The 72,089-nt window shown below is 38.7% G+C and overlaps 2 protein-coding genes across 4 annotated transcripts; one reads left to right on the plus strand and one right to left on the minus strand.

Moving 5' to 3' along the window:
• Positions 1-1,230: 1,230 nt before the first annotated feature.
• Positions 1,231-2,054, plus strand: cdkn1ca (cyclin-dependent kinase inhibitor 1Ca). The gene is made up of 2 exons (XM_031751492.2): positions 1,231-1,746; positions 1,838-2,054. The coding sequence occupies exons 1-2, from the start codon at positions 1,341-1,343 to the stop codon at positions 1,936-1,938; spliced, it is 507 nt and encodes a 168-aa protein (XP_031607352.1). The 5' UTR covers positions 1,231-1,340; the 3' UTR covers positions 1,939-2,054.
• A 3,698-nt stretch (positions 2,055-5,752) lies between these two features.
• kcnq1.1 (potassium voltage-gated channel, KQT-like subfamily, member 1.1) lies at positions 5,753-46,210 on the minus strand. Of its 3 annotated transcripts, XM_031751501.2 has the most exons (17): positions 45,593-46,210; positions 38,339-38,429; positions 31,647-31,773; positions 31,040-31,118; positions 30,516-30,612; positions 25,906-26,046; positions 21,112-21,222; positions 20,557-20,652; positions 20,250-20,366; positions 18,991-19,129; positions 16,469-16,525; positions 14,049-14,178; positions 9,968-10,043; positions 7,702-7,796; positions 7,464-7,510; positions 7,291-7,352; positions 5,753-6,455 (listed from the first exon to the last, which is right to left on the minus strand). In XM_031751501.2, exons 1-17 carry the CDS (start codon positions 45,952-45,954, stop codon positions 6,201-6,203), a joined length of 2,082 nt encoding a protein of 693 aa, XP_031607361.1. In that variant the 5' UTR covers positions 45,955-46,210; the 3' UTR covers positions 5,753-6,200. The 3 variants fall into 3 exon arrangements, with proteins under 3 accessions (XP_031607361.1, XP_031607362.1, XP_039461288.1); XM_031751502.2 differs by lacking the exon at positions 20,250-20,366; XM_039605354.1 differs by lacking the exon at positions 7,702-7,796 and having other exon boundaries at positions 6,193-6,455.
• Positions 46,211-72,089: the final 25,879 nt, after the last annotated feature.

Raw genomic sequence — 72,089 nt, forward strand, 5'->3', positions numbered from 1 at the left:
CCCACTCATCAGTTCTGCTTTCAAGACATCAAGATACCAACAATAAAACACTCAGCTTGAGGCTTATTGTGTGCTCCTTGTCACCAAACATGTGGCTACCGCCATCTTTTTACATTCAGTCTTAGAATAGAGTACTGTTGTGCCTGAAAAAAGCAAAACCGTACCTGATTTAAATTTCAAATCTCCTTCAAGCTAGTCTCCCAACTTGGCTTCACAGACCACTTAATCACAGCTCGTGGGGACTGAACTGCATTTTGCCATCTGGTGTGACAAACAAAAACATTTTATAAACAGAAATAATTGCAAACAATTTAGTGTTGGTTTGTACTTCTCGACAGTTTGCAGCCATGCATGAGTTATAAATGTGCTTGTGTGCACTCATGCTGGGGCATCCTAGGGTATTTAAAAGTAGAACTTGAGGCAGAGACTTCAGCTTGCCCCCCCCATCATTGGAGCCAGCTCCCAGTTTGGATTCGGGAGACAGACACCCTCTCTACTTTTAAGATTAAGCTCTAAGCTATTCTTCTTTTAATTTTAATTTTTTTATATAAAGCTTATAGATAGGACTGGCTCAGGTGATTCTCAGTCCCTTAGTTACACTAAAATAGGTGTAGGCTGCTGGAGACTTCCCATAATTCATTGAGTGTTTTTCTTCAGTCTCTGTGTGTTTATACACCAGTTTGCATTTAATCACTAGTTATTATTAATTTAAAAAAAAAATTTATTTCACATGTTTATATACAGGTAAATCTCACTGAGGCCTCATATTTTAACTAATATATAAATATTTTAATAAATTTGTCTTTGTTCTCTTCCACAGTGTGATCGGTTTCCTGAGCCTGGTTCTGCTGCTGGTTTCTTGCTATTAAAAGGGAGTTTTTCCTTCCCACTGTCACCAAGTGCTTTTTCATAGGGGGTCATCTGATTGTTGGGCTTTTCTCTGTTTTATTGTGAGGTCGTTACCTTAAAATTTAAAGTGCGTTGAGGTAACTTTTGTTGCGATTCAAAATAAATAAAATAAAACTGAACTGAATTATGCTGAGTAAGAAGAAATTCTTCGGTGACCACTAGACAGGACAGACTTTAACAAAGACAATCAGGAGCTTTTATCCAGTGTTTCAGCTGAGTTCGTCACACAATGATTTGATCACCACCAGCAGCAGCAACCCCCACACCACGGCTGTCCCTCTCCAACAGCCAATCAGAAGTCTCTTGTCATTGTGTACAAACAAAAAAGTTTTGCGCCCTGTAGCCTTTATATCAACCTGAAGTCAAGTATCGAGCAGAGCAGGCAGACAGCACCACCACCATCACCACCAAAAAACTTAATCATTTGAAAGATGGAGCCCATCAGGCGGAGGGAGTCTGTTTGCAGGGCCTTATTTGGCCCGGTGGACCACAACCAGCTGCGTCGGGACTTGAAGCTGAAGCTTAAGGAGATCATTGAGCAGGACAGCCGGCGCTGGAATTTTAACTTCGAGTGTGAAACCCCGCTGCCCGGCCGGTTTCAGTGGGATGAAGTACCTGTAGTCTGCACTACGGCTGAGCCCGCACGGCCGAAGGACGATCCCCACGGTTCAAGTAGCGACAGGCCGAGCGACGGCGAAGACGGCGCAGGGGCCGACCAGGAGAACTGCTCCAACATCACCAACAAGCGCAAGAGTCCCGCTGAAAAGACGCTCCACAGGAGGAAGAGGACGCTCTCCAAACCGGCAGCCAGTCACAAGTACAATGCACGGATCACAGGTACAGGAATGAGTCCCGTTAGCTTTTGTTGGTTGGCCTATCGACAAATCTAATGTCAAAATATTGACCAATCTCTCTCTCTGATTTTCAGATTATTTTGCAAAGAGAAGGAGGACAACAACCACCAAGAGCATCCCGAATCATTTTCACGTCGGTTCTCATGAAGCAGCTCTGCGCAAGACTTTAAGATGAACATGCAGCTGAAAATGGCTATTTATGTTTTCATGGACTTTATGGAGCCCTGTTCCCCACAACAAATTATTTTATTTTATTTTATTTTATTTTATTGTATGTTGGTGGATTTTATTTATTTTTAGCAGTTTTTTTTTTTTTTTTTTTTTTAGATTACATCTCTTATTAGGATATTTATTCTATTTATGGATGTTATGAATATTCTTTACTGGCATTTAAAAAAAATCTGTTATACACTCGTGCTGCTAATGTAACTTGTTTTAAAAAAAGCACTATTTTGTTAGGTCATTATTGTTATATAAAATGAATATGTAGCACATTTCTGTGCATATTACAGTTTTAATAAACTGTGATTATTGATCATTACATGTTATGCCTGTGGACTTTTGTTTAACACCAGGAAACTTTTCATGTAAAGTAACAAATTTGTGTTGCTATAGTTTCATTTTCATCTCTGATATCCAACCTTTTTAATGTGAATGTTATCTCTAAAAACTCCTCCTTTGATAAAATCAGACATAACCATTCAGAAACTCATGCATGATTGCCAGTCAATACTTTACAGATCTATACTTGTCTAAGACATAAATTAAGAACTGCAACAAATCAATAATACACAATTTTAAAACTACATATTTGTAATATCCAAAATAATGCACACCACATTTTGCACTGTGACAGTTTGCTGACACTGAATAGAGCTTAATCTTTTATCCTCCAGCTGTCAAACGTGTTGTCAGTCTTGTCTTTATATGCAAGACACTGAGACTGCTTTTTCTTACACTAGAATGTTCATCTATTTATAGCCGTGTCCGTTGGTGAACAGATTTATAAATTATTGGTTTTTCAATATGACTGCAGTCTTATGAGAGAGTACATCTTTAGTGTTTTTGTGCTGTCTTTGCAGCAGACACAGATGAGTAGGTTAATAAGTCTCTCTCTTTCTCTCTCTCTCTGAAGTCATAGAAAAAAAACTTCGGGTTGTAAGTTTAGCAATTCAAAGAAGAAAATTGTTTCAGAGTAATTGCATTTTCTGGGTTCTATTATGAGATATTTCATAATCACAATTGTAAGAAATGTGCCGTCAGGCTTTAAATTATATCCATTAATATGAACTGTAATTGCCAAATTAGCCCATTAGAAAAGCCAAATCCCGCATAAGTATGTGCACTCCTGCAGTGTTGGGGTTTCAGCTCTAAAGAACTTCAAGAGGCCATCTGGCCTGAGAGCAGGATAATAGCAACAAAGCAGAGCGTGCCATCTATTTCACCTGCAAATCAGCCTTTGGCACTCCTCGACCCCCCACCCCCAGGTCTTCCCTCAGCTTTTCTATTTTCACTTAGTCCCTGTTCATAGTCAAAGTTGCTATCATCCTTGACAAGTGCCTGAAGCAATACCACTTATGCTTATTCTTACTTTGCCTCATGATTGCTCGAATGTCACTTCCCCAAAGGCCTCCTGTTCATACTTGCTACACAAGCAAGAAAAAAGAAAGACAATAACACTTTTAAAAGGCTCGGTGATGTTGCTAACTGCGTTATTTCTGAATTAGAGACAAATGATCATTCACTTTGTTCCAGTGGATTTATTTTTCAAATAAACTTGTCAAAAATCAATATCAAACTGTCCCATGGGTCCATAGGTTCCCATAGGATAGAGGATTCCCAGGTTTCCAACTCCAGCAGTAATTACATTCCGTGAAAGAGATGCACTACAAGCATCAGTACATTATCTGTGAATTTAACTGTCACTAACAAGCCTGCAATGATTGTTTCATGTAATTCTAGAGTGATTTTGCTGAGAGCATTAGAAATGTTCCTTCATAATGAACCATAGGTTGATTAAAAAAAAAAAAAAAAAAAAAAAAAAAAAAAACATCCTGCAAAGGGTACTGCTTTGTTTTGGAAACTGTGGCTTCTTCTGATTGGGATTTCATTAAATTGTCCAAACTAGAAGAAATTGCAGGAAAGACACGTATTAGGACTTCTACTTGTGTTTGATCACTCAACAAATACAATCTGAGGAAATTGTACCCTTTGATGCAAATAACTGCTGGCTAAATTAGCATGTTAGTGTTTTATTTCTTTTTTCTTTCTGTATGAAATGTGCCTTACAAATTTCCTCACCAAAGCAGATGCTAAAGAAACATAAAAAAAGCAGTTCATTGTAGCTTTAGGACATAATGACTGTCTGTGTTGTTTGAGTGTTTATAACGCAGATTACTCCAATATCCCAAACAATCCACGCCCTCCCTGTAATGAAACTGTCCCCTCACCCTCCTCCTGGTCGCCTCAAAGGCCAAGCACCCTCAGCACACTTTAGGAGGGTGCAGCCCATTGTTGTGCACACCAGAGGCAGATGGTCATTTGGGCCCTTTCTCCACATGGCTACTTGTGTGAAGGAATGCCTGGACACCCCACGGATGGTCAGCAGGGAAAAGGTCACCATCTGCCGCTCAAAGGTCAGCTGTCTAAAGAGCATGGTATTAGCCGTGCTTTTGACTGTTTCGAGGACACGACACACAGCTCCACCTCATTGTGTTAAAACATGAGTGATGCACAATACTTGTGGAAGCAGTGACTTGAACGGTGCTTCAGACATTCAAGACAAGGACTCTTAGTTGGATTATTTGCTTTCATTTTTAGTGTGAAATACTGACTTTTTTTTATTTTGCTTTTCCTTCAAAATACCTATTACAAAAGAAAAATGTCTTACTGTAACTGAAATATTTATCTCACTGGTTTTAGTGAGAGATTCCTCAAGGCCAGCAGACTCAATACATAGACACTCAGTAATAATTAGTTTGGTCTTTTATTGCTACGGAAAAGTTGTGCTAACCAACAGATAGTAACTGAAACTGTATAGTAAATAATGGCATTTATTCAAGCAAAACCTAATAATGTATAAGAACAATCTCAAAGATGAATGCGGTTTAATGTGTTATTTCAAAGAAGGCTTGGTAGTGATGACTTTAAGATATTTTATTTATTCCAGATTTGAGAAGTTTATTTTAATTTTTCTTTCTCAATAATTCGACCTTACTTTGAAATTTCAGTAGTCAACATGATAATTAAAATAATATAATAATTGCTTCTAAAGCAATATATGCACCTTAAGTTTTTACTGATTAAAAAACAAATGCAGATTAAAAACTCTGTAAAATGTCAGCTACAATGTAAATCAGCACTTCCTAAATTTAAGACTGCCACGATCACTTCAGAAACCTGGATGTTTTCTGTGGCGCACCCAAACCTCTCATTACAGCTTTGGTCATACAAGCAAAAGGTCATGTTTTTCCTTAGTTGCAATTTAACTCATTGCTTATGACATCTCATAGCCCCTTTCCTTCTACATACTTTTTTCATTGTTATGGATATATAAGGCAAATTCAGGATCAGAAATTAGCCAGAAAAGTAATCATATCATATCATAGCATAGAAATTCACTTCCAACAACAGCCCACCTGAAGTACCATTACTATCCACTGGGGGGAAGAGGAATTACTGACATAGTCTAAAGAGCTTGGAAAGAAAAGCGTCTGGACTTCTTTAAGTTGCTTGAAGACGTTTCACCTCTCATCCGAGAAGCTTCTTCAGTTATAAGGTCAAATGGTGGAGAGCCCCATATTTAAGTCCTAGGGGGCTGTCCCCCAAGGGGGTCAAGAACCCCCTGTTGATCCTCTACCTAATCAAACGATTTACTGAAATAAATAATATGCTATTGCAGGGTAATGCTTGAGAAAAAAAGTAACTCAGACTGTAACAGGATTGGTTCATAAAAACATGAAACACTGAAAGTTTTTTGCTTCACATCACACAGGCATGATTATGATTACTGCATTTTTTTATTGTCATAAGAGAAAGGAAATCTTCACATTAACAAAAAAGTGAAAAAGTGGAAAACAGTGAAAACAGCATTTCATTTGGGATTTTCAAGTGATATATAGAAATGTAAGGCCCCTAAGAGTTATAAAGTTACTACAAAATAATATAATTTCAACATATGCATATGCTAAACAGGAAGAACGGAGGTTGAGGTTGCAGGGGTTTTGGCATTAACCTGAGTAAATGTCAAGTACAATACTCAAAACTGGCAACTACAAAGATCTAATAGCAATGTAACTGTTAAGAGATATTGCAGTGTTGAATTATTGTTTTTCTCTCACAGATGTCCATATTCCGCATGGTCTGCTGAGACATTCATCATAAATATCTTATATTATACTAAAAGAAGAAAAACTTGGTTTTTGCTTATTGGTTTCATCAGCTCTCATCCTGACTGCCAGTGGTGCTCGGGGGAGGATTGGGGCAGACCACTGTGCTGGCGGTGTTGGAGGCATACAAAGAGGGTGAAGATAGCTGGTCATAGCTTGGCAGGCTGTCCTGGCTGGGGAGGACATTACAGGTCCGTCCAAACCTTGACCTGCCCCCACCTTCGCCACCACCAGCATCCTTCTGTTCCAGCAGATATGCGAGGGACTCTGCAATGCGATTCAAACTCTGGTCCATGTGTGTTATCTGTAAGAGTTCAATCAAATATTCTTTAAAGTGGCAGCTATGACACTAACAGTGCCTCTTAGTAATTAAAACTAAATTAGGTTTGTTTACTTGTTAAACGAAGGAGCTACGGTTACGTTGTTCATAAAGTTTTAATTACCCCATGTGGCACAAACAGCATCTTAAGTTTGGGCCAATTATTTTAATGATTGTAGTTTTCATGGTCAGTTACGGTTCTATGAAACAGAATTACATTTCAAGAACAGAAATGAAAGGGATGTTTATTACAGGATTATGAAATGAAAATTCTTTAAAAACTTTACACACAGTTTGATCTTTTTTTTTTATCCAATCACAAATAAGAAAGAGAAAAAAATCACAGATGTATATAAAAACTCAGGGAGGGAATTGCACATTGTGTTCCTTTTTCTTTTCTTTTTTTTGATGCATCTTTGAAATACATGAAAGCAAACAGTTCCTCTTTTTGTGCCACAGAACTGGAACAGGCTCTTAAAGTTTTATATGTGAATCAACAAAAACGAGGCCACATGTGTATACATACATAGTGGCTCATGTTACATTACGGTAAACAAAGGCAGCTCTTGTTGCATTACCCAGAATGATTCCCAAATACGGTTTATTTTCATGGGTTCACTGAATTGTAAATTGTCATCGTAAACATCCTCTTGGGATAACCCTTGTGAACTGCAATAAAAGTTCAAATTATAGTGCAAGATAAATGGAGCCGGATTTAAATATTTGACTTTTCTCCTGTACACGGAAAAGAATGAATCTCAAACTCTACGAGGCTGGTGAGTGTTACTGTATTTTTCCACTGAGGTTGCACAAATCCCACCTTGTCCTCCATCCTGTTGAGTCTGGATCCGATAGAGTTGTTGCCTTTGTCTTTGGCTCGGTCTTCAGAGGCAGACAACAGTCAAGTAAATAACAAGACAGAAGGATTAGGTCTGTGGTTTGTACCATAGCTGCTGTAATGTATTTCGAGAAGTCAGTGGAGTGATTCATTACCTGAACCTGTCTGGAACAAAGTTATCTTCCCTAAAGACTGGTCCAGTCTGGGGGAAACAATGGGAGCCTTAAGTTAGAGGAATATTTACACTCTCTCTCTACTTCCCCTTTCATGTTCCTAGATCTCCTCCATTCATTTTTTTTTTTAAATTGATCTCTTTGCCTTGACAGCATTGTACACATATATCCACTCAGGGGATATAATTCATATTAAGCTCATCTTATTTAAACCATTTACCGTCTCTGAAGCTCCTTGATGCGCACCATGAGATTGAGGTGACCCTGGGAGTACTGTTCAATCACATCTCGCACATCATATGGTTTACGAGCTTGCTACAACAGAGAGTTTCAGATTGTTTAATCAAAACGTCATCTCTTTTATTACAAATGTCTTGTCAGGATCAAATCCTTACGAATGTCTTTACATGCCAGAAACTGGATATTCTTTAGAAAATTATCCTGTCAAAGAAACAAACTTTTCATGCAAGAGGATGGTCTATAACAGGGGGGGCAACTCCAGGCCTCAAGGGCCGGTGTCCTGCAGGTTTTAGATGTTTCCTTGATCCAACACAGCTGATTCAAATGGTTAAATGACCTCCTCAACATGTCCTGAAGTTCTCCAGAGGCCTGGTAACGAACTAATCATGTGATTCAGGTGTGTTGTGTTGCAGGACACCGGCCCTCAAGGCCTGGAGTTGCCCAATAATAGCAATAATAAAAATCAATCAATCAATCAATCAATCAATCAATCAATCAATCAATCAATCAATCAATCAATCAATCAATCAATCAACCAATCAATCTCATGTGGTCCTTATTTTAAAATTAGTTAAATCAAGTCTCAGGTGAACAACAGCACATGACATATTACAGTTTGTCACTATGTCTTTAAGAAAAACTAAGCCAAAATTCAGGAGACAGTGTGTGAAAATCTAAGTACACACTTACTGCTTCCATAGGAACTAAAAGGGTAACATTAGTGCACTAGTCTTATTGCTCATCAGCAAGTTTGATGACTTCTGTAAGAGCAGAAGTTTTGACAGTTTACTGCTCCGGAGCATTCAGCGGTGTGTTAATACAAAGCCAGCGAGGAAAGACAATAGCAACGATCTTATCTTAGATAAGTAATTGTTGCTGCTCATTAATCTGGGAAGTATTACAAGGCCACTTTCAAACAATTTTAAGTCCATCGTACCATAGAGAGAAAGATTATTCACACGTGGAAAACATACAAAATAACTGCCAGAGTTACTATGAATGGACATGTCAGCAAATTCACCCCAAGGTCAGGGTGTGCAATGCTCAGAGAAATTACAGAGAAAAAAGGGGGCCTTAAGAGAGCTGTGCATGAATGAATGCCTGCAAATGTTGTAAAGATGTAAAAGAATCCTGTAAAGTTCCCCCACAATGATATGAGAGACTGATAAAGTCATGTAGAAAACAATTACTTCAAGTTATTGCTGCTGAAGGTGGTTCTACAGCTTACTGAATCATGAGGTATACTTAGCTTCTCACCCACGGCTTCTTCTTTGGCTCGGTTCTTTGTTAAATAAATAATGATAAAGTGTGGTATGTCACACTTTTCCCCCCTGAAGTTATATTTGAATCATTTAAGGATCTGGTAAGGTCCAGAAGATTTTTTAAAATTATGCCCCAAAATGTAAAAGTTTAGAACGGAAAGAGGGTGCCCTTTCTCTTCCACAGATGTTTGGTGAGGTTTAGAGACCAGATATAAAGTACTAATCCTTTATATACAGTAATTTGTATTCATTAAATATCATGGAAAATTTATTGTGACTGTCTGATAAAGAACAAAGCCTAAAAGGAAGGGTTTTGTACAAAAAAAACACTGAGGCTAGCTGGACATAAAGTGAAGTGGAATTAATTTTGTTATTATAGTTCAAAGCAAAGCAAAAATGCCATAGATGCTGCATTAACTTACAACTGAAACAGAATTTCATTTGTTCATTAGAGACAATCCAAGTTGTGGCACAGCTATCTTTTCATGGCTTGAGCCTTTGATTAGAATGAGAGAAGTCATAAAAGTGTTATAAGTGTGTCAACGTGTAACATCGTCTAAAAGAAAAAAAACCCCATACAGTATAGGACTCATATCCAGATATAGTCATCTTTTTTCCACAACCAATTCAAAAACCTATTATTATAATGATGCTGCTGATCTGAACTGCTCATTTGCAAACTCAGCTGAACCACTGCTTGCTGTGACCCTGGGGCAAAGTTTATTATTGTTGCTCCCCAATCTCTGCTGTTGCATTTGATGTTTGCACTGTGACAGTGTGAGAGTAAATAACAGTACAGTACTTAGTTAATAACTACTGAAATGTTAGAAGTGAATAAATACTGCTTAGTGAAACCAAGCTGTTAGTAGGTGTTCAGAGTATGCAGATAGGTTACGCAATTTTAAGTAGAGCACATAAACATCAATTATTTCCCAATGTGTGATTATTATGCTTTTTTCTTATTAAAAAAATTGTAATAATTACCTGGAAATTTCTCTTGGCCACAAAATATCGCATTCTCTGGATCACCCGGATGGCTTTTCGGTGAGGCTCTGTGAGTCTGTGAAAAACACATTTGCATCAAGGTTGGTTGTCTTCAACCTGCTACACTTGTTTACACCCCTTCTTTCATTTAATTGAATGAACGTGTGAAACTATGAAAAAACTGGCAGACATTAGCCTTCATACCTGAACTCTTATCAGTATAGGCAAAAATATTAAGTTTCATTATTACTGCTCCATCTACATCAAAAGCCTTTCCTCTATTACTTGTCTTCCTTTGAATGTGATGAAGGTGAGTTACAGAAAGAACAAAGGCGGGTAATTTTCAAGGTCTGCACATTTCTCGAAAAATCATTGGCACAAAGCTTAGAGTGATTGTCGGGCATTTAGCCTCCATTATTATGTTGTGGGAATTATTAAATAGGTATTACTTAACAGGCTCATTACCCTGAAAAAGCAGTGAGTGAGTATGTGAGGTGGGAGCGCAGCGAGTTCTTTGTCAAGTCCGGTGTATAACAAGGTGGGTGAGAGTCTCATAATGGACTTTTCAGAGGCAATGCAATGGGCTGATTTTCAAATACAGCTTTCATAACATTTTGTCAAATTAGCACTATGAAACGTCAATAATGTGCTCCTGGGCTATTATAGAATCCATTTTACATCATAAAAGGATTATGTGGTAGTGATATAAGCAGAAGCCAGACAGTGAGACAAATTTCTTTTAGCTCTAATGGCAAATTGTGACTTCTTCAGAAAAAAGGGAAGCGTTTGAATATCAAAGATGTTTCTTTAATATTTTCATCTACCATTAATGAACACTGTGATGTGAACATCCTAGAGATCTGTAAGGTTATAATCCTTAAAGAAATGGTTAAATATTGTGGAAATGGAGCTTATTAAACTTAAAAAGAGGAGATCTAAGACTGGAATTAAGAGACAGTTTGTTTTACGTAGCACAAAGAATAAAAAGAGCAGCTTAGCCTTGTTCTATCTAAAGCATCCAAGTCTACCTATTAGCAAGCTTAGTAATTAACTCTGTACAGTTTTAAAGGGGATTACGTGCTGGACTATTTATTCTAGGCTTCCTTGGTAGAAACCAAAGTCACTATGATCATTTTATGTTCAACAGAGATCTTAACGAATAGTCAGCTACATTAATGGTATTGAGACAAACATTACGCTTAAAAGACCCAAAGGAAAAAGATTTTTAAAATCCTGTTTGGGGAAAGTCAGCAAACATTTTTTCATTTCTTTTATCAGATTTAATGGGTGATTTTATATATGCAGTTTTTAATGTCCTGGTGACATCAGATATTCAGTGCTTCAAAAGAAGTACCTGATGTGTTGAGTAGTGAGATTCTAGAGGGCTTGAAGGAAGTGAGTAAGCATATTTTTCACTCTCAATTTTTTTTGTAGTAACAGCCATCAGTGAACTTTATTAATGTTGATCATTATCTTGGTCTGAGTACATCAATCATGTAGTCTGCATATATATGTGTGTGTTGCAGATGCAAAAGTTTTGATCTTTACTCTACTGGAGTCACTAGGCAACATGTTGGGCAGTTTTTTAAGTCAACATCAGAATTCAAATCCACCAGCTCTCCTCATGCATGTGTAGGTTCTTTCTGAGTACATCCTCTCAAAGACGTGTGTGGCTTAGGTGAACTGGGATTTCTAAATTCCCTATTAGCCATGATTGTGAGAATGAATGATTGTCTGTCTCTCTCTGTGTCAGCCCTGTAGATGGACTGGTGACCTGTTCAAAGTGTACTCTGCCTTTTGCCCTATGATAGCTGGGATAGGCTCCAATCCCACCTGCAACCCTGAATTTGATAAGTGGAATGAAATCCCACGGATTAAAGCCTTACCAAGACTAGAAGGATGTCTTTGGAGCTGTTAGGGGATACGTGAATGTGCTATTATATATATATAGTGCTATTTAAATGGCACCTAAATGTGCTATTTGATGTAGTAAAGGCATTTTGATTACTATTAGTGCCATATATTCATTATTATTAGCTGTCATGCTTTGACAGTTCAAAAAGTTACACTTATGATCAGTATTGAACCAATGCTTTTGTTATCACTATGAGTTAAGAGGAGACTTTTCAAACAGGGGTAAACATCCATATAATTTTTCAAGGTGACATGGATTCTGACTGACTATGTCTCCACATTGAGAATAATTTATAATATAACATATTAGTAAATACAGGTGGGTTACATGCAATAATACATGCAATTCTCTAACTTTGGAAAAACTCATTCTGCTGCTGTCTGCTTCTGCGAGGTATGTAATGAACTCAGAGAAAAGACTTCCAAAAACAGCTGAAATCTATACTTTGTGTAACTTCAAACCGCTTCCTTATATTTATTAGTAGTACTGATCAGTAATCTAGCCCACAGACTCTGTCTTCATCATATAAATCTGTGCTTTAAAAAATATAAAACCCAAGCAAATAATGGTTGTTGAACATTCCTCGAGTGCTTTTTGTGGCTTTTTTGAAAGGTCTAAAGGCACATGAACTCTGCGTTTTGTACTGTCACCATTTTTATGCTGAAATGTGGAAAATGACTGATATTAAAACTTTGTCAAAAAAAAAGCCTTTTTAGCATTTATATTATTATTATAGATTGCAATCCTGTTTTATTTTTCTAATTTTACTGATAATTGGAGAATTCTTCAAAACGATCCAGTATTTTCTGAGCTAAAAAAATTCACAAAGTTGCACTTTAGAGATCTGCAGTCATGCCATGTCTGAAAGCGACACTTAAATATTACTAGGTCTGCCATAGCAAGGCTGGAGTTGTGAAAAATGTCATCAGGGCACATAATTTGACTATTCAGATGCCATCAAATTAACAGAAAAACAGAAGGAGCTGAAGCTCTTGTATCCTTTTTTTTAGTAATTGCTGTAATAGCTGAGATCAGATGGAATTTGCACAGGTCTTGTTTCAGTATGTTCAATTAAAACCTCTGTTACTAACAGAAAAGGTTTTGCCTTGACTTTTCCCTCCTTCATTCAATAAAGGAAAACATTTTCGCAGCTACCTTTACTCATCCCTTCCCTTTATTCCAAATGCTTCATGTGATTGGTATAAACAAAAATGCAATGTGAAAAAGATTTTCAAAAAAGTGCGTCTATGAAGCTGTACATTTTTGCCTCACACACTTTTTTTTTCTTTTATTATGACTTTAAAAGCTCTGTCTTCTGGGTAACTAGGGGTGTAATTTTCATCTGTTTGTGACAAATGTTTGGCAGTTTTGTTGAAAGTCTCAGTTCCTCGATTATTATCAATTTGCCAAAACATAGTGCACTGGAAAGTCGAAACTGTCAGCTGCAGAAATATGACTCCTGGGAAGTATTCCATAGTGAGAATCTATACACCACGATTTGTACCAATGACTAAACTGAGCTATTCTCCAGTCTTATAAATAAAATAAAACTGACAAATTGGTGTTAAATATGTAACAAGGCGTGTAATCAAAGACAAACCTGGTGAAGAGAAACACATTCTTCAAGGTTTTTTTTCTCTCATATTTTTGGTGTTGTCTCGTCATGGATAACACAAAGTGTAGTATCTTATAATGGCACAATGTAGCATGGGATTTGATGTGGCGCTGCTCTATGAGAACAGCTGGTTACGTATTTTGAAGTCAGCAGAGCACAGAGTGATCTTTGCCAACAACGCTGCTGCATGCATTTCCCACTCTGCATCATTACTCCTCCGTTTAGAAAGCAGTCCCACGGGTCAAAACTGTCGCTCCATTTGTTTCACTTACTGTGCACTCACATTGCACTGCAGTTACTTAACACTCATTTCCTCATATCATTCTCAGTCTCTAGCTGTGCAAGTGCCTCGGCAAACGCAAGTGATTTCTTTTCCTGATACACACTCATTACACAGTAGAGACACAAGCCCTCTGGGGTTTGGCATATTTCAAAGGTTAATTACAAATAGAGAAAAAAAAACCTAAAACAAAATGCATAAAAACCTTCCCTGTCATGGTCATTAAAATGAATGTACACATAAACACAGAATCCTATGGTGGTAAACTCACTGTGACACTGAGGAGGCTGGGGCCAGTTCATTCTCTCGCTCTGGCTCCAGCTCCATGTCGTCTGCAAAGCTGCAGTTCCTCTGGAGAGCGCTGGGGGAGTGGACTTCTAAAAGGCCAGGGCTTCTTTTCACTGCACGTTCACCCACAGACACCCAGAAACACACTCATTAGAGTTTAGCTATTAATATGTGTCTGTAGTGACACTGCAAATAAAGTTTCGCTGTGTATATCCTGTTCAAACAGGTTTTGCGATTTACACTTACTTACACATTTAAATGTATTCTAATTTCTCTTAATGCACTCATGCTTTGTATGCTGATATAACCAACAACAAAAATATGCCCATATGTTGCATTAAAAGTAACATTATCTGAAGACAGTGGAAAGGGGGAAAAAAAGACATTCCTATGGTAGCTTTCAGAATCGCTGGTGATTTAGTGAGGGCTTGTGAACTGTGGGAAAATTAGGGCCTCGTGTGACCTGGGATCTTGACTCTCCAGAGCTCTGTTTAGGATTATAAAAGTGCTGTATTTAGATGGGAAAAGAGATCTGAATTTACAGCTACAGTCATCCTGCAAAAACAGGGAAGAGAGAAAACCACTCTGTTTGGATAGACACAGATGGGTTTTTTTTGGGGGGGGGGGGGTTGTAGATGTTCTCAAATGCAACATGCCAGCAGGGTGGCACTTTCTGTTCTTTGCCACATAAACTGGGAGGACACACTTTTTTGTGTCTTTTAAAATTGTAAAATTTAATAAAAAAAAATGAAAGACAAAATGTGACCCCTCAATTATCCAAATCTGCCACTGGAGTGTTTTGAAACTGCACCAGTAAGAGAAGTGTGACACAACAGGTTCATGATTTTGATGTGTGAAATACAAAAAAAAAAAAAAAGGTGTTAAATGGCACTGCTTGAAATGCACTGTAAATCAAATGATCTTAATTGGTGTTGTCATCTGGTGACAAGACTTGCCCTGACAAGCACACTGATATTTCTCAATAACAGAATGCAGGAAAATGTTTTAACTCCCTGCTGGGCAGCTTTTTAGATGAAATGCCAAACATTACTTTGCATATCAGCTAAACACATCAGACCTTTAGTCCTCTTGGTAACAACACTTCAAACTGTATGTAACATCACACCCGACCCACATGATGAAACCCAAACTTGTTGCAACTAGCAGCACACCAGTGCCAAAAATCTGCACTTCCTGGAATGGCCACTTTAAGTAGATTTCAAAAATAAGTAATTCTTCATAGACTTCCATGTTCAAATTTCTTTACAACAGAAATATGCATTTTTTTCTTCTGGGAAAAGGCTTTAATCTCTATAGAGGTTTCTCGAATAAGATCATATGCACACCGTTGGCCTCCTCCAATATAAGGGAACCACAAGGGAAAAATGTGTAATCCAGTTATTGAGTGGTTCCTGGAAGCTGCTTTCATGCCACTAGGTGAAGTTGGTCATAAAGAAGGTGCTGCACCAAAAACCTGCTTGGTGTGGTTGAAGATTGCTGCAGCTTTTACATCAGAGATACTAATTTATCTACAAACCTTTGCTTTTATAAGAAAACTTGCAAAAAGTGCAACACAAGCTCGACACAAACTGGAAATCGAGGACATTTCCCTTCAAAGTAAAAGTTGTGCCTCACTTGTGTCACACTTTTATAATTTCATTACCATTTGAAGAGTAGTTAGCAAATGTTTGCAGTCTCAGACAACTTGGCATGTTTTGTGCAAACTGTGGGCAACTGGAGTCAGGGACCAAAGCAATCACATAGAGGCTTTTGGTTCAGCACCTTCTTTGTGACTTGGCAACAGCTAGGAACCTCCAAGATCCATTTGGTAATACATATTTTTCCCTTGCCAGATTATTGTGCATCGTCTCTAGGGCATCGTGACTGAGGTCTTACTGAGTTTATCATACATAGTCACACATCAAAAATGGTGGACCACTTAACATCACGTGGTTAGCAGTCGTGAGACCACAAAACCCCAACTGATAATTTTCTTTCTTATGACATTTGTAGAGGGGTTTAAATTGCTAAGGCATTAGCATTATTAGCATTATTAGGGTTCTGGACACTTTGAGAGACAGGAAGGTGCCATGTTGTCTCACTCAGTGTTTCATTACACTAAAGGATACTCCAATGAATCGGCTGTTCTCTAGGCTGTGTATTTTCTCAGTTGTCCATTTTGTGCACAACTTTTTTTTTGGTGGTCATAATTAACATCCAATCTAACAAGCAAGCAGCAGTAAAGATGGCGAAGGTCAGAATACTAAACTCAAGGCTCCAAAACAATAATCCACAACCTCATGAGTGTCATCTCTTTGGCCATGTGCATCTTTTATATGAAAGCCAGACTGTATATTCAAGGCAAACAAAGTAACATAAAACATCATTAAGATCTGAAGTTACCTGGAGGTGGTGAGGTGAACTGAAGAGAGGACAAAGACGTCCAGGACTGCTGGCGATCTGAAGAATACATGATGGAAAACACAAGCATAAATTATTAACTTTAATTATACTGAAAAATAAATGTGGCACTTGGAATCCTTTTTCATTGTCATTAGTCATTAAGAAAACAACACAACATTTCATTACCTCATGGGCGCCGGACTAAGAAAGCATGCTGTCATAAAACTTGACAATGACAAAAAGTGACTTGATGGGCTGTTAAAAATAAGCATTAGGAGAGGATAGCGAGTGCACAGAGGACGTAACCAGGATGTGGACACTAACATGCAGCTCACCACATCCTCCCAGAGTGTAGAGTCCTGCTAAATCAGGCATACGGACAAAACACAAAGAGAAAAAAGACACAAGCAAGGAAGTTGGATGGAAGAAGCACAACGAGAATTAAAAAGGGGCAGAAAGACTTAAAATGTAAAAAGAAACACCACATCTGCAATACATCTGATAGTTCTGTTTATGATGAACTGAAAAGCACTGATGGAAAATTACTTTCCGCCAGTATTTCCACTCTTGCAATCAAAATTATAGTGACTTGAATCTATTTTATGTAACCACATACCCGGTGAACAGAATTATGAGGAATAAATGCCCACACAGCAGAGATAACCAACAAGGTTAACGCAGGGCTGAAATTGTTCAATGCAAAAGACAGGATATGCTTTTAGTGTAAGCTGACAACTCTGTAAGCAGCTGAGCACTTGAGCCAGCATCAGTGCCTGCATCCCCTCAACCCAAGCATACAACAGATGGCAATGTAGCAACTTAGTAAAAAAATGGACATGTTAAAAGCATCATGCTGTAAATGTAAGATGTGCAGTAGACCTGTAGCATCAGAGATCGTGAAGTGCACAGACATGCATAGAACCGTACAATGGTGCAAATTAAATTCTGCCCCTGTACTGAGAAGTTAGTGCAAAGCAAAACCATTGGCACTGTTGTGTTGGTGGTGCTGCAGTCACCCATGTAAGCAGCTTTTCACATTACCAGATTGTGTTAAAGAAAGAGGTTATATAATGAGGGCCTGAAAAGAGTAGCATCCAATTAGATGTTTATATATTATGGATGTGCTAAAACTATCCATATTTATCTCCTTGAAAAAGTAAACAGATGGTCCTCTCCTGTGTCTTGGTTGGTCTGTCTACTAGATCAGGCTATCCATTAATGTCCTTTATATAGCAGTGAGCGGGGTGATAATGATGGTCTTTTGAAAAGGTATAAAATAGGCTACTCGGTGAGCAGAACAACATTAGGGAATACACTCTGAGAGGAATGAATGAACATGGAAAATGAACTGACAGGGAAAAAAATGAAAGAGGCATTTTCAAGGATGATATTGAATTAGTGAGTATATGTTACTTCAGCAAAAGTTCCTCAGCTTGTTTTTTGATGAGAATAGCTCAAATATTCTCAGCCCCAAAAGGCTGCAGCCCCCACTCTCCATGACAGGATGTTGTAAACCAGGAAGTTAGAAAGTGGAGCATATGATATTTTGGAAAAGTAACTCACATTTTGATTTGTTTGTATGTAGACTTTAAAATGCCACATAGTCCCTTGAATGAGAAAATCTGTGACTACACTGACCACAAGAATGGGAGTGTTAACATTAAAGGGTTAAAGATGGCTGCTGATTGCTAAAGTTAGCCACACTCTAATTGAATATTAAATTGCGTCTGTGCAATGGTATTCAGTGCGCATGCTGCACATGATACACGATACATTTAGTCCAATTTGACTAATGTTAGATGTCTTGAGTAGTTTCAAATGGCTCTTAAATCCTAATGCAAGGACAGTTTTTCATTGTACTGTCTAGCTAGTGATTCAGACTGTTGTCAGGAACACTTCTGTCATTTATACGTTAAAGCAAAATAATGTAAAAAAGTCATTCAGTGTCAGTGAATAGGAAAAGGGAAAACTTTGACCTGCTGGTGGCACTACTCCTGAGCTATCAGAAAAGCTTTGATTTGAAGTATTTAAAATGAACTCATCAAAGTAGTTGGAGTACACAACATAACCTTAAGTGACACTGACAGGATGCAGTATTGATTTGAATACCTTCTTTATTTGACTCCTAGTTCTTCATCATTGATTCAGCAGCACTGTGTGTTGTGTAGATTTTTACAAGTTCAGCAGAGGACCCTTGCAGTTCATACTCATCAATGCAACATCACGTTATATTCCTGCAATGCACTCATCTATTTTTAATGTTTGGACTTTGTCCTCTTCACCTGCTGTGGACAGCCTTATATCTGCAGTTTAAATTCAACATTTTCTATTTTCCGTATCATGAAAGAATTTTTGGTTTGACACCTGAGCACCGCTAATGAAAACTTTACTCATTAAGTGATGATGTGAGTATTAATTCTGATTTGAAGGAAAGAACAGGCACCACTCCATAAATCCACACAACAACACCAGTCTGTTTTCTTCTAGAAACTGTTCTTCACTCTTTCAGTAGGTTTTAGTACCTGTGCCAACAGTGCTGTAAACATCTGAACTCATCTCCCTTCCGCTGTCAAACACAGAGTCGAAGGTGATGCTCGGAACTGTGGGGGAAGTTGGACCATTGTCCTTGTCACTGCTCTTCAACTTCTTCCTCATCTTCACCTGTTCGAGAAAATGCAAACAGCTCAATGAAGTGTTTGGCTGCAACTTGAGTGACACAAAAGGGTAACCGTGTTCACCGTGTGGGAAAAACGTTTTGAGTTACATTTTGATTTTGCAACCAAAGTCTCCACTGTCAAATGGAATTAGATTTAGCAGCCGGTAAACCTTCGTAAACATAAAGGCATATCAGTCGCAAAATTACGTGATGTAATGATCTTCATAATCTGCCTACCTCTCTCTACCCCCACTCTCTGTTTTAAAAAGTGTAGAGCTGTCATGCATTTAAATAATTTATCATTTCTGTTGATGATAATTACATGGATATACAGTAGGAGGATCAGAGTCTAAAAAGAGGGGCAAAATAAACACTGTTACTGGCTGCACATAAGCAACATTTAAAAACAGATGCATTAGTAGATGTGTGTGGTTGGTTGTAAAGATGCTGAATAATCAATATCATTATTAAATTGCTTCAGGCTGTCTTACTTGCTTACTTTTTTTCCCCTTGTCAGGCGTTTCTTGTTTGTTTTTATGTGTATCTTTTTAAAATCTGATATCCAGTCTTGTGATTCTGTTATACTACAGTAATGGATGATTTTCTTAAATCTAACTAGTCGATTAAGCCTGTCTGATAATAGAGAGTGAGTGAGGGGGTTGACACCCAATCTGACATCAATTTATGAAATTATTTACAATAATTCTGTTTATTTATTTCTATTATTTTTTTCTATTATTACTATTATTATGCACTGTTTGTTAGACATTACTAGTCGGAAAAGACTATGAGATCTCTCATAAAAACTATGGCATTTCCAGTATTTTTGCATCAATATCAGATATCAGATTTGCATCATTGAGTGCAGTCTAAACATCAGAAACAAGTTGCAGTATAAAGCAACACAATGCAGCACAGCAAACTACAGCCTTCACAGTGAGCACATAATAACTGAAAAACAAAAACAGCCTACATAAACCTTCATGAAAACCTTTGTGAATTTAGGATTTACAGTATTGCAGGGGTGTTGCTTCAGACTACATTAGTTTCACTTTGCCTGTGTCTAATAAACGGGAAACCGGGTGTATGAGCAGTTACAGAGAAATCTATAAAATGATTACTAACCGATTTCTTGGGCTTGGGGGTGGATAGAGAAGAGGCAGGGATGTTTGATCTTTTTCTCAAAAACATCTTGAATGTGGCAGAATCAAAGTTCTCCACCGCAAAACATCTCCACGATGTCTGGAGGGGCATAAAAATAGCAATACGTTGGTTGGACAGGACAAATTTCATGCCAACATGTCTGCCATATAAGAAAAGAAAGAAAAGGTTACATGAAAGGATGGTCTCCATAATAAGACTGTAGCTCTGAGACAGCATAATCCCCCGGCTGTACTGAGCTACAGTTGGGAGTATTTTTTTGGTCAAATACCTGAATGAGACAGGCAGCTGCAGGGATCTGTCGGTTGAAGTGTTTTTGTCTTTGCTTCTGCTGCACCTTCAGGGCGAAGCCCGAGCCCAAGATTCCCTGTGAAGAACAGCATAGCAGAGTTTTTTCTCATTATTCAGTTTTAACCACACACTTTCAGGCAGCTGCACGATCCGAAAGATAGAGAAAGAAGGAAGAAACAAAGAGGGATACTTTATGATTCTATTCGGTTGAGAATAATTTATTTTTTCCCATTAACCTTCATAAACACGCAATTAGCGGATTTAAATGTGGAGATTAAGCGTTTTTTTTCTAGAACTAAACATAAATAATTGGGGCTCTAAGTATTTGAGACATTTCATAAACCTTATTATGAATATTGAACCAAGGGTAATATAGAAAGCGATGAGGAAAACTATACTTGTCTAATCCAATTTTTCACCCAGTTTTACAGGGTTCACTGACTTACTATGTTTCTCAGCAAAGTCACTGCTGTTCTGTAATCCTCACAGCACAACTCAACCATAAGGTTAGGCGGAAATTTCTCACTGCACTTACTGCAGGCAGGGCAAAGAATGAAATGGCAAAGACTGAGAAACAGGAAGCAATAGTCTTTCCGATCCAGGTTTGTGGCACTTTGTCTCCATAGCCAATAGTTGTCACTGTGACCTAAAAGCAGAAAAACACAGACAAGACAATGACGGCAGTAGTGTTTTATAATTATTATAATATACAGCTAGGGTACGTGTTTGGAATAAACCAAAGTATAGGACAGCTTAAATAATTACCTGAGGCACTAGATGAAAAGTTAAACAGAAAAAAAAGCTAAGCCAAAATGATTAAAAAACAATTGTTTACATTATACGTTACAATCACAAACTGCTTTGTTCTATGTACTTTATTTCGATTGGACACACAGCTGCATATTGGGGTTCATATATTTTGCTTAAGGACACCACTGGTCCCCTGAGACACGGCTGCCATTACTACAGTTCATCATCACTGGTTGAAAAACCTGGGGATCATCAAAGTCAGGAGTACATCCGTGGTCCCTGCAGATAGGCTAGAGCAGTTGCTGATACCACAGTCTTGAGTATCTGCTGACTCAAATATCAATTTGATACCGTCTTTTCCTCTCTCTTCAGTAACTAGGCTGCTAATAATACATTTTTTGGAAACACAGCTGAGCTCCAGATGTCTCTTGTGAAACTGCAATGCTCATGTTCCAGTCATTTCAGTGGATAGTATTATAACTTGCATGCACTTCCTGGAGACTTATTATCACTGCATCCCTAATTCTAACCACTACGCTATCATTAAAGGGGACCTATTATGCTTTTCCTTATTTTCTATTACATATATACATAGTGTTATCAAGGCTGTGGTGCTAATATTTAACACTGTTAAAGTTTTAAAGAACAATGTGTAAAGTAACTCTAAAAAGCTTAGGCTACAAACTGCTATAAACACTCTAAACACTACCAATTAGAGTGGATATCTCAGGCACACAGGCACCAGGGCAACACTTTCCAATCGACCGAGTTACTCATTGCACATCTCTTTCCATGCATGTGCTCAGAGCTTACTTTAGCATTAGCATTAGCATTAACTTGATAGTTTGGGCTAATGAACTGCACTTGGTACTGACAGGGGTTATAAGATTTGCACAGAAAATCATTAACTTTCTAAAGTATCCAACACTGACTTGATCCAACAACCGTAGTAGTTGTTTTAGAGTACAGACATTTTGCTAGCATGGTTGCAAAAAAACAGTGAAAGTACAAACAGTTTAAATACTGTATCATCACATCCATAGCTGAACCCACAATTATCTATTGACTTTACTTGACCAAATACTTTCTTTGCTTTGAGTCTTTAGTGCATTAGACCCCTGATTTCCCAATCCTCCAACTGCAGCTCTGATCTTTTCACCTCTTGGACTCTTAATAACATCTTCATGTGCTGAAATACCCCAAACTGACTTTCAGCGTGTGTGTGAGAGCAGACCCAAATCAGATTAAAAAAAAAATCATGGGATCTAATGTGTACAACAACAACAACTTTCATTTCATACTGGGACAAGTTATTGACTTTGCTGTGTATGTGTGTGTGAGAGAGTGTGTGTGTGTGTGCATTTTTTAATATCAGAGTCCCTGAAGTTTCCATGAGGCCGAGTGGGTGGTGACTTATTGTCTGAAAATAAATTTTCATCCCGTGTTTTCTGCACTATTTGTTTTGCTGTTTGTATTAGCAGCCCACTGGATTTGCCCAAGGGGCTTCACACAACTCCTACTGTAACATCAGTAGTACAGATAAAACAGTCTATATTTGACCTTTCACTTGCTAAAAAGCAGCTTACAACAAGTCATGGTTTTCTGCAAAATCTTATTTGTGCTAGGATAGAAATGTCAAATCTCAGAATTCAGAAAACAATCATAATTGAATAGTTTAGGATCATTTCACTTTGACAGTTATTGCTACGGATAATTTCACTAACATTTTACACGGGTTTCTGTTCTGGTTAAAGGGCACTATACAGTTGCCCAGGACACCAGGACACCTAAGGTAAGGACAAAATATTTTCTAATTAATTTTTAAACATCCAAAGCACACCTTACTTTGAACAAATACTGGTCACTGTGCTCTCAACACCAGCTAGACAGACTGTGGAAAGGCACTCTACTGGGGCCTGACTCTTGCTGATATAACCTGCTGGCTGCTGCTTTTGCAACCGTGCAGATTATTTGCTCACTCGGCTTTGTGTATCAGACATGGGTAAACACGTTCTTTACGTTCTATGCAAACATTACAATTTCATCCTCATTGGGAAAAATCATAATCCGGACAGATAATACTACGTGCCCAGATATGTCCTACAGCAGGCCTTTTATGTATCTTTCAGTGACATTGTGGAGTCAAACAAACGCTCTAAAGTGCTGCTTTATTTTAGCTAATTCACATTTTTATGAGTGTCTGTCTAAATCTTTGGCAGATCTTCTTGTATTTAGGAAATATTATGACATTATATATAATATATATTACATTATAAGGAATGCTTTATGTCCTTAATCCTATTCAGTTGTAAAACAGCTAAACTGCATCACTAAATTTGACATAGGGTTGAATATTGAACTGTACGGCATATAATGGGGCAAATTGAACCATAAAGCAAAGCAGTGACATTCTCATATTAACGACTTCTGTTATAGCTTCTCAGTATAGAACTCATAGAGATAATGTTAGAATCATATAGGGATGTGAACACTCTGGTTATGTTTTATACCATAATCCCAAACATGATTAAAACTGGGATAACTCATAACACAGAACAGCATCCATGAAAAGATACTTATTCACAGGTGATACTGGTAGGTCCCCGCCCTCCACACACACACACACACACACACACACACACACACACACACACACACACACACACACACACACACACACACACACACACACAGAGCTGGCTTGAATCAGGTCAGAAGCAAACTGAGTGTTTGCTTAGGGCTCCATGGACAGCAGAGGGCCCCCAAGAGCACTTGAAATAGTCCATAACATAAGCTTCTCCAGCTCTTCTCCAAAAAGAAAGAAAGAAAAAAAATGTCAGCAAATAACCTTAACATTAAGTTGATGTGCTTGCTTGTAGTGCAAATCCCTCTAGCTTGTCTGTCTTACTAACATAGCTGGACAGAGCATCTCTTGGTATGTCTGTGTGTTGCTCGTTAACCATTTCCATGGCTGGGTTCTTCTTTGTTTTTGTGCCCGACTAAAGTGAGAGTGAAATTATATATGCTGATAAACACAAACAAGCAACAAGCCTTAGAAACTGCAATTCACACGTCACATGTGTTCATATGTGACCATATGGTTTCGTATGCGCATTCATGAAATGAAACATATGCTTTACAGCAGCAGGCTCTGTAAAAGCACCCTGAACACGACAGTGATCGTCTATTCCTAAGTCAAAATTCAGTTACACTTGTGGAAAAAGGAAACTCTTTGCAAAGCCAATGACTGACAATTACAATTGATTCAGTATTTGAATATAAATGCTCCTTAGCTGTGCATACATCTCTTATGAAATGATAACAAAAAGTCATTCAGCATTTCATTCTCATGTGTCATCTTGAGATTGTACAGAATATACTGTGTGAAAAAAAATCTTGTTTGTTTATTTCATACTTTTCTGTATAAGTATACTCAATTGTAGATGAACAGATTGAGCAAATTGTTTGCACTGTGCTGACAGGTGGGACTGTGTGGCAATCTCAAACAGCGTACATGGCTTATGGGTAAATTAGGAGGGCCCCCTTAGCAGAATTTTCCTCAGAGCCCCAGGCAAGCTCTGCTCATGTTTCTGTCATTTTAGAGAACATTTCAATAACTTACTTTCATTTTCTGGAGACTTTCTTCCACCATCATAACTGCTTGCCAAATCCCAAGACTCAACAAAGAGACTATTATAATTTTCCTTTTTTTGTGTGTCATACACAAAGTATTCACTCACCCATCTAAATTATTGAATCCAGGTGTTCCAATCACTTGCACAGACACAGGTGTATAAAATCAAGGAGCAAGACATACAGACTTCTTTTACAAACATTTGTGAGCGAGTGAGTCGCACTCAGGTACCGTGGTAGGATGCCACCTGTGTTGTCCAGTCATGAAATGTCCTTGCTACTAAATATTCCACAGTCAACAACAACAGCAACTGAACCACAAAGTGGTAGGCCACGTAAAATCACAGAGCGAGGTCAGTGAATGTGCATAGTGCGTAGAGGTCACCAACTTTCTGCAGGCAGTTACTACAGACCTTCTAAACTTCATGTGGACTTCAGATTAGCTCAAGAACGGAGCGTAGAGGGAGCTTCTTGGAATGAGTTTCCATGGCTTAGCAGCTGCATGCATGCCTTAGTCTGAGCCTTAGCGTCTAAGTGTCCGATGCAGCGATGTAAAGCACACCACCACTGGACTGTAGATCAGTGCAGATGTGTTCTCTGGAGTGAAGAATCACGCTTCTCCATCTGGCCATTTGATGGCCGAGTCTGTGGGCTTGGCTCAAGTTTGGGTTTGTTTTTTAAGAGTTGGGCTCAGCCCCTTAGCTCCAACTCTTAACAACTTTGTGGGAACAGTTTGGGGATGGCCCCTTCCTGTTTCAACATGACTGCACGCCAGTCTCTCTCTCTCTCCATATGTATGTATATATATATACATATATATATATATGCTTTCACAGTTCACTTTTATGACTGACATTATCATTTCCCTTTTTGTCCCATGAGTCCCCAAAATGTGAGTGTGTACACAGATTTATGGCCACACACTATAAGTAATACAAATGCTTACCACTCCCCACCACAGGGCATCAGCATAGTTCCCAAAACCAGTGGTGCCACTGCTGTCAACAGCATCTTTCTCTGCCAGGTAGACAAAATACGACGAGAAGATCAGGCTCAAAAAGCCAATGTATAAGGTTGTGATCAGCTCCTGAAATACACATGCACAAAGATATTACAAATTTTAAACTCAAACATGTGACCATGTTAGAGAAAATATTAAGTAATATGAGGTGTGAATTTATGTATACTTTCTGGCAAAATGCATCAGTTAGCTTACCAGTCAGCTGCCTGTAGCCGGATGTGGCTGTGTTTGCTAATAACATGACATATGGATGTGAATATTCATGTAAGAGTGCTGGGTAAATATGATGATTACATTTTTCCATCGGAGCATTTTGCTGCCTGTGCTGGCTTGTGTCATTCAATAACCAAAGGTGAATGCAAAGCTGTGTTCTTAATCATGCAACCTGTCATTTTGCCGCTAATTTTCAGCACCAGTTCTTTCAATCGAACATCAATTGGATGGGATCTTATTTGAAAACTGCCATCTGAAATTTGATTATGACGCTCTATCTCAACCAAAACTGTGCAACTTTATTCAGAATATTTTTTCTTTTTCAAGTGTTTTTTTTTTTTAATCAAGTGAAAAGCCATTAAAATGCTATGGTATTCTTGGCCTGAGCAAAGACTAAAATGTCTCGAGTTTTAAAGGGGCCATAAGTGCTAATGAGTTTAAAGTGAAAGTAAGTTCAGTAATAATCAGTAATCACTGCAGGGGTGTTGATTGAATTCAGATGTGCGGTAAATCATCATAAATTACTTTGAAACCCAGACGTCTGATCTCTTCCAGTGTATTTATCATATATATAAAGCATCGTGTTGCAGATTCAATAAGCAGCTGTCTACAATTTGCTCAGGAGGTCTACTTGGGTTTGGCTCTCATCCTGTCTGAGTGTAATTAGACTACTGCTTTGTGAAAAAGCTCTCTAAGTGCACTCACCTACTACGTGATTTTAAACTGGGTTTAACTACTCAAAGTGGCAGAGCGCTGCCTGCATCAAATTGGGATGAATTCCTGATAAGTGAAAATTTTATTCGTGTCTCGGCCCAAAACTGTCACTCTGAGACTGCCACACAGAGAAGCAGCAGCAGATGACTGTGGAATTGTTCCATCCTAGCCTTACATTGCTCTAAACAAACGGTGCTTACGATCTCCCGGTAGTCCACATTTGCACCTGCATTTCCTCATTTCATCACACATTGTTTTTGGGAATGTTTCTGGGCATCAGACCTTTGCCAGTAAACACCTGACAGAGCCTGTATAACACCTTCAAGTCATCCGTACTGCTAGCAACTTGATTCTTGGAAATAACAGCTTTTAACGCATTCAGGCACATTTTCCTTGAGCTGCTACCTGAGGTTTAGTAGATGTGTTGCTGCTGCTGTGACCTGGCAAACACATTCACGAGATGTGTGCCTCCCATCTGCCAGTATCAGCCAGGAGCAACTGTGCAAATTGTGTTTAGAGCCACAGGCACTAGAATGCTACTGTGTGTGTATGTAAATGCCGTTATAACACAAGGATTGGATACTGATTGGAGTGAATGAAACTCCATTGACTTTAAAAACTCCAGCTGTTAACACAGAGGGGGCTGCACTTTCATGCGTTTATGCGAGAGTCTAGTGGAGCAAAACATTCCTGCTCTGTATAACACCAAGAAACTCACAAAGGAACATATATACAATACACCAGAGACCAGCTGGTTGATGGCAACTTGACCCCTACTGCACTGGCTGTTGTGAGAGTACACAATGTATTTCCCTTCCGGCTGTTGGAGTTGTGTAGAGCCTTAGCAGAACATATGAGAACTATACCCACAGTGACTGCAGTGCAAGGTGAAACAAAAATAAAGCATGGATGTGATGAGTGTGGTTCTCATGGAACAGCTCCCTCTATGTCACACATGATGACTTCTGATGCCTGCAATCAGGACTGAATTTAGCCAGGCCTCTCCTAGAGTCAGTCTCACACTCATCCTCTCCTTTCAGAGTCCATTTAGGAACAGCCCAGCCAGTGTGTGAGTGGAATTGGACAGTGAAACCCTTAAATGGTCTACATCAGTGAAGCCTTGTCACTCTCAGCTAGCAGGGTTTGGAAAATAGAGAAAACCTGAAATAAGTTTAACGTGGTTTTGCATGCTGTAGGTGTATTCTATGCAAATTTAGGGGGTGGGGGAGTTACAAGATGATTAAAGGGATTAAGAAAGACAAAAGAAGACACAGTTTATAGTTTACGGTTTATATATATACAGTGACACAATTTTTTGTAGATTTCTCTGAGAACACCATCACACTGGACTTTAAATCAAACAATCAAGATGAGATTTATTTGTAGTCTTTCAGCTTTAGTTCAGTGTTTAAAAATTACTGTCATATTTATACACAGTTTTCTATTTTCAGGGCTCAAAACTAATTGGTCAAACAAACATGAGTAATTTTAAATCTAATGATTGTTTTCAACACACGGATGAAAATCCTTTGCCATGAATGACGGCCTGAAGTCTAAAACCCATGAACATCACTAAATGCTGTTTCCTCCCTTGAGATGCCCTGTCGGGCCTTTACTCCAGCAGTCTTCAGTTCCTATTTGTTTGTGGATCTCTCTGCTTTCAGTTTTGCCTTCAGTAAGTGAAAAGCATGCTGTGTTCGGTTGCGATCAGGTGACTGACCTGTCAGTTGAATTTCTTTGTCTTGAGAAAGTTTTGCAGCTTTCTTTGGGTTGTTTTCTATTTGCAGGATTTAGCTGAGTAGAGAACACTTGCGAGCGCTTCTTTCACCAGTCACATCATCGATAAACACTAGTGACTTGGTTCCACTGACAGCCACACATGCCTGTGCAATATTACCTTCACCATGTTTGACAGATGATGTGATATCTTTCAGATTTGTAATAAGCTTCTGAGCTGTTCACTTCTTTCTCAGTTTGTTTCTCTTCCCATCTTTCTGATACCAGTTAATCTTAGTTTCATCTGTCCAAGGATTTATTTTTTCCCCAGAACTGGTCAATCTCCTTTAGATGTTTTATGAAAAAGTCTAATCTGACTTTCCTTTTTTGGATTGCAACCAGTCGTTTGCACTTTGTCAGAAACTTTTGATATAAAAATTTGCAGTAATGAATGCATTTTGGCCAGATGCTGTGAAGGTGGAAAGAATACTGCGATCGTCTACTTTAGTCGTCTTCTGTTGTCGTCCTGGCACTTTGTCATTGCTGAGCTGCCCAATGCATTCATTCTTTTTAAGAATGCACCACGTTGCATCCTTGGATCTCTGAATGTTGCAGTGGACAGCTGATTTCATCACTTGAAATCAAGTCCAGATCTTTCATCTGCATAATTTGCCATAGTATAATCAGGAAAATATCCTGACTTGACCCTGAAACTGCTTGTCTGTTAGGACCAGTTTAGACATATACATAATTCTGTATACTTGACTTTAATTGCTAAAAAGGCTAATGCAATACTTTTGTTAAACCCTTGAAATAAACCAAAAACAATCACATCTTTATTGCATACATTTGAAATCAACTATGGTGGTGTACAGAGGAAAAAAAACTATCCCATTGTCTCAGTCCCCCTAAATAACTGTAGATGGACTGCATAAACTATGTTCATTATCTCAACCTTTTCTTGTTTTGTAGGAAATTTTATATACTTCCTCAAAATGAGTCAGACACAGCACAAGACTCTTGGGTTGAAGTTTTCACTGCAGATTGTATATTTGTGTGTATATTTGTTTTTATTCAATAGTAATTTAGCTGAACTAACCATGAGAAGGTGAATATGACCTTTGAAAACAATCAGTTAATTAGGAGCACAGCATGCAACACAAAGGAGGTTTCTAAGGAAACAGAACTTAGCAGATTAACAAGAACTCATCCCTGAGGCATATCAGCTATGAGAGATACTGCACTCTCCTTCAATAACAAGTACATTCCAAACTTTACCATTTTTTTTTTTTGTACCTTCAAGCTAAAGTGCTTTCTACAGCCAGTCAGAAATCAGATTTGAAAATGCCCCAATGTGTCCCTGTGCTGACATTCATAGCAGAGGTCAGTGGCTGATGATAACCAGCTTCAGCTGCAAGCAAAATCAGCCAAGGCCAATACAAGTAAGCATGGTAGGTGGTACCGGATGAGTAACATCCTTGATCCCCTGCTCATCACTCTCTCTTTTTATACTCACATTAAGGACAACTACTGTGACCACTGGGGCTAATCACGTCCACCTCTGTGTCTCAGCTGAATGATACCCTAGAGAAAGACATGGCCCTCTCCAGCAGATGAGCCTATAACGCAAAAACCCAAGCTATTACGCAGTGGCGCTTTTGTTGTGGTTCTCGGCTGAATACTCATTTAACTGTATGAGGTATTCCCATGTGAGGACCTTCTCTTTATACCGCATAAAAAGGAAAAATAAAACATGAAGAGGACAGACTATCCTTGGCATAATCCCCTGACAGAAAGCTGGCAGCTAACTAATAATGCTCCGAAGCTCTGGTGGTGGTAATAGTTTTGGACGTAAAATCTAATTTGAAGCCTTTAAAGGAGTGATTGTGTACCTGCCGATGGATGAAGACAACTGAGCCCAGGAGACGCCACGTTCCTCCCTGTCGGTCAACGTGGAGCATACGCAGGATTTGCAGAAAGCGAATCCCTCTGGTCGATTAAAAAAAAGGGAAAAGGAAAAGAGAAAGTGTTTATATGCAGATATTATTCTGCACAGCAATTGAATGTTAATATTCATGCAGACACAATAAGGCTAGAAATATTATACCTAAAGCATGTGTGCATCTTTATCACATATATCATAAATGGTCTCCATTCCTATGTAAAGACTTTCGACGTATAATTTTCTCCCTTGCAGAGCAGTGAGCAGTAGGCCTGGCTTGTAGTTCAGCGATTAATCCCAGAGGTGTAGTACGTTCTTACAGTCATGGCTACAAACTTTCACCCCAAACTCATGAAACCATTCATTATGGATCTGGCTTTGTGCAGGGTACATAGTTATGCTATTGAGGCCAGAGGTACAGAAAGCATCTTCTTACAAAGTTTCTACTTGTACATACTGCACACAGTCGCTTACCTTACAGCAGAGGTTGCAAAGACCTGGCCTTTGGAGCCCACTGACAGCACAATTATCGAAGCAACAACTACAATCAGATCTGCATTAATAGAGAATGAGGGGTCTTAAGCCTACATATGCCATAACCAATAACGTATATAATATGAATATTTTTACATTCATGATTATGGTGGTTAATACAACAAGAAATTAAGAAGTGGTGGTCTCCATATGGGGGTGGGCTGGGAGGGTGGGGGTGAAAGAAGAAAGTACAGAAAGTGTTATTTTAGGAAATTATCATCAGTTTTCATTTCAGAATGATTCTATTAATCAATTTAGCTAAGAAGGGTTACAAACATTATTAATACTAATTTTCATTGCAACATATTAAAAAAAACACCTGGAGGCATCGAATTTAAGAATAACAAGCTGAAGGTGGAAGAAATATTGCAGTGACAGTTTTAATTTCATGCTGAATTTGTCTTAAATATCTCATTTTGGGATAAAGCTCAGGGTATATTACAGATATTGTTTAAATTTTGTGCGTGGGTGGGGAGTGATACGTCTGTCAGCATGCATGTGTAAAGATATGTGTGTGTGTGTGTGTGCACGAGGATTGTGTTCCTACCTATAACAGATATTGGCTTCCTGGCAAAGCGTAGTCGGCCCCAGATGCCAACATATTTACTGCGGCAGCCTGCTGACCAAAGGCGGACAAAATATTCCACACCGAAGAACACCACAAGGACAATCTCCTGTCAGACAAATGAGGGAGAGGGAGGGAGGCAGATAAAAAAAAGACAAACATCAGATGCTGCTGCAGGATGTTCGGTCCAAAAACGGCTGAACAGCTGCTCCAACTAAAACAAAGTTTGGATTACTTTAACCACAATAATATGGATAAAATATTATTAATTACCAAGATAATTAATAACCTGATAACACTTCCAATTTGTCAAGGATTCATTTTCATTCCGTGCATACTCCATTTGCTACTTCTAATTTGTATCACACCATTGATTTGAGTCAGCTACTAAAAGAATTTAATGTACCTGATAAAATAAGGTACGTGTGCTTTCTGACAGGTAGTTCAATAATCTTTATCTCTATTTAGTTAGTTTTGAAACTGAATTTTGATTATTTTACACATCTAAATTAATAAATCTTGAAGAATATATACGTGAGCAATGTTACATAAAGTCTTTCTATCTCTGGAGAGAGTCGTATAAGATCTGATATTTTTCAGAGTGACTTGAGTACTTGAGTCAGCATCAGCTGGGATTTGATGAAAATCTGGAGGTGTACAGTGAGAAAAAAGTAGGTTATAAGACCTCTGTAGCCCACCCCTTACTGCTGATTGTGGCAGCTTAAAGCTACATTAGCTGCTCACACACAAATGTTACCCAAGGATTAAGGTGGTTTTAAAGAGGAAGGCAAACTGTCCATTTTTATATTTTTCTTTTAATAAAACAAAATCTTATACATTCTAGAAAAGATACTTGACTTTATCCCAAGTACTACTCATCTTTCTGTACAGTGAAGCTACAGCCAGCAGCTTGTTAGCCTAGCTTAGTTGTCTACAATGACTGTGGAGAGGAGAGAAAACTCATGGCAGCTGGTAGCCCAGCGACAGTTTCTTAGGTTAGGCTGACTAATTAGCCAATGTGAAAGTTTCTTGAATATAATTTGCAGCTTGCCCCAAATAATTAAATCCAAGCATTGACATAGTTTCAGAGCCAGAAAAATAGCCAATGTGAAAGTGTCTTAAAGCTATACTGTATCTGAACACTAACTGAAAACAGCTTTCTGACCGAACCACTGTATACACTTTCCTGTTGAGCTGATGTTCTCAGTCACTGATTATGGGTGATACAGAATAACAGGTTCAGTCTGTTTTGTAACTCTCAGTCATACTATGTTTTAAAATGGTGATTAGCTATGGTATGACACTGGCTCACTGGCTAAGGACTTGTCAGTTAGAAGTCTTAACCCACAGTCAGACCTGCGCCTCTCGACACATTGTGGCAGAAAAATGTTTACTATTTTGTTCTCTTAAGCTAAGTTCCCTCTTTATGATAATAGCAAAGCAGTTATAGTTTAATAACCCATTTAAAATGTATTAAGGCTTAAAGTTATACTTGTTTAGTGTCCTAGTACCTTTATGTGATAGGTAAGTCCAAATTTCTTTAAGATCTTTGGGTATTAGCCTGTCAATGCACCTTGCTAACCAAATTAGCAGCCAGTGCTACTCTTAGCCACATTTCCTTGTCAAATGTGGTTCCACCCAGTTTTAAAAAATCAAGATGCTATAACGGAAGTTGCAAACTTAAAGGCTTCAAAATGGTGGTGCAAAAAGCAGTGGGCTGTATAACAGTGGTACCTTTTTACCATCTATTGTAGGAACTAACCTGGTCTAAAGCTAGCAAAGCCTTAAAGCAGCCTATCAACATATTTAAAATACGCTTATCATTAAAAGCTACATTGCTTGTGTAACCCAGCGGTTCTCAGACTATGAGGCGGACGGCACTGATGGGGCTTGTTAGGACTAAATATTAAGTAACACTATGCTGAAAGACACTTATTTTGGTACAGAGAAAAATGAGGCATGAACATTTTTCAGCATTTAAAGGGGGCCACAAAAAGCTTGAGAGCCACAGGTTATAGTCGTCATTGCTAAAGTAATCTAACCAGATAAGAATGTAATAATTACACCAATATTGGGAAATTAATTAAATCACAACAATAAACTCCACATGTCTCAGTTTGGGATAGAAGCTGTCTGACAGTAAATCACTAACCTTTCCTTAGTTTTTTTTTTCATTTCTTATTTTTTTTTTGGATGAGCAAATTATGTTTTAAGGGCGAAATCTCTGAGCTTTTGGAGCTGTTTTCATTATTTGAGCTAAAAATTTAAACCTTGTAAAATGAAAATTGGATTATTAATATGCTAAAGTGTGTTCCTGGAAGCTAATATCTAAAATGTTACAGTATTTAATTTTTCAGCAAGGATTTCTACTTCAAAAGCTCTGGTGTGAATCGTGGAGCTTGAGTTAAAAGTTTTCTTTACCTCGGGTACTGTAGAGCAATTTTTTTTAGTGTTTATGTGTCTTGTGTCTGCACATGATGACAATGTTATAGACAGCTGATAGATACACAGAATACTGACAGTGGTTTTACTCTATTTCACTGACAGGTGACAACGTGCCGTGAGTCACAGAGAAGATAAAACGTGAGCTAAGATGACTAAGGCACTGTGGTTTTCGTAATTTAAAGAAAAAAAATACATTTGCAAACAATTATTAGTTAAGATTAGGAACTTATTGTTTTTTTGTTTATAAGACCTTAAGGATGCGTGCTTTGGTCAGAAATTGAACAGCTCTCTTTTTTTTTATTTAGAAGAAAACAATGCAGCACATTTTGACAAGGAAGCTATTTACAGAAGGCAAAATGAAAAAAAAAACCAAGCAAGCAAAAAAAAGGAAGCAAAGATCAATCCTCATTCTCATCCAGCTTCTCGCGCCTAACCCCGCTGCTACGCTAGATCTCACTGCTCTCAAATCCCTCACCCCTACAAACCCACCCAACTCTGCTTCTTCCATCCTTTTTCTCTTATTATGAGAACCACAAGGGGGGGTGACAACAAATCGAAAACACCTCCTGAAATCATTGTCTCCATGCTGAGGGTCCTTCCCTGAAGTCCTCAATGCAAGATTATTTTTTTTTTTGACCCAGACAAATCACTGATTCTCATTCCTGCATCGTTCCCCTATGTTAGACTCTCACTATATCCCACCCTTTGGTATCCCCCCCCCCCCCCCATCTCTTTAATGCTCCATTCCAGTATAGTAATCTACACTGAAGGATGACTTACTGGTCTCCATTAGTGAAATTCCAGGTCACCCAGCTTAGATTGCCTGAATTCCTTTGCACTTTGACACACTCAAAAACAATGCAGCTATACTTTAAATAGGTCACGGTGCTTTGGATCCAACAAGAAATAAACAAATTCTTTTGAGAATGTGAATCCTTTGGGCAAACTGCCAAGCATCTGGCCAAAAACACTACTACACAGTGCCAGCCAAAGCTCCATCTCCAACTAAAGAACAGAGTGGTTTCTGTTAACCTTGAGCATACAGGAAGAAAGAAACAAGACAAAGGAGAGGCTTCAGCGGTGGGGGAGGAAAGAATGAAAGAGTAGCAGGGTCAGAGCAAATCTCTAAACTAGAAAGCACAAAGTACAAAACAGTCCCTCAGGGATGCAGGATGGAAGAGATGAATGTTTGAGATTTTAGCAGCAAATATTAATTATTCATTATCTGTGTAGAAGAGAAGAATAAGAAGATTAAATATCTCCAGAGGGTGAACCTAAGGCAGAAAAACAGGTTGCAATAAAATGTATGTATATTTGATGATACAGTAGTAGTTTTTAATAAAAGACTTTCAGACGTTCTCTTTTGTTTTAGTTTCTTTTTTTAATTACAAGTCTGACTTTTAAACAGAAGAACGCACAGCAGCCCTGTATATGAAGCAGAAAATAAACCTGTAGGATTTGAGATGTGTCGGCTCATGAACCACCATGACTATTTTATCCCATTATCCTCAGGCCAAGGTGAACTTGTCACATGTGGCACGCTCCAGTCCTCCTCAAAATCCTTTTTATCCTTTCTTTGGGTTTTCTTTTATCCAAGCTTGAGTGACTCACTCATCACCCAGACAGCTCCTCTGTGCTCAGCAGCTGGTGTCTCGGGGTTAAGTTTATCTCATTTACTATTGATTTTAGAGGAGGCACTTTTGCCCTCTTAGGCCAGCGGGACACACTGAAATTGTTTGTAGAAAAGTCACTTATATAGTATGAGCAAAACTGTCCCTAAATGTTTTTTTGTTTTTTTTGTAATGCAGTGGTCAGGGCCATCAATAAATGAAATAGATTTTTTTTAAACAGCACACACTGACATTTGAGATTTGGGGTTTCAAAACAACAAACTGTGGTCGAAATGAAACATCTCTGTTTACTCTGACATTTAGACAGTGCTTTATCCACGTATCACATCCCACAGGCAAAATCAAAATACACATCGTAACTCGGTCACTATTAATCGCACCGTCATCATTTTTTAAAATTGTTTTAAAGATAGCTGCTTAGCAAAGAACAGAAGCAAATCCTAAATTGGGATACAGCTGCCTTCTGTATCCCAATTGGGCTTGTTTGTGTTACGTTGGCCAACACAAAGAGACAAAACAAAGGTGCCGAGTAGATGATAGAAGTCATATAAAAGATCGGATGAGGAGACTCTAAAGGGAGGACAGGCTGTGAGAAAAAGAGGTGAATCTTGCTTTTGATTTGGATTCTTTTAAACCTCGGTCACACTTCTCCCATCTTTCAGAAACAAGTGGGTCACAGACTGCTGATCAGGATAATTAAAAATACACAAAACCAGTTTAGATTCAGCATTTCTTGGCAAACGCACCCTGCATATCTTTACAGCCTAACAAGTAAGTCTACAACCTTAAAAAACATATCCATACATCTTTTTAGAACTGTCTTCTTTTCCTTATCTTGTACTTGCACATTGCTACCTTTCGTGGATCACTGCAACCATCAAGCATGAAGATCCCGATACTGTCTATAATTGCTTGAAAGTGTTGTCGTGACTTGTATTTGGTAGTTTGTCTGGTCATACGGCACAGCAGATTTGACACGAGGACCTTGGAAACTGTCAGTGAATTCAATACAGCAAACAATATATTCATAAAATAATTGTAAACCTGTTTCGTAGCCCCCTGCTTATGCTCCCCATGACTCATTTCTGTTGTCAAATGAAATGTGAATTGTGGCCGTGACTGTACCTGTGGATGTGTGTGGTTATTATAGCACAACATGAGGTACAGCAGGACCTCCTGTTCCACAGTGACTCTTTTTTTATTCCTTGTATGCCCATTTGAAGCTTACAGCAGACCATCAGGAACAAAATCAGATTGTTTTTGTGTCATAAACTTTGGTACCTCTAGAGCTAGAGAGTAGTCCCACTAGTACTCGCTGGGTCACTGAGCATCTAGCAAACACCTTCTTTATGATGATGTGCAAACAGATCTTTTTTTGGAATCCATAGTATTGAGTCTGTCTTCCCCGTGGCATCTTCAGTCACTGTATCCTGGTTGGTTTGATTATGTATTAAAAGGTGGTAACTGAGCCTTCAGCACTTCAGAGGAGATTACAGCATGAGAATGGTGCATTATTTATAGGCCTCACTCTAGGCTAAGGTCATGTAATGGTCATGGTTAGATGAAATAAACATTAACTGATAAAAGGGAAAAGAACAGCAAACAACTAATCACCTGCAGAATGCAGTATCTGACTCAGTCTGTCTCTATTGTCATAATCACAATGGCTACTAGAGGACCTTTTTTGCTTTTACATAAACAGACACAATATAAAAATTATCACGTAATTATGAGAATTTCTTGTCAGTATCACTAAAATTTTATATAATGACAAGGAACATTTAAAAATGTTAATGAACAGTCTACACAGAGATACTTTAACTCATCTACTTGGTAACATTCCTATCCTTGCCTATGGGCATAAGCTGTGAGCAGTGACCAAAAGAATAATATCTGAGATACAAGAATCGGTCTTGACTATTGCTTGGAGATAGGGTGAGACGCTTGGTCATTTTGGAGGAGTTCAGAGTAAAGCCACTGTTTGTCTAAACAGTTGAGGCGGTTCCGGCATCGGACTGGGATACCTTCCTGATGCCTCCTCCATAAGGTGCTAATGTCAACTGTTCTTTGGCAAAACGAATAGTTCATGTTTGTGCTACTTTACACTCAGTGGCTGATGGCAGTTGCAAGGGTTCAGGCATCTGATTAGGATGCCTCCTAGGTGATGTGTTTTGGGTACAGCCAACTGGCTCTGCCCTGGGGCAAACCCAGGGTCTCCACCTAGTTATTGGTAGCATGGCTTTTATCTCCTAACTACTGTTGCCACTGAAGGCTGACAATCTGGTTTCTTACTTGTTCAGGCATTTACAAAGCAGGCTAAAACTGAGAAAATATACTGAATACTGACTTTTGTTACATTTAAGTTGTACTTTGAATAAAGTTTTTTTCAATAAAGTTTTTTTTATGTATATGTATATATGAAGTACTCTAAAGTTAAAAATGAATAGAAATATTAAAGCTATTGTAAAATTTGTTGTCCACTCTATGTACAGCTCTAAATACAAGAAAACCCCAAATAACAACAAACCAGGCACAAACCAATGTTCTTCAGGAAAATCTCAGTTGTTACTTTTCTTATTTCTAAAATTTAACACTCACCACCCAGAAGAGTGTTGTGTGCGCCAGGGCCTGGTACTGCTGAATGGTAGAGAGAACACTGAGGATCAAACACGCCAAAACTATCAGAAATCTGGAGAGAATGAAAGAGAACATACGTTAATCTTGATTAAAATGAGGTTTTATTAAGTTTTACAATACAGTTCATACATAGCACCATTATTTTTTATAAAATCCAGTTGCATACTACTAGCCAAATGGATCATTTATTTTCCCTAAGTCAAAGGTTTGCATAAATTGTCAGTCAAGACATGTAACTGCAAAATCCTCACTCCATTTTTCAATACCTCACCTCATATTTATGTCAGCAGTTCACACTTTGATTTAAGCTGCAAAAATTCAGTCAGCTTTGGTGTCTGCTTTGGGTTTAAGCTTCTGAACAACCTTACAAAAAAAAGAAGGTTCCAGACAGCATGGCATTATGTTGTATTTTTACCATGAAAAGTATTTGATTGAATCTGAGAAAACATTCAAGGACAGCCCTCTGGAGCAAATACTAGGAACCTTTTGAACTCAACCATATGAATGCAAAGCACATGATAAACTTGTCAAATAATAAGAACACTGGTTTGCACACAACCCACAAGCAGTATCAACAAACATGAAATTGCTCTTTAACATTCTCCTTATCCCTCTCAAGGTCACAAGCATTTCAAATGCAGAAACAATGAGATGTCTGAAACTCCTCATACTACTTGAGTAATACATATTGTTGATATAAAGCTTTAAACTGCTGTGACACTACACCAAAAACCTACTACTCATGTGACCTTGAGATTAAATTCTAACAATGTTTTTGTTATTTGAAAGAAAAGAGCAAACCTTATTTAAAAAGTCTACACAGTACCTTGTAACATAACATCAATTTTATTGATTTTTTCCCCTTTGCTGTTCATAAAAGTCAAAGGGAAAGGTTTTGTTTAATTTGACGGCATTAAAGGAAGGTGGAAAAGCAGGACTAACTGTAATATAAGTGATAAACCATTTTCAAACCCATAACCTTCTCACATGTGCTTTAGTCCAACAAGACAGAGGTTCGTGTTTTAAATTTTTATCATTGCAGTACTGCAGTAACCTCAGCTTACAGAGCTCAAGTAATGCTAGTGTTAAGCATTGCAATTCTTTAGCCAATAATTCAACAGCTGCTCATCACATATGATCTACTTTAAAATCACAGGGTGCATTGCTGAGAACCAGAGTTAAATACAGTTTCTAGTCATATCTCTGATCCCATATGACACCACAGTTAAGATAGTATTTTACTGTCCTCTTTCACTTCATTATGATGTCACCAGTGAAGCCACGGCCATGTTACCGAGCAGTCTACTCGCACTTTGGCAGCTTAACAAAACTGTCATGTGATACTTTGCCGAAAAGTTGCCAGGAGGGCCAAGGTTAAAATGATTAGCTTTTCATTTCCGTTACCTTGGGAATGGGATGTTGGTGATAAAGGGCAAAACTTCTGAATGGATTCTTGTTTCAATGTCAGTGTGTTTGCCTGCCGTCAGACACAAGAAAACTTTGACGACTAACTCAGACACAAATGTATTGCTGTGTCTCTGCAAACATACATGGGAAAAACAGAGTCTGTACAATTCTAACAAGTCTGAAAGTCAATAGAGTTACGATTACCTTTAATCTTAAACACAGCCGGAACTCTCTTAAGCAAGTTTTCTTGCAATTTCTTAGTGTTCAGGAATACCTCTGTCCTTGAAGGACATTCAAAGCTCTTCTTTGGACGTTGGGTGCCTTTTGTTCCATTCTCTCTCAAGACAACCCAACACTGCTTCAAGTATTGTTTAGCTCTGGGCTCTGAGGAAGCCTATCCATGACTGATAGTGTTCATCCCTTCTTAAGCCCTATTGCCACTGATTTTCAGTCCAGTTTTTGTGTACCTCGGCCTTTTCTCCCTGTTTCCTTTCTTTAAGAATAGCTTCTTGACAGCTACTTTTCCAATGAGACTATTTCTGATGAGGCTTCAGTGAACAGTAGCTGGATCAAACGAAGGGCCAGATACATCTCTCAGGTCCTGTGTCAGGTCATTGCTGGATTTTTTTTTCTTTTTTTCCAAGTACATGACTTTCTTATAATGTTCATCTGCTGCAGATGGTTTCTTTGAGGCCTGCCTCTTCTTTTGTCCTCCACTTGTCCAGTTTCCTCTGATTTTTTGAAGGACACTCTGTACACAATGCTGAGATGTGCCAAGATTTTGGCTAATAGCTCTTTGGGAATCACCCTGTTGGTACAAAAATGCTATTTTATGCCTGTTGAACTGTGCTATTCTTGGCATTTTATTTATTTATTTCAGATTCAAGGAAAGAAATATATGTTCTTTTGTGACAGGCTGCAAGTAAGAGAGTGCCTAAAGATACATTTTAAAATGGGCTTTCTGCTAACGTGTGTGTAAACTCAAAACTGCTTGATCCAGTGAGTTAGGTTATGCCTGAATGATTCATAGGTCAGTGTTAAGTGGCTCACCGATCAAAAAAACTCCAAAAAACAAAAAGCCTTTGCACATGTCGACATTCTACACATGTTAAAGAACATTAGAATATGTGTGATTTTTATTTCTTTTGGGCATATTTACAAGTGGATATGTGTATGTTACTTAACCAAACAGCAACAGCATTATACTGAATAATGACCTGTTTTTCACACGAAAAACAACAATATGAATAAACACTTTTTTTTTTTAAAAAAGTACTTTTTTTTGGAGAAGTATAAAATCATAACTAAACAGTTAAAAGAAAAATCTTTCAAAGATAAAAAGAAAAAGTGTAATTTAATTATTTATTTAAGGCAAACTGCAAATGTAGCAAGTGTTTCTTTTGGAGGAGGAGGGCTAAGAGTAATGCTGTTTGAAGTTACCACTTGGATGAAATTGACATATGAGCTACCTAATCTACAAATTAAAACAAAACCGAGACAGCCTGCAAACATGCAGCTAGTCCCGTGACATAACGTTATCAGGTTATGTGGATGACGTTACTTTCAGCTGATTAACCTTCACGTAGCTCCAAGTTCCAGGATTGATTGCAGGACCCCATTGAAATTTCTCTTGTTTACTAAGGAAATATCACTGTATAATGTTACCAACGCTGACCTGGGTGACAACATCTGGCATTTTAGTGAATGAATAAGTGAGTCTTCTTCTAAATGAGTTGGTGCTCTTCGGCAGAGAGAACCTTTAGCAGCTATAATGCTGTAGAGTTTGGAAATTACAATGCTAACTAAATTTACTGCAGAGAGTCCATCTGTTGTATCACTGCAGTGCACACATAGACACCGTGTATGTGTGTGTGCGTGTGTGTGAGAGAAACAACACCTCAGTTGTTTCTATACTCCTGGCAATATAAGAATGACAGCTGTAACTATTTTAACTGCACACAAATATGGTGACAGCTGGAGCTGTAAAATGGTTAGATGATTGAAAAATGTAAAGTAAAACTACCGACAAAAAAAGAAAGAAAAGGAAAAGAAAAAAAATCCCCAATTTCATTTGTCTTGTCTATTTTAGGTGCCAAAATTGGCACTAAGTACAATCCAGACTCATATCAGGGACACTGCAGCTTTAGTGGCGAGTGAAACCTGAAGCTACATGAACTCATCCCATCACCTCCAAACCCCCTGGTGACTGAAAAATCACTGAAAGATGTTGGTGCTTCCTGGATGACTGGAAACATCCTTTCCAGTCATGCAGCCACCGCAGCCCTAAATATTAATTGTCTTGTTCCAACATGAAAACATTCCTGTATGGAAACTTTACGCATGGAGAGTTACAGTTTCCAGTCAGTGTTTGCACCACGAAGACCCTTATCGCCACACGCTACAGCTTCAGTTCATTGAAGACTGGCCAGGAATCGAAATAACCCCCTCTGTGTGTGTCTGTGTTTAGCTTAAACACAGACACACACACGCACACACAGCCATGAACGTGCACTGCACACGTCAACACAGATAAAAGACTGAGGAGAAAACTGCTCAGGGCTGGTGCGTAACACAGCTAAAGCAGCTTGTCTTGTCTGAAAGGACCGAACAAGTAGATAATGCAGCACAGCAAGCTGACTCTTCAAAATGACATCTTCAGACTGCTGCCTGTGAAAATGGAAGTAAATACATCGAGGAAGAGCGAGCCACATTACACAAAAAAAGTCAAAATGTTCACCGGTAAGAACATAGTGTAATTTGTAAAACTTTATGCTAATATGTGACAGAGGCAGTTAAAGAGGAGATCAAAAGAAACACAGCTGAACATCAAACTTTCCAAACCATACACTCTGTTATGCTAATGGTTGTAATTTGTCAGTGAAGCACCGCTTAAATTATTTCAGAGCGTTTGAAATCCCTGTAAACATACACACTCGGTATGCTGAGCATACACTTCTGCTTTACTTTATATTCATCTGAGACTATCTAACTTGTCAGTCCCTCTCCACTATAACTGCACCATCATATTTCACTTCCTTGACCTCCAGGCCTATAGATAATACAGGCTCTGTGTTGCTGTCTGGCACCCGTGGGCCTGGTGTAGCAACGGACAAAATAATACATCGGCTAAGCTACATAGGCACCACTGAACTCTAAACAAAAGCTCAAAGCTTTGCTCCTATCTATTATTGATGGACAGATTCACTTGCAGTCTGTTGTGCAGCGAGTGTAGAGACAAAGTGGGGGACAGGATAAGAGTAGTAATGCTGCTGACCATGTAACTAGCTCTTTTATTTAACCGTCACGTACTATGAAACCCCCCGCAACAAAACAGAGATAAATCAATCAAAAGAAAAAGAAAAACTATAAAAAAAAAACTCAGCCAAAACTTTGGCCAATATGGGGTTAGGGTTAATAGTTCAGAGATACCAGCTCTTAGATGATGGGTAGCCTTGTGTATGTGCTTCACTGGGTAACTTAGCTATTAGCGCCATCTAAAATGGAAGAAAAAAAAGTTGCTTAATTAAAAAGAATGACTTGATGTCTCTTCTTATTAAATCTTCTTATTAAAGTTGTATTTGACTGAACATCCTCCAATTGTTAGTCTGAAAAAACAAACACTTTTCATTTGATTTTTCTCTTCATTTCCCAGTTGATTGATCCATCACCAGCAGGTGGAATGGCTTCATAACACAATGCTGAGTTTACTGTGGCACTCAAGACTCGTTTTAAATGTGGTGCTACAAGAAAAGCAATATGTGGAGCAAGGCTTTCTTTCCAATAGCTAAGTGTATTTTATGATCATTTCAAAGGAAATGCATGGGCCCTTTTCTTTTTAAACATAATGAAACATTCCTCAGACCCTTAAAGCATGCTATATCACTAAACTGACTTACATATGCATTCACCTGCGCACGCACGCACACACACATACGCTTCTGATAAGGCTTTGGGTCACTCTGGTGTTTGAGTTCTGGGTCAGTGATAAGGCGGTACTTCTTCCTAACTGCCTTTCTCCCACTCAAACATTTGCAAAACAAGGTACTAAGCTGACACTAAAAACCTGCTGCATGGTTACACACTATACTTACAGCAAGCACCTGCTGCTCTCATAGTAGCAATAAAGCTCTGTCTTAAATGCACAACAATACACCACCAAATTAAACCTAATGATCTAATCTAATCTAGTCGTTTTGAATATCTTCAGATGTACTCCAGGTTTTCAAAAAGCTGAATCTGTATGTGCGGCACCGAGAACATTTTTGCCATTAAAGGGTGCCATCAAATTGCCTTTATGTCCTGAAAAAAAGACTCCCTCTGTCTCCCAATCGTGGCAGTTTCTCCTTTGTTTAACTTTGACCATGTACACTGCTAACAGGGACACAGTTAGAAAGGTGAAAGTGATTATTCTGCTTGCATATCACTATATTTAGTAGAAATTTCAGAATACAAAGTGCAGTGTGACTCTCACAGTGATCCACAGAGTATTATGATGCCATGCATTTACTTGCAAAAAAAACAAACAACAACAACAAAAAACCCAACAATGCAGAATTTGCCAGTTTGAAAAAAAAATGTCAGGAGAGAGGAAACCTCGTAACCCAGTTTTCCAAAATGATCACCTGCACATATAAGTAAATCTCATCAAATCCCCTTGATTTTGCCTTCTTGAGACACCATTGCAAGATTTTTTTCTGTAATCATACAGTACTAACTTTACAGTGTCCACTCATTCTCTGTAATGTTTTAACATGTTTGAGTTGCACTGTTTGCTTACGCTCCTTTTGAGTCACTGAGACTAAGCCGCTCTGACAGGCCGAGTTCCCCTGCATCACCTCCGACACCACAGGGTCACCGGGTGGCACTGCCAGACAGGGCCACTACCTCCTCCAAAGCACACATGCTGCCAAGTTTAGCTGCCTGCTATCAGTGCCAGCAAGTGGGGACAGACAGCACACGGTGGGGTTGTGCTCAGAGATCATATCCCACATTCCTAAACCTGGGCCTGAACTCTCCATCTTGGATATATCAGACTGTGAGTTTACTGGACATGGGTTACACTTAGAAAAAGAAAGAAAGAAACACAAAGATAGCATGATATCAGTGGTGTACAGTATTTATCCCCAGTAGCAACATTTAATTTGACAAGAAAGACAATTTAGCCCCTTGGGGATAAATAAAGTCTCTCTGATTCTGATTCTGAAAGTATCAGTTTTCTAATTTTCATGACAGTGGTACTTTATCCCATATAACCTGAGCCACACTTGATAAACCCCACTTTTATGTTTTTATAAAAGGTAGTCCTTCATACCGATCATGCTGTCAGGAAGGGAAAACACTGAAACATTTCCTGCCGGGCTGAATTGGTTTTTAAAGTTCTCTTGTTAGAGGCTTGCTGAATACAAAACACCTCTTTGCTGCACTCAAACTGTTCTGCAAAATTAAATGCCCACTGGTGCTGAGGAAAATAGTCTCCCAAATGAAAGATCTGTATAATATTCATATACTCCTCCTGTGAAGGCTTGTTTTGTCCAAGATTCTCGTCTGTGATGAATTATATGCTAGTTTTTTTAATCTGCCACGGTAAGACTAAAACATCCTTATAATGTTCCTAAAGGGACCTCCGGTTGTGCTGCGATATCTATGTAGCATCTTTATAAAATTCATAGGATTAACAGTTCTTTGTAGTGAGGACTTCCAAGGCTCTACATGAGCAATTAACTCCCTGTTTAATTAGGATCTTAGAGTTGCAATTATGCCCTTGAATACCCAGTGGATCTGGGTGATTAGGAAAATAAAAACACTCACACTGTGAAGTGATACACGAAGCATTTCCAGCCAGACGGCCTTTCCAGAAAATTATACACGCGCCCTTGGATGTAGGTTCGGGTGAGGACTGGACGAACCCCGGTGCTGTACACCGACATCCGCACAGACATCCGGGGATGAGAAAAATAAGGGTGGAGGTGAACGGGAGGTATATCGTTGGGGGTACACCCGTCCTCTGGCATTTTGTCCCTTTCACAAAACGTGTTGTTGCCCACAGGTGTCCCTGTTTCGGGCTCACTAAAAGTAATTTCTGACAGCTCCAGATCCGGTGGTCTTTTTCCACGTGCCAAACCAGAACCCCTCCGTGTGTTCTCCTGACGAGGGTCGGAAGAATTAGACATTATAGCCTCCCGTTAGTCTTCTGTCGCCGGCTAAACTTTTTTTTCACAGTTATTTTTTTCGGTCACTGACTCAAACGGACAAATGTTCGCCCATGTGCGCTCACCTTCTGTTGCGCGCCCGATCGCACCAAGGCACATAAAACTGTAACATAAACTAAGTTATTAATGCTCCAGATCACCAGCGTGGTTTCTTTAATTTAACTTTACAGCTCTCCGGTTTGTCGAGGATATGGCGAGTCCCAGCCTTCAATGGAAACCCCCCCACCCCCTCCCTTGCTACTTTCAGGGCACTTATCAGCTTGGAGAGCTGTCGCCAGGCGGTGCGCTGCGAGCCGCCAGCTGTTCAGACTATTTACTGTAATGCAGAACTGCTTAAAACAATCTGAACCTGGCGAACTCCATCGCAGTCGCGCGACGAGCTTTGGATTAAACAATCTCTGCAGAAAATGCAAACAGAATAACGCACGAGGTGCGTTTCATATGCAAAACAGTGACACGCATTTCTATCAAAAGTAGAGTTGGCTTTATAACGACGTTAATGAAACTGCCACTGTTCATTTATGCGCGCGTGTCCAGCTGGGCCAGAACTTCTTAACAAAGCACGTCAGGACACCTCGCACCTTAAGGTTGCATGTTAATGGAGTTTCACTTCTGCATAATAATGCACTTTAAGTAGCAGAGACTGAACAAATGCATAAACAAAAGGGTGACCACACGATATAAATTAAAAGGAACCCGTATCATTCAAAGGTCTTTTCATATCGATATTACATCATTAGACAAGTTATTTGGTTCAATTCAACAGTCGCTTCAAGGCACTTTATACTGTAAGGTAAATACCCTAAATAATACTAAGAAAACCCCAGCAGTCACAGAATCCCCTGTGAGCATGCACTTGGTGACACTGGCAAGGAAAAATTCCCTTTTGACATAAGAAAACTTCCAGCAGAACCAGGGAGGGGCAGTCATCTGTGACCAGTTGGGGATGAGGGTAGGAAGCTAGGGCAGGTTAGCACTGTTGCCTCACAACAAGAAGTTCCTGGGTTTGAATCCACCATCTGGCCGGAGTTCGCATGTTCTCCCCCATATTTACGTGGGTTCTCTCTGGAGACTCTGCCTTCTTTCCATAGTCCAAAGACATGCACGACATGCACTGAGTGGGGTTAGGTTGGTGATCCTAAACTCTAAACTGGCCATAGGTGTCAGTGTGAATGCAAATGGTTGTCTGTCTCTCTGAGTTAGCTCTGTGACCTGTCCAAGGTGTACCTTGTTTTTTTGCCTGGGATAGCTTCCAGCCGCCCAACGACCCTGAACTGGATAAGCCGCAGAATAGATGGATGGGTATATGATGGCTTCTTCTTTTTTGCAGATTCCCTAAATGTCTCTATCGACAGCGGGTGAGCATTCAGTGTCATATAAAGGCCAGAGGTCTCATTCAGCGCTGATCATGTCATATTGTCAGTATATGATGCGACTGCTATATTGGCAGATTAGGATGTGACCTCAGTAACCTGTTTTATTACATATATGCACAGAAGCCTACTGGAACAAATGTGTAATGAGCAGTGTGTGCGTAACGTGTCTCTAACCCCTTTTCTGTAAAGAAACCACTTGATTGGCTGAATTAATGTGTTAAGAAGTGCATAGAATTTCCTTCCATTGTTTGAAGAGGCATTCAGCCTCAGTCATTTTCCATCATTAAACTGCCAGTTTGAAGTTAGCAGTCGTTGTGTGAAAGTCATTGGTGTTTGAGAGCTATACAGAGCTCTCCTCTACACACCTGTTCTCCACACCACCATTGAAACTACTAAACACCACTGCACTGTGTGCACCAGTGTGTGTTTTTATTAGGTTTTTCACCTTTTGATATCCTCTTCTTATCTCTTTCTTTCATCCAGTCAGCCCAGAGTGCACAAAATATGAAATAGCTTTTAACAACTGACAAGAGAGACCGTATTACTATTATCACCTTCTTAAACTGGAATAATACGATCTACTTCAGCTTAAAATTTCTATGAACATGTGGATGTTACTTGCTTTACATGAGCTAAAATAATACTGGTGTTAGGCTAATTGAAAACTCTTGGGATACATGGAGCTTAGTTTGAGAAGGTTAGCCTGTTACTCATTCATTTTTAGCTGTGACCTTGACTAAGGAAGTGCAAGGAGGAAGAAACAAGTCCCCCACTGCAGATTTTAATAGGAGTCCAGTGGCATCCACGTGATGACAGGATCTGTTGACAGGTAGATATTAAAAACAATTCTAACTGGGTCTTGCTGTTAGATGCCACTGCTACATTTGGGATTTTGTTCATAATAAAAAAGGGCAGTTATTCTAAATGTCATCATTCCTATGTGCATTTTATTGTGCGGAGGAAATAAAATATTGAATTTCTATTTAAAAGCAAAAATGGCAACACTTAGAGATGCTTAGTCATTGCAAAAGTAATGAGATTTGGATGATCAATTAATCAGCAAAGTCATTTTTTAAGCAAAAAAAAAGATTTTGCTGCATTAAAAAAATGTAACATCTACTTGCATTTTTGAATGTAAATGACAACCTGAATTCAACATGATCAACAGAGGACACTCCAACTCCACATCACCTAATGCATTCATGCTGCATAATTTTTTTAAATTTTTATTTCTTTTTTGTACTCTTGTGAGCAAATAATATTAAAATTGTGGTTATTGTTACTCATGTTCAACAACCAATTTGGAAGACTGATTCCCCTCGAAGAAAAGACACCCTCCTACTGAAGTTGACACCAGAGGGCAGTCAGTAAGCTATTGTTATTCACTCAGGCATATCCAGATTAGAAAAGGGGATTCTTTTTTTTTTGTTGTCCCAGGCACCCAGCTGAGAAAACAGCAGCTCGTAATTTAGTTTGCAGTGGGAAGACAAGAAATAATATTGCACTGTAACCAACTAATGATCACAAATACACAAAAAAAGTGGGGGGAGAGAGAACAGAGAGAGAACATTTTAAAAGATTACCAGTGGAATACAAACAGTTTCCAGTAGACTCATCTTCCTGGTCATAAATATGTTGAACTTAGAAGTAGTTACATAAGGTTGAAATGTTTCCGCAGGGTACTCCACAGATAGTCTTTCCAAACAGTCTGTCCAAGCGTTCAGCCCAGTCAGTTGAAATTAGTCATGGGATCTCAGACTTTATTGTCCTCCATATTTATGAGTAATATAAACACATAAAGAAAATGGGCTCTATCCCTCGATGGCCTTATAAACAAATGATCAGTGACAAAGCCCATTCATGTAAAGACCTTAGTAATGAAGCCACAACATATAATGCGTGAAGACGTGTTCGTGTTGTACGTTTTATGATGTAACCCAATTAATAATGTCTACACCGCGTGCGTCACTGTGCACTGATGCTCTCGTACACATGCTGTCTGTGGCCCATTCAGGGCTGCATCCTTTGAAGTCTGTGTTTCTTTACCAGATATGACAAGGCTGTCCCCTTCCAAAGGCTTTCCTGAATGCAGCCTGAGAAATGCTTGTCGCTTTTGCCTGCAATTGAAGAACAAAAATTGGTGTATCCCTCGCGGTGTGCAAAGGATACGCCAGTGAGGGAACAGCACTGGAACACATAAAAAAATAAAAGTATTATGTATGTAAGACCCACCAACCGCAGCCCGTCATGGAACAAGTTGGAAGTTACAGCTGCTGTTATCAAACAATTAAATGACGAATATTGTGTTTGCAGGTGCTTTGTCAATCATGTTTTAGTATTTCATGGCTGGTTTTCGTTAGGTTGATAAATGCTGTTTTGTGTGTCTGGGGAAATCCTCCAAGGTTGATTTTATTAAGTAATCCTGAATATGGTGGTCATAATGGAACCGAGAAGATGAACCTACCCAGAACCATTCAGAAGGTTTATACACACATTTATACAGACTACTGCCCCCACCACACAAGAGGAAGTGGGTGGCATGTGATTTGCATGCAGGCACTAATGATGATGAGATCAAGGACTCTGGCAAACAACAATGAGGTGACAAGATCAAACAGTCAAAGCACTAAAGGGTACGGGAATGACTCGAGACATTACCTGATTAGCTTTTGTTACTGTTGTCACATGCGGTAAAATTATAACAAGAGAAGCTATGAATGGGTCGCATGCACAAGCTACATTGCTCTTCCTCGAGTGCATCTATGAACATTATTTGGGTGTTTGCTGTATAATTAGAACTCATGTTTAAAATACTAAATTTAAGCACACATAAGAAGGCAGATGGAGTGACTGCGGGGTAATTTGCATAGCTGTGATCTTTTTTGTTGTTTTTTCCTCGCACTGTTTGCGTTTGTTGTTCCTGGTTTAGTTTTGCGTTTAGTCATTGTTTGGATAGGTTTAATCTCACTATTGCTGTGACACAGGCAAAGCAGGACCAATGCCAAAGAGCACTGAGGTGTCCAAGTGGCCAAAGAGGCAGCCTGGGTAAAAAAGAGAAAAAACCCCGGAAAAAAAACCAAATCAATGTTATAATTTTCTTAGCTGCAGACATTCTACATTTAGTAAAGTACCATACCAAGCTACAACAAAAAAAAAAAAAAATTAAAAACAGTTCCATTTAAGAAGCCAACTTTCTGCAAGAATGGTCTAAATTTGATGTTCAACCTTTAACAATAAAAGTGACAAACTGATTGTAACCGATCTGCCATCGTTTCAGAGGGCTGTTATTATTTAAGATTGCAGAGGACCCACAGATCATGAAGGGTCTGCACTTCGATCTCAAGATCGAAAAAGACAAAGAAAGAGAGAGAAAAGAAACAGGGGTTAATCAGACTTAACTGTGAGCAGAGACAGACACAGCATCACGGTCACAAATATAATCCTTCCATTGTTATTCCCACAGTTCATCAGAACACCATGTGCGACGTTTTAGTTCTGCCTCATCTTCTCTCATTGTTACACACAGACACAAAACTTCCCACATATACAGACCCATACATCTCCCCATTATCAGGCTCTCTAGGCTCTCTGCGACGTGATGAACTGCATCCCAGCTCTGGAGATACTGTATCTCCCCGTGTTCCCCATGTCTCTGTCGTAAATCTGTGTGCATACCAGGAAGTGAACAAAATTTTGCTGTGTAGCCTACAAAACGTCTCAGTACAGATGACTTTCAACATGGGTGTTAATTATCTTTATCCGAGATAATTTAGACATGTAGTTTATTATAAATTACTCAGTTTTCATTCATTGTAGATTTATTACCATGTCCAAGAATTTTGAAATACATCCATTCATTTTCTTAACCACTTATCCAATTCAGGGCATGTTGGCGCCTATACATTCAAAACAGAAAACCCTGTTTTTCTGTGTGTGAGGTCTCACTCTTTGTTGGCACTTTGTTTTACTTTGGTTTATTATTTTTGCTTCTTTTTGCTCGAAGTTTTGTGCTGTCGTTAACCTTTTTATCTGTCGTTAACCTTTTTATCTTTGTATATACTCTAAACTTTCTCCTTTTCATTTGTCAGCTCATCTTGACGTGCTATTGCGTCAGTCTCTCTACTCTCTGCTGGAGTGTTTGGTTAACCTTTCGGACTTACGCTGTTCGTTCATCAGATTACTATTTCTTTCTTTCGCTTGGACTTTTGGTCTGTTATTACCTGAATTCTCGAGTTACATTTAAGTTATAGTTGTTTTCCCTGCCATCTCCTTTTATAACTTCCCCAGTAAGTTTTTATTAAAGTTTACTTTTGTTTATTCATTCTGGCTGTCTGCCTGCTGTTCTTTATTTTGGATCTTATTTTCAACCCTCCATTCATAACAACATAGAGAAATGCAGCTTTTACAGATAGAATGCAATACAGTATTGCAAATGTAATAGTAAAAGGCTGTACCGTAAATACCTTTACCAAAATTTTGATAGCAAAAGTTGGTGTTGTTACCATTGCCCAGGGAGGTATTTGAATACTTGTATGAGGCAGCTTTATCATCTTCATAGCCAGCTTGATGGTGAGTAGCTACAGTCTCGTCCATAAGTTTCTGAATATTTACACATTTTTAATGGTTTTGCCTCTGTACACCACCACGGTGGTTATTAAAGAAAACACTCAACATGTGACTGAAGTGCTGAGTTTTAGCTTTTTTTAAGGGTTTTGGCAAGAGCATTGCATAAGGTGATTGGGAATTACAGAAATTCAATACTTAATACCCCATTTTCAGAGGCTCAGACAAAATTGGACAGTTGACTGGCAGGCAGTTTTATGGCCAGATGAGGCCTGTCCCTCCTTATTTCATAGCAAACAAGAACCACTTTGAGAGTGCAAACCTCTGCCAAGGCAGCTCACTCTTCCACTAATATTCACTTTTAATAGTATTATTTTCTTTGTTCTTTTTGTACATACTTTAAATAGTTTACAGTAAAAATCCAGTAGCATGACAGAATGTTTATGAATAGTAAGTATTTACTATAAGTACCTGAACATGAATAACTTGAGCTTATTAAACAACACTACAGTATATTTAGAATAAACTAAGCAGCTCATTGAATTTCTCTTTGCAATACTTTCTTTAAAGATAGAATGCAGTTTGGGGTTAACTTGAAAGAAAGGCAGATGTGAAACATACGATGCAAATGAAATGACCTAATGAAAGGTTATTTGACGTTGAAGAGGAGGTCAGGGGTCCAAAGTAACGTGAACCTTAGAATCCCCATATAACATTCCCTACATGCTCTAAATGTTGTCATTACAAACATAAATGTCAATAGAAACATAGATTGAAATAGTTCTATAGTGCACCATAATCGCTTTGACCTTCATATCAATCTAATGACCTTGAAGGAGAGGTCAAATATCAAATGTGACATGCTATTTCAAATTTTTAGAAGGGAATTTCTATATATTGGTAATATTTATAATTGTAAGAATCATAGTTTCTAATTTTTTTAATTGATTGTCAACCAAGTAATCATGTTAAGGTCACCTTGAAGACCGTGGCCGATGTAAGCCAGATTATGGATTGCTAACATGACCCCCCAGAATGACAGATACGCGTGCAAGCATTACCTAAAATATCACCTTCTGGGCAGAGGTATATGAAACCAGAAAGTAGCAACATATTTGCTGTATATGACTCTGATGCAAGAGGTTGTTACAAGAAAATATATATGAACGATTCTATTAAACTGACAGTCTAAATTGTTAAAAAAAAAAAAAAAAAAAAAAAAAACATTAACTGCTTCGAGCAGCTTGATAACATTACAACTTAATGGCAGACCGGCTACATTACCCGCCAAACATTATCTTCTAACAGTAAATGAAAGACTGAAAACAAATACTGAATATTTGCATTTGCCATAACTGAACAATCACCCACCATGTAAACATGAAACATTCTTCTTGATGATGCTATCACATATTTCCTGCAGATGTTTTAACCTATTGTAACTCAGGTTCTCTGCTGGCTTTGAATGCAGTCACTGTGGCGGCTATTGGAGTAAATGTAAGTCAGTGTCATGTTATATTTTCTTCAAGGAAGCATTCATTTGGAAAAGGGCAAAAAATGTGACCATGAGCGGATGCTTCTGTATTGCAACAATGCTGAGCTATGCTGTGGTATTCAGGATATGCAATACTGATTTTTACTATCATGAGTCAAGATTCATTTGATGATTATTGTTTTGAGCACTTTAATATTGTAGCCTTGCTCTGTTGCTTGTTTTTATTTATGAAACACCATACACCTGAGCCTCCTCTGAATCAAAAATCAAATTCAGGAATATAAACAAATGACAGTTTTTTTTTTTATGCAAGAAAAAAAAAGATATAAAACCTTTGTAATGACAACCCAACTCTTACTCCAGTTCTCAATTGTACTACTAAACGCAACACGGTCACAAATACACAATTGTTGCTCTTTGGCAGAGAGCTTAACATCATTCTCTTTTTCCACCATTTTATCCCATGCTAACCACTACCTAATCTAAACACATTTAGGATTAGCATATAATAAGTGATTGAGACACAGCAGAGGAGAGGGGTACCAGCTGTGCGGGAAGTCAGGCACAAGAGAAAACACAATGGGGGTGGCTGGTGGACAGGTGGGAAATGTCAGCATCTGAAAAAGAGACATACACACACAAAGGGAAGCAGGGAATAAAACTGACACCAGAACAGCTGGGACAAACAAAAAATGTGTAACTGTGTTGTGGAAACACAATGGTTTATTGTGACTTCAGGCCAAATTATGTATACTAGCATGTCTGCGTGTATGTACGTTGACTTTTGTGTAAATACTGTAGTGCTTAGAGTACCAGTTTACATAATTATGATATTAAACATGTTTTAAAAACTTTCAAAAGACAAGGAAATTTTAATTTTTAAAAAGGCAAATCTATTTTTGTGTATTAAAGGGTGCGTGTTGATTGTGATGGTTGCCTGTCCATTATGTTAACAAGTCTTTACCTTCAGGTACTGACTGCAATAGTACAAAGCAAACTTTGTATATTTGTATACTTTGGTATTTTTAGAGTTGTTTTTATTGTTATTCATAATTTAAAGCTTTTACTGTATTTGTTTCTATGTGCTGCCACCAGGGAAGGGTGCTGCTTCTAATTTTGTTCAGCATCGGATAGCTCAGTGCAGTAATGTCAAGATAAAACTGTGATACAGTACAGTGGCAACAACAGTGAGTAGTTCTGAAATAATGAGCCAACCCTGGAAGAAGAGAGCAGTGGAACTGAACTACACGATGCCCAACTACCTGCAATGACAAATGCAGATTGTGGTCAGACTCAAGGTAGCCACCCAAACAAGAGCAGGACTCTGCAGGCTCACTGACAGAGTCCCTTCAGAAGCGATGCTGGCAGATATAAACACTGCTCTATGCACAATCCCCAATACCAGTATCACTGAAACCAGTGAGCTCATAAATACCACTCTAACAGTAATCCCAGAAGCCCTTGAGTATAAGATTAAGGATTCAGGCAGAGGAAGCCCCCTGTGAAGAAGAAGGCCTGAAGCCAAAATCAGTAAAACCCGGAAGGACGTTAGTCAGTTAAGTGAGATGCAGAAGAGTATCACGAGAGATAGAGATCCTGGATGAAAAACAAATACACTGAGATGTCTATAACTGAGGCTTTAGAAACTGCCAAAGAAAGACTCATATGTCTGGTCTCTAGACTAGATGTACAAGAGAAGCAGAAGCCAAGAGGATAAATGTCCTGGTACTTTGAGATCCATCCAGGGTATACTCTCAGCTACAAGGGATGAACAGCAAAAGGACAGACACACCAAGAACTGAAACTAAGCAATACAGGAAGAACATATGGCAGAAATAATCCATTATTACTGGGTGAAGAAGCTGACAGCACTCCATGATCAATGGTAGCACAAATAACCCTTAAACACAAATAAACAACCCCTCTAAGCCAGTTCAACATTAATAGTGGATAACGATATCGATATAGGAGTGACCTCTGGCACATGGATGCCATCAACCTGTATTTCTGGATTGAGCAAATCATTGACTCACAGCTCCACCTCACCAGGATCAGAAAATTGGGATGTCACTTCAACTGGCTAAGTGTAGCTGAATGACTATGAAGAGAGGTAAGCTGGTCCAAAATGAATGGGTGGTGCTACCAGAAGGCAGAATAGCAGATATAAGGAACAACTAGTACTGCCTGGGTATCCCGCAAACCACCAGGAACACAAAAATTGGTGAAGGTCTGCCACAGTCAGATACCCCCAGAAATTAAAGCAGGTGCTGAGAAACTGGCTGAACAGTAGGAAGATCAAAGGTATCAATACGTATGCCCTAGCCATCACCAGATACGCAGCTGGAATAATAAGCTGGCTGCCACTGATGTTATGACACAAAAACTCCTCATGGTGTACAGGGATCTTCACCCAAAGTCCAACACCCTGAGGTTCTATGATCAGCAGAAAGAGAGTGATCATTAGAGAAAAAATTACCAATAATCATCCCACAGATGTAATATTATCTACAGCTACTTTTAGTACCATTGATGTTAAGTTAGACTCTTTTTCTCCAATTGATCTTTCTGAGTTAACTTCAATAATTAATTCCTCCAAACCATCAACGTGTCTTTTAGACCCCATTCCTACAAAACTGCTCAAAGAAGTCCTGCCATTAATTAATTCTTCAATCTTAAATATGATCAACCTATCTCTAATAATCGGCTATGTACCACAGGCCTTCAAGGTGGCTGTAGTTAAACCTTTACTTAAAAAGCCATCTCTAGACCCAGCAGTCTTAGCTAATTATAGGCCAATCTCCAACCTTCCTTTCATATCAAAAATCCTTGAAAGAGTAGTTGTCAAACAGCTAACTGATCATCTGCAGAGGAATGGCTTATTTGAAGAGTTTCAGTCAGGTTTCAGAGCTCATCACAGCACAGAAACAGCTTTAGTGAAGGTTACAAATGATCTTCATATGGCCTCTGACAGTGGACTCATCTCTGTGCTTGTCCTGCTAGACCTCAGTGCTGCGTTCGATACTGTTGACCATAATATCCTATTAGAGCGATTAGAACATGCTGTAGGTATTACAGGTACTGCACTGCAGTGGTTTGTATCATATCTATCTAATAGACTCCAATTTGTTCAAGTAAATGGAGAGTCCTCTTCACACACTAAGGTCAGTTATGGTGTTCCACAGGGTTCAGTGCTAGGACCAATTCTATTTACATTATACATGCTTCCCCTAGGCAGGATCATTAGAAGACATAGCATAAATTTTCACTGCTATGCAGATGACACGCAGCTCTATCTATCCATGAAGCCAGGTAACACACACCAATTAGTTAAACTGCAGGAATGTCTTAAAGACATAAAGACCTGGATGGCCGCAAACTTTCTGCTTCTTAATTCAGATAAAACTGAGGTTATTGTACTTGGCCCTGAAAATCTTAGAAATATGGTATCTAACCAGATTCTTACTCTGGATGGCATTACCTTGGCCTCTAGTAACACTGCGAGGAACCTTGGAGTCATTTTTGACCAGGATATGTCCTTCAACGCACATATTAAACAACTATGTAAGACTGCTTTCTTCCATTTGCGCAACATCTCTAAAGTTAGAAATATCCTGTCTCAGAGTGATGCTGAAAAACTAGTTCATGCATTCATTACTTCCAGGCTGGACTACTGTAATTCTTTATTATCAGGATGTCCTAAAAACTCGCTGAAAAGTCTTCAGCTAATCCAAAATGCTGCAGCAAGAGTCCTGACAGGGACTAGAAAGAGAGACATATTTCTCCTGTTTTGGCTTCCTTCATTGGCTTCCTGTTAAATCCAGAATTGAATTCAAAATCCTGCTCCTCACATACAAGGTCTTAAATAATCAGACCCCATCTTATCTTAATGACCTTGTAGTACCATATCACCCTATTAGAGCACTTCGCTCTCGCTCTGCAGGCCTACTTGTTGTTCCTAGAGTATTTAAAAGTAGAATGGGAGGGAGAGCCTTCAGTTTTCAGGCCCCTCTTCTGTGGAACCAGCTTCCAGTTTGGATTTGGGAGACAGACACTATCTCTACTTTCAAGATTAGGCTTAAAACTTTACTTTTTGCTAAAGCATATAGTTAGGGCTGGACCAGGTGACCCTGAATCCTCCCTTAGTTATGCTGCAATAGACGTAGGCTGCCGGGGATTCCCATGATGCATTGAGTTTTTCCTTTCCAGTCACCTTTCTCACTCACTATGTGTTAATAGACCTCTCTGCATTGAATCATATCTGTTATTAATCTCTGTTTCTCTTCCACAGCATGTCTTTCATCCCGTTTTCCTTCTTTCACTCCAACCGGTCGCAGCAGATGGCCGCCCCTCCCTGAGCCTGGTTCTGCCGGAGGTTTCTTCCTGTTAAAAGGGAGTTTTTCCTTCCCACTGTCGCCAAAGTGCTTGCTCATAGGGGGTCATATGATTGTTGGGTTTTTCTCTGTATTTATTATTGTGCTATCTACTGTACAATATAAAGCGCCTTGAGGTGACTTTTGTTGTGATTTGGCGCTATATAAATAAAACTGAATTGAATTGAATTGAATGAAAATTAGCGATTGTCAAAATCCAAAAATCCAAAATCCCAGATCTGGAGCTTCTGTAAATACATTACGATAGAAGATATCCTCCTGGGATGAGCTGCCTCAAGAATGCCTCAGGCAGCTGAAGACAGGTGGTGATTTGGAACAGGAAGATGAGAGACTATCATGGACAACCAACCCTTACATGGGGCCCCATCAACAGATAGAGGAAGTAGCTAATATCAAGAAATCCTATCAGTGGCTAGAAAAGGCAAGCTTAAAGGACAGTACAGAGACTCTGTGGCAGCACAAGAACAGTCCCTAAGTACCAGAACACCACAGCCGACAGGACCCAAGTCTCAGACTGTGCAGAGGTGCCCTGGAGATTATCCAGCACATAGTAGCAGGATGTAAAATGCAAGCAGGGACTGCATACACTGAGACACATAACATAGTTGTAGGGGTAATGTACAGAAATATCTGTGCTGCATATGGACCAGAAGTCCGAGACGAGACGAGACCAAAGGTGGTTGAGAACAACAGCAATAAGATCCTGTGGGACTTCAAATTCTAGACAGACAAGTAGCTGATGGTCAACCAACCAGACATAGAGCTGGTTGGCAAGGAGTAGATGAGTTGTGATAGATGTGGTAATCCCAGTAAATATTTTGGAAGAAGGAGCACAAGAAAAAAGAGCAATAACAGGGGCTGAAGGAACAACTGGAGCACATGTAGAAGGTAAGGTCCAAAGTGATCCCACTGGTAATAGGAGTATTAGGAGTAAACCCTGAAACCTGAAGAGTGGCTTCAGCTAAGATACTGTACAGAACACTCAAACTCCCAGGCCTCTGGTAAAGAACCAGAGCTTGAGGAACATGCGCATACCAGCCTCTGCAGCAGGGGTGAGAGCAAGATTATATATAATCCATTTTTCAAATCCATTGTTTACAATACGGTCTCATCAGCAGAGCATGCAATGAAAAGTTGGTACAATATTAAAGCAGAACTGTCTGATCTTATCCAGTTAGCATGCTGTGTGGTCTTAGAAAGCAGACTGTTGTATTGAGGCCCACTGAAATTCTTTAACAAGAAGAGTTTCTGTGTAAAATAGTAACTCAACATGCTTGTTGTTTTGGCTCAGCTACCTTAAAACTGCCTTTAAGCAAAGATATTTGTACTTCACAACGCTCTGTGCTACGGGTTATTTCTGAATCAGTTTCCTTGTCACTCAAATGCCAAGAGTTAAGTGTAATTGCTCCTGTTGTGTCCTCCGGGTGCTGGTGCTCTCCATGACACATGTGCTGTGTCGCCTACAGAGAGGTAGCAAAAGCAACCTCCATTCAAGATGCTTTCAAGATAGACGGCAGCTGTAGAGGCATATTGAAAGAAAATGATTTGATTTTGTGTATGACTGTGTGTAGTTAGAGCGTCAGAAATGGCTTCAATTGCTGGAAAATGATTAAACATTGACATGTTATCAGTATATACAACACACATGCAGGGATAATTTTGGTCAGATTAAAGGACAAAACCAGATATATTCTACAATGTATTTTCCTTAGTGTCAACACACGTCATAAGCAGTCTCCTTGAAATGTATTTTCACTTAGCCAGTACAGCCTGCTGCTGTAAATATACCAAGCACTTCTGTAATCCATGGCTGAAAATGGACCCTATTATTTGCATTATTTACTTGGGTGTGACTAATATTTGAACAGAACTGCAGTGCACAGCGGGAAATGATCTGGGCTTTAAAAAATATACAACTATAGATGCCTAGTTACAGTTGAAACAAAAAGGCCTAAGACGGAGTTCAAGAAGTTGGAAACTTCTGAACTTACTTCCAGACTTACTTCCAGAGTTCTTGTTTTTCCTCATTTCATGGGATTTGTAAAGATAAATAAACACCACAGATAAATTGGCCACAATTAGCTAATAAATACAATCACATGAAGATTTCAAGTTTGTTTCTCTAAATGTTTCTCAAACAAACATTTATACTCTGTGACAATGAGCAGAAATGTGTGCAAAATCACTATGTAGTCAGTGTTGGGGAGTATTGGAGATTTTTGGTTCAGATAAAGCCAACTGGATGCAAAGCTTTAGCAATTGTCCACTATCATGATTGATTTATTGTAAAATTGGCACCCTGCAGTAGTGATCTTTGCATAGAGCAGCACTGGAGAATACTGTTATTGTCTCCCCGCCTATTTTTAGCTTGGCCATTGTGTTCTGAAATTCAGTATTATGCAATATGACATTTTCCAAAAATGTTCTATAAGAGAGAAAAAAAGTCAGGAGATGAAGAAATGTATGGGAGCAAATATTATTTAAACAATATGTGCCCAATTATATAAAACTGAGTAGTCTCAGGTATTGGTGTTACTTATTCATGTCATGTTTTTGTAGATCAGGTCTGGCTGACTATCAAGCTGTCTGTCTACAATCTAGCCCCTACCTTTGGTTAAATGTAAGTTATCTAATTTATTCATTAAGACATGAATTTAAACATTTGTACAAAAATAACACTGCAGAATTATCTGATCAGCACTATTCTGATGCTTTATGTTAGGTGTGTAAGGTTTTGGAAAATGACACTTTGTTTTGTGTTTTGCCTCTGTACACCACCAGGGTGGATCACCCTGGTGGTGCAGTCAGTCAGATTAGACTATCAGAAGACATCTAAAAAAGAAGCAAAAAGTATGAAGTCAGAAAGAAACAGCTTATTATCTGAAACATCTCGCATTATTTCTCAACATGGTACAGGCAGTGACAGCCAATGAAACCAGGTCACTTGTATTTATTGATGATGTGACTGCTGATAGATGTAGAAAGATGAATTCTGGAGGGTACAGGGCTATACTCTCTGCTGAGATTCAGCCAAATGCTGCACAATTGATTGGATGGTGCTTTACAGTGCAAATGGATATTGGTCCAATGCATACTGCAAAAACAACCCAGGAGTTTCACAAGACAAAGAAATGCGATACTCTTCAATGGTCAAGTCAGTCACCTGATCTCAATCATGCTTTTCAGTAACTGAAGGCAAAAGGGCAGCGAGATCCACAAAGAAGCTGCAGTAAAAGCCTCGAAGAGCATCTTGAAGAAAGAAATGCAGAATTTAGTGATTTCCATGGGAAAAAGAAAAGGATGTACAGCCACATTTTTAAAAGTAAACCTTTATCCAGTTACTTTTGAGCCTCTGAAATAGGAGGACTTTGTATAAAAATGGCTGCAATTTAGAAACAGTTAATGCAACATTTGTGTTAAATCCCTTGAATCAAAGCTGAAAGGCTGCACTTCAATCATCCTGATTATTTGATTTAGTATGATTATGTACAGAAAGGAAAAATGTCAAAAAAGCTTTTGGACCTAACTGTATGGCCAGTTACAGATTATGGTTGGACAATGCACGTGATCATGTCCAGAAGAGCACAAAAAATAAAGTGCTGTTTGAAAGACATGGGAGCCACACTGGTTCAGTCACTGAAAGTAATCAGTCAAATATTAAAATGAAATCTAAGCCTAACAAGCAGTTATTAACAGTAATGTTATAAGTGTTATATTACTCTAAAGCATTCAGAGCAGTCAAGAATAATCCAATCAAAACGACATAAAGCCTTTATTCTGTGTCTTTAAAAGACACAACAAATCTAATTTCCACCAGGTCTCCAGCAGGATTCTGGCTTGGAACAGGAGAATTGCCTGTCTGTGAATCTGTGCACAAATAATAGAATGTTTGCAGTAGTTCACTTGGGCATTTTTAGATGATCTAATAGAGTTACAAGCATTTTCAGCTTGTTAGACTCTGATTACCGGCTTGAATGTCATATCCAGTGTTAACAAAATGCATTTCAAGTCCCACATACATGCAAATCAAAGTATTTACTTACTTTGTCTTTAAATATTTTGATATTTTAGATCTGGTTCTGAAAAACCAAAAAGGTGATGAAAGAATCCTGAAGTTAGGGCTTTAAACTGGTTGCTATGGCCACCTTTCATGTGGAGAATGTGGTTAACAGGTTTCTGTCCTGAGTTAATTAACTGAAACATCAGAGGATTGGAAAACGTCCTCCTGTTTTATGTGACCTGAGGTCGGTATCTCTGTGTGGTCAGATGAGCAGAACTTAAACCAGCTGTGACTAAAAGTTGTTGTTCGAGGCTGACCCAAACACACAACAAACTGCCTTCTCTTTAATGGAGCACTGTTCTGCTGGGTTTTTTGAGGTGCAATCCAGTGATGAGGTTGATTTTGAAGACGTTATTGCCTGTGCAGCAGTTGTGACTGGCATTTCAATAACATGATTTTGCTTGCACTCTTGTGTCACTTCCTGGCAACGATGTACCGTATCTCTACTTGTTTGACACTGACTTTTTATTTCCAGATGACTGATGTAAACAAGGATTTCAAATCAATATTCTCTAGATGCAAGGTGTGCAAGTTATGCCATAACATTTGAGATGTTTCTTTTCTATCTGTTTGCATGCATTGTGTCCATTCTCAGTCTGATACAGATTTCATTTCACTGTGCTGTTTGGAAGACTGAAACGAGGGAAACAATGCCTCAACTGCTTGGCAGAGCAATTTGTAAGACTCTTGGCCTCAGCCCAGTGCTAGCCTCGTCAACATGCTCAGCACTCTGAAATGTGCATTGTGTGGTTTTTGGTCTTGTCTTGTGCTATGGAGCAGAAGTACTCCATTCCTACCCTGACATCATACAGCACTGTCCTGTCTGGGATGGAAGACGAGCAAAGGAAGAATGGAAAGTGAGAGCCGGAGAAAGGAAGAACAGGATGACAACAGAGAAATGGGAGAATGATGCATAGTGAATTGTGTAAAATAGAACAAAAAAAGTGAACCGAGAATTTTTTAAAGAGAGAAGACAGGGAGAAGGCAGGAGCAGCAATTGTTTGCGTGAGATAGCTACAGGGAGGAACTGCAGGAACAGAACAAGGGAGTGACTGAAGTGACTGTGACTCACTGTGTTTTCACTGAGATCCCTTTATTCCAAACTGTTAAACTAATTGGATCAAGTCTATAAGTGGATCACAGGCCAAACCTTGACGAAATCTCTGTTAATACGAGGTACTGCTGAAACCGTTTTGAATATTCTCAAGCCCCTGGGAATCTAACTGTTCAGTGCTTATACAATTCAGTATTTGTTTTCAATGCTGGCAATAAATGTAACCAACCAACTAAAAAATAAATCAGTATAACTTGAAAGGCCTAGGCACTGATTCCCCAAGAGAATTCTAAAAATGTTTGATGACGTGATCCAATTAGATAAAACGCAGCCGAGGAGAAGGGATGGAATGTTGCTGAGGCATTTGCTTTGGTTTTAATGGATGTTGGAAAGTTAGAGTTCCAAATTTATATTTTAAGAGAAGGTTTGTGTATCGCTTCCTTATTGTAACTGAGCAAATGGCATGTGGGGATAAGCAAAGCAAGATGGCTGAGAAGGTTTGGGTGAGGCTTAGAGTCGGCTTTTATCTGAGAATTACAGATGTTGCATAGGAGTCAGCAAAAATAACTGAACATCCTCAAAACAGTCAATAAAAAAAGCTGTTATTTCCAAATACATTACGTCGCATGAACTTCAGTGATTTCAAATCATTGAGGAGCCCAAGCTGACTAGTTGGAACAAAAAAATCATGTGTGTGCATGAGCTGATAATTTTGGCTTTTGAATTAATCATTTCTATACACAATTTAGGAATGTGTGCTCTGAAGTAAATAAAGAATAAGGTCATTGTTCTAACAACTCATATTACTGTGAAATTTCCCAAGTCGATTACTTATGTTAACAACATATTTTTTGGATTACCATTCCCCTGAAATGTTTGAATATGTGTAGATAAGGAGGTATTATTTGTCTAAATATACAATAGTCTGACTCACGCCCAAGAGGGTTTTTTTTCTTTTTTAAAAGTCAGTTTTAAAATTCTTGTTTCATTTTGTTGACATATTGGAGTCAAAGCGCTATTTTGTCATCCCTCCATAAATCAGAAAATACTACCAACAGCCAGAAAAGGTCACTTTTTAGGTCCAATAACCATATTTTTTAAGAATAAGACACAGTCATGTGTAGAAGAAAGTTTTTCACAGGACTCTTTGAATTCCTGTGAAAAACTAAGTGTACCCCTGCAGCTTCCATAGAATTAAGAGGGAATACTATGGAATTATCATCAGCAAGTGTGAGCAAAAGAGATGTCCCAGAAAATCCATCCCGACACCAGACTGTGCTATATCTCAGTTCTTATAGGCCTCATTTAGAATGCTTGATGTTCATATCATTATAATTAGAGAATACTTGAAAAACATGAAACAAGTATGACTTGTTCAGAAAGTTTGCCAGGTGAACATCTCTTGTCTCTAAAAAGAACATGGCAGTACAGCTTAGGTTTACAAAGTTGACTGCTGAACAGTGCCCTTTGGAGAGATGAGACAAAAGTTGAGATTTTTGACCATAATGCACTGCTCCACATTTGATACAAACGCCTTATACCTACTGTCAAGCACGGTGGTGGTGGGGTGATGATTTGGGCTTGTTTTACAGACTCCTTGCAGACAGACCATGTTGGCCACAATTAAAACTTTCCTGAAACCGAATCATGCAACCGGAAAAGCAGAGCAGCAAATCTACAACATAATGACTGAAAAAGAAAAAAATAAAGGTGATGCAATGTGCAGGCCAAAATCTAGATATTTGCTTTACTGAAATGCAGAACCATAAGAGAACTGTGCAAAAATTAATGCTTGCAAACATCACTGAATTGATGAAATGTTCTAAAGCTGAGTGGGCAAAAATGCATCCACAGCGACGTAAGAGACTGATAAAGGCATACAGAAAATGACTACTTCAAGTTTTTGTTGTTAAATGTGGTCCTACAAGCTATTATATCATGGGTGCAGCACCCCATGCAGATTTACAACACTCCATGTCACATGATTATATTGACAAATCATGCTTTAAATATGTTACATGAATGGGTGTAAAGGTATGGGTGTAAAAACAGGAAAGTTTGGTAAATATAATTGCTACTAAAGTTAACATTTCTGGCTAAGAGTATGAGGAAACCTCATTTTTAAACACTGGCCCGTGAATGGTAAATGGATTGGTTCTTATATAGCGCTTTTCTACTCTATCTGAGCACTCAAAGCAACTTATACAACTAATTCATTCACCCAATCACACCAGCACATTTTTTCTAAGTTGTTAAGTGCTTACTATCTAACATTCATACACATTCACACTCCGATGGATGCATCGGAGAGCAACATGGGGTTAGTATCTTGCCCAAGGATATTTGGCATGCAGACTGGAGGAGCCTGGGATCGAACCATCAACCTTCTGGTTAGTACCACCTGAGCTACAGTCAAGATGGGGTGGCTGTAGCTCAGGTGGTAGAGCAGGTACTAACTGGAAGGTTGGTGGTTCGATCCCAGGCTACTGCCACCCCACCTTGGCTGTAGCTCAGGTGGCACCATGAAGATGTGTAAATGTATAATAACATAATTTTAAATACATTTTTAACTGAAAATAACAATATATAAAAAATATACTCAGGCTTTTAACCTTTGTGTACATTTTATGTCAACATTTTATTTCCAACTGTCTGAAACAAGCCACCATTTGTCATGTGTGGTCTACAAACTATCATCTTATACAGTTTGCCTCTCCTCTAATGGATGGCATAAAGCACTTATAAGTTATACATGAATAGCTGATTTTTACACGGCCCCAAATCCTCACTGATGAATTTGTATTAAGAATTCCACACTGCTGACTACATATGATCTCATTTTTTCTCAGACTCGCAGTGCCCTTAAAAATATGCCATTATGTCAACATAATTAGGGGTCACGAGTTAACATTTACATCACCCACTATGCAGGATTTTGCGAGGATTAAATGCAGTCGTGTTCTTTTGTCAGCTGTCACAGGCTGTTTAAGAAACTATTCACTGCTCCTTTTTGGAAATGGCTTGCTTCAGAGTTGAAAAGGTCATTCAATGAAAATTAAGATTTATGCTTCAAGTTGCGTGGGTAAAGGCATTCGTTACGTCATCTCTGTGACAAAATGACTCGATGAAACATGCCTGCCAAGATGAGACTTCATGTGGGATTGATGTGAAGTCGTTTTTCTTTAATGTGTACTCCTTTTGTCCTTGAGTTAGCACAGTAAATAATCAAAAGTATCGCAACAAAAAGTGATGCAATCACCAGAGTGGTTAGCTTATGTCTTTTGTCATTAAAGTCACGTCCCTGCTCTTTAAAAATGTGTTCACATTACTTTGTTGGTTGGCTGTTTCTTAGAAGCTATTAGGAAATTCCACTAACACAAAAGTATTTTGTCAGTATGACTATCATACATTATGAACAATAGAGCTGAATCATTACTTACTTTTGATTTATATTATCAGGAGAGCATATTTATGATTTATTCAGTTAAATTGTATTTATAGAGTGCCAGTTATGGGACATGTGAGTCTCATAAGATTTACAGGTCCCATACTCTGGTTTACTTCTGAAAGTTTGTCTTATTTTTTCTCATTTAAGGTACTTAAAAGAAATACATCTGAATCACAAAAATACTATTTTGCAATTAGAAAATGGAAAAGGGGTCTCTTTTATCATTACATCATAACATGAGACATATGTCTCATGAGAATTATATATGAAACATTTACTATAAAAAGGAGTGGGACAGTCATTTCTTTTCCAAAATGTGTGACAAGAAATACACGAATCGTATCCAGGTGATGTGTATTTATCACACCTTTGTTCTAGGCTTTGTTCCAGGCTGTCGTCAGCTTGTTTAAAGGCAGCCAGTAGGCCAACATTCTTTTTTTTTTTTTTAAATTGACACTGATTGTTTTGAAGGATGCTTGCTTTTCCCAGAGTCTTCCCTTTGTAGCTCACTGAGATGAGCTTTGAGTTACACCATAAGCAGCTGGCTTTTTTACTGTATATTATGAGTAGTTAGTGTGTCTGTGTGCTCACTCAGGTTTTTTTTTTTTTTTTCAGAAGTGTCTTGAAGCAATTTTATGCATTGTTGCTGTCTCATGACTGACAGTATGGACTGCTAATAACAGTCTTTGTCCCTGCTATTTATGTGCAGTCCTATATTTTTTAAGAATAATTTTTGCTATGCATGTTATGAAGCTTTCGATGTTTGTTTGCTGTGGTTTGAGGAATATTTGTATTATCAGCAACTTTTTTGTTCAAAAACTAGACTTGCACAAGGTCTAGGTCCTTTTTAGGAAACTACAAAAGAGCAGCATCAGATATATTTCTTCCATATTTTCTTCTCCGTGGCTCCCTGTAAAAACAAGAATAGCATTTCAGATTCTTTTGCTCAGACACAAAAGCCTGAATGATCACACTCCATACTATACCATCCCAATGGAGCACGTTGCTCTCAGAATGCAGGCTTACCTGTGGTTCCTAAAATTCTTAAAGTACAATGGGAGGCAGAGCCTTCAGCTGTCGGGCTCTTCTCCTGTGAAACCAGCTCCGAGCATGGGCTTGAGACACAGACACCCTCTCGACTTTTAAGAGGGGCTTAAAACTTTTCTTCTTGATAAAGCAGCATAACTAAAGAACAGTAAAGCGTAACAAGGGTAACTAAGGTCACTCCGCTTATGCTGCTATAGGCCCCGGCTGCTGTGATACTTGATGCATCGCATACTTCTCGTCTTTCGCTCCCCTTGCATGTACAATGGCATGCAATAGTGGCATGCAATAATTTACTTTTCTTTTCCCTTCACCTCAACAATGAAAGCCATCTTCCTTAAGTCTGGTTGTGCAAAAGGTGTCTTCCTGTTACATGGATTTCATTAATTTTCCTCCAAATAAAATAAAGTTCAACTTCTCTTGAAAACATTAACATTATTATGTAATTTAACAGCATTTACTGGAGATGTGGAGGTAGTTTGAGAATCCTAAAGGACTCTTCTTAGCATCTGAAGTAAATTATTTTTAATCATGTGGAAATATTACCTGGTTGCTTATTTGATTTAGTTTAATCACATGTACTCTATATCATATGATGTTTCAGAAAAATAGTGGGCCGCATGTTAGCACATGTTAGCACTCCACTGGCCCTGTTCATTTTCATCCATGGATGGTTGGATGATTGAGATAGAAAGTGGAAGAAAATCCAGGGAGAGAAAAGGGCCGAGAGCAGGGGAAACAGAGCAAGGCAGAATAAAGGGGGGTGATGTCAGATGCAGAGAGAAATAAATAAACAAACAAAAAAAACTTTGACGAGACATCTGGTTAGCACTTGCTATAGTATTAGTAATTATGGAATTAATTGAACTTTGAAGTTATAAAACAATAGTCCTTATCAAAATAGGTATTTTTGTTACATGATGCATCCCTTCATGTTGAGACTATTATGTTGGACCCCTATTGCTCTGTTCCTAAACAGGCCTCTGAGGATTTGATTACTTTTTGCACACTTCCACTTAATTGGAAAACCCAGATGTGTGCATGTTAGAAGACATTTACAGTTTTGATCAACTTTGCGAAGTTGAAATCCTTCTTTTATCATTTTCTTAATCCAAAAAGAATAGATGCAAACAATGAGGTCTGCTATGAGCAGACTTCCTTCCAGATTCTAACAAAGCTAAAAGTTTCCAATGTAGAATACATGAAACAAAGTGATTATTTATTGAGATCTCTTTATTTTTTTCTGCCTGAAAGTGATTGGCCATTTTTGGATCATTGGTTTTCTGTGTATCTGTATAATGTTCTAGGGTCTTTACCTTACTATACAATGTGCCTTAAGATGACCATTGTTGCTGAAAACAATTTTAAGAGTTAAAATTATATTTTAGACTGGCCAGAATCTTATGAACACGACTGTGTCCTGCACAGAGCCCAGAGGACATTTTTCGAGATTCAGCTACAGTAGAAAAATGTGTCAGCTCAAAGGAATGTGTTTCTGTGACAGCTTCCTTTACCAATCTTCATATCATAATTGCATCTGCACCGCTGAGCCCCTCTTCTTGAGTTGCTGCTTCGCTCAGCTACAGTCTTTGTCAACCTGACGCTTAAATCCATGTGCTGATGGTCATCTACTGCTTATCAATGCTCTATAACCTGTCATATGAAGTGGTATCTCTTCTAGGCCTCTAATTGTTGAGATTTTTATATGCTTAAGTGAATAATTATCTATTCTTCTTTTCTCTGCCGCTACATATCAGGTGAATTTAAATTTCAGGCCTAAGATTAATTCATCCAACTTCATGAGATTGTGCCTTCCCAGTAATAGTTGGCCATGAGTTGTCTATTATCACGGCACTGTGCTGAGTTTGGCATTTGCTTGTAGGTAGAAACGTCAGGCTAGATGCCAAATATTGTCTCCACTTTTTTTTCTTTCACAAAGCAAACTGAGTTGGCTGACTGAACTGAGCTGAGCGATGGCTATGCAGAGATTTTAGAAAAAACTTAGTGAAGTTTGTAAATGTTGAATAACATTTCGAAAAATTTTTACTTGGGCTTTTAATCACTGCAATCAATATTCAAATTTGTGGTGTTTAGATGGATTATACAGAGTTTGTAAGCACACCATGTCCATAATATTTGGAAAGACAGAGTTATTAATTAGTAAGACTGATTCAAACTGAAGGCTTCACAGATGGTACCGTTAAGAGAATTTATTGCAGACTGCAGTAGTTGTTTCCTTTAAATTTGGGGTTAAATAAATATGACATGGGCATTTCATTTGGAATTAGGTATTTTATATCATGTCATGTTAAGGAAAATTAATTATTTTGAAGTCCATCTAAAAAAAAAAAAGTATTTTTTTAGCTGACTTGAGGGCAGCAGCAGGCAGGAAGGGGGTTGTGGTTAATGTCTGACTTACAATGTCTGGCAATCATTTATTTAAGTGTATAGCATGAATTTTTGATGTCTTTATTTTTATGTGTCTAAGATATTTCCTGGAAACAAATTGGTTGATTGGCAATTAATCAAAACAGAGCAATCAAACTATATGTAAACAACCGTTAAACAAAAAGCAAATGGCTGAAGGCATTGCATAATAGTCTGCCATTGTCAGTGCAGTATATTCTGTTGATTAATTGCAGGTACTTTGGGGGTGTAAACACATTATTTCCTCTTTTGTGTGGAACACTCCTAGATTTCATAAATATATTATTTAACCCACTAATGGTGTGCCTTGATCTTCCACATCTACTCTAGCTTCTCTCTTAGCCCTTGGTATTTCTCGAGCTTCCCGTGTTCTTGATGTTGCTATCACTTATTATAACTACATTTATCACTACACAATTCCTGTGCTTGTTCTCCACAACTATGTGCGGTTGGTTGGCCATTGCCAGTTTATCTGTCTGGCTCTGGAGGTCCGACAGAATTTTAGCTTGGTCATTCTCAACAACCCTAGGGGGTGTATCCCATTTTGTGTCAGGGCTTCTTTGCACAGCCTGCACATGGGGTCTTGTCTGGTGTGGCAGACCTCAGCCTCTGTGGATCTGCCAGTGGTACATACCATACAGGGGCCTGTCCTTCCATTATCGTTTCTATTGTTGCTCCTCTTTTTTCTCTGGTTTCTGTTGCCCAAGGTATTCATTAAGCATATGATCTGTTGTGGTCATCTTCCTGATTAACTCATGGATCTTTGTTGTTTCATCCTGGATAATGGCTCTGACGTCCACTATTCCTTGGCCTCCTTCCTCCCACTTAGCATATAGTCCCAGGGTGCTGGACTTGATATAAAACCTTTGTCTTGATTTCTGTCTCCTTCTTTAGCCAGCTGTGGCTTCTATCTAGGTGTTGATTGTCCAGATCTTGTTCTTCCCATTCAGCTGATTCCTCAGGACTTGCCTTACTCTCTGCAAGTATTTGATGATTGTGGCTTTCCTATCAGCCTCTTCCCAACAGGCAAATGGTTCCCATTTGCCTGTTGGATTCCCAGGTACTTATCACTGTCAGCAATGTTGCCTTATGGTTATGCAGTCCCCTAAGTTCTGACTACCTTCCTCTCTCATCACTTCTTCAGTCCGAATGACATTGCGATGTCTTTGCTGTAGCTCCTATATAGATCGAGACAATGTCTCGTTCAATCCTGGCATCCAATTTGATTTCATCCACATAGAGGAGGTAGCTCAAGATTGCTCCATTCTGTAGGCGGTATCTGTGGCCAGTCTAGTTAATGAGACCTCCTCAGCCAGCATAAGGAGGTTCAGACTTATGCAGAACAGCAGTGGGGACAGATCTCCTTGGTAGATCCTACGTTTGATGGCGAGTAAAGTTATTGGCTTGAAGTTGGCCTTTAGTGTTGTTCATCACATGGTCATCGAATTTCTGATGAAGGCTCTTAGGGTCCTGTTTATCTTGTACAGTTGTAGGCATTACAGAATCCATGTGTGAGGCACTGAGTCATAGGCTTCCTTATAGTCAATTCAGACAGTGAACAATTTGGTCAGTCTGGGCTTACAGTCACAAGCGAATCATCTATCTATCAATAGCTGGTGTTTTGCCTTTGTGAAATTCCTGCCTGGGCCCCACTCTTGTATTGAGCCATATTCCTGTTCATCATAGCCGCTGACGTCTGACAGGAGCTTCCATGTGGTGCTGAGGCAGGTTTTTGGCTGGTAGTTGGATGAGACTGGTCCCTTCTGGGTATCTATAGGAAGCAGGATTGTCCATCCATTTGGTTAGCCATTCTGACTGCATCTCATTCATTAGCAGCTTGTTGAAATTGTGCTGCCAAGCGCTCATGGAATGCAGTTAGCTTGTTTAGCCAGTAGCCGTGAATTATGTCAGGTCCTGGTGCTGTGCAACACTTCATACTGGAGACTCTCATACAAATGTCCAAAGAGACGTAAAATAACCTTTAAAACTATCTATCCTAGAAAATGAATTTAATGCTTCTCTTTTTTCTTTCTTTCTTTTTCCATTTTTTTTTAACAGCGTTTGGTTTCACAAAGTGAATAAAACAAAATGAAATTGTGCTTTTGGGATAAGAGCACCCTTGGCTCTAATTAAAATGAGAGTTATATTCTGTGCAGACACCATCTTCAGTGTCACTATTTTCAGCCTTGTGTGCTCTCCTATTGCTAAATGGGATGTGACAGTGTTATATGACTGTAC

The sequence above is a fragment of the Oreochromis aureus genome, linkage group 1 (assembly GCF_013358895.1).
Source record: "Oreochromis aureus strain Israel breed Guangdong linkage group 1, ZZ_aureus, whole genome shotgun sequence".
NCBI lineage: Eukaryota > Metazoa > Chordata > Actinopteri > Cichliformes > Cichlidae > Oreochromis > Oreochromis aureus.

Coding starts and splice junctions, on each gene's coding strand:
- cdkn1ca (XM_031751492.2), top strand. CDS start 1,341: ATGGAGCCCATCAGGCGGAGGGAGTCTGTTTGCAGGGCCTTATTTGGC. Junction 1,747..1,837: donor GTACAATGCACGGATCACAG/GTACAGGAATGA, acceptor TCTGATTTTCAG/ATTATTTTGCAAAGAGAAGG.
- kcnq1.1 (XM_031751501.2), bottom strand. CDS start 45,954: ATGTCTAATTCTTCCGACCCTCGTCAGGAGAACACACGGAGGGGTTCT. Junction 26,047..30,515: donor TTGTCTTCATCCATCGGCAG/GTACACAATCAC, acceptor TGTGTATTTCAG/GAGCTGATCACAACCTTATA. Junction 14,179..16,468: donor GTTCACCTCACCACCTCCAG/GTAACTTCAGAT, acceptor GTGAACGTGCAG/TGAAAAGAAGCCCTGGCCTT.